The 72089-nt window shown below is 38.6% G+C and overlaps 1 protein-coding gene across 1 annotated transcript; it reads left to right on the top strand.

Moving 5' to 3' along the window:
• Nucleotides 1–37135: 37135 nt before the first annotated feature.
• On the top strand, nt 37136–71405 carry MRPS9 (mitochondrial ribosomal protein S9). Its single transcript, XM_085054105.1, has 11 exons — nt 37136–37231; nt 44021–44200; nt 52797–52859; nt 52950–52980; nt 55259–55338; nt 61635–61717; nt 64387–64462; nt 67103–67271; nt 68684–68792; nt 69637–69806; nt 71205–71405. The coding sequence occupies exons 1-11, from the start codon at nt 37142–37144 to the stop codon at nt 71294–71296; spliced, it is 1143 nt and encodes a 380-aa protein (XP_084910231.1). The 5' UTR covers nt 37136–37141; the 3' UTR covers nt 71297–71405.
• The last annotated feature ends 684 nt before the right edge of the window (nt 71406–72089 follow it).

The raw sequence follows: 72089 nt of genomic DNA, 5'->3' as shown, positions 1-72089 counted from the left end.
GGAAGGCAGGAGGAGTCCAGTCCTTGCTGCTCTCTTGGCAGACACTGTGTCAGCGTTCTGCAGAGCACTTACCAAGAAGAGGAAAGCAACTCTTACAGAACATAGGTTCTGGGGAGAAAACACCACTTCATGTGGATGCCAGTAATACAAACCTGGTAAGAGATTTATCAGGAGAAGCCTGTCCATTTTTAGGAAGTGAAAACTCACTGTTTTGAAGCAGCAAAGAGAGTGAGACCTGTCTATCTATTTAGAGAACCACAGCTGCCAGAAAGAAAGGTGCCAGATATGGTTATCAAACCCAATTATTTTAGAGGCATCATTGGTATCTAGGGAAGGGGAAGAGTGGAAAAGGCTCAATGGGAATGGCATATGTACAACGTCTCTTAGAATAAAGCTCAGGAATTGTATTTTATTTCACTTAAAGATGTACTACAGAGTTTATTTGTGCAGAACTGGTGGGGTAAAGCTGCAGCTTTAGAAAACCAAACTATGGATGGTTTCTACCCTTTTGTTTTCATACAACTCTTTGACATCTATGTGATGTTTCAAGTACCAAACTGGGATTCAGATGCCAAGCTCAGTTTTTAATGCACATTTGAATTAATCGCTCAAACATGTAGAGCTAGACTACTGAAAACCTTTTCTCACAGTAATATTCTAATATTGAGATCAGCTATAACCCTATATTGTAACTCTATTGAAAGGAAAACCTACACTGTGCTCTAGTCTGAAAAAAAAGACACATTCTTGCTTTTTAAAAGCTACGTAACATTTATTTAGCACAATGGTAGATTTCTTCTTTCCAGGGCATGAGGTTGCCTTTTAGTTTCACCAATTGTATCCAAAGGGTGTGGAAAATCAAAAAGAGATGAATAAGCAGACAGTTAAACTGGATGGGTAGATTGACTTCATCAGACAATGTTTGTCTGGCTAAAACCTCCCTTTCATCATTATAAGACTCAGCTCATATCCTCACCCTGTGGAAGTGGTTAGCTTTTAATTCATTCAAGAGATGCTATCAAAAAAGAAGGAGGTATTTTTTACAATCCCAACCCCAAAATAATACTGCTAAACAATACATAATTCATATCTCTTCAGAATTCTGAATGTGGTCAGAAATAAATAGCAGCACAGGCATTTAAGAGCTATTCTCATTGAAAAATGTAATTAATTGGTGTTATGCACAAAATATTTCTTTGGGGGGGAGCAGCGTTGCTTTAATTACAAGTAATTGTTCTCAAAATCATGCAGCTCATAAGTTTTGCAGGCTAGACAGTGATTATGCATCAATACACTAATCTATCACCTTCATTATTTTAGTCATCTGGGTGTGATCATCAAACTTTGGAGTGTAACCCAGACAAGAAACCAGACATATCTCATGCTTATGTTCTTTCCAAGTCAGCTTGTTTTAGAAGCAGTTTGCACTGGTCATGCAAATGTCAATGCTTTTGTTTCAAACAAAGATGGTAAATTAAATTAAATTCTCCTTTGTATATTATTAGATGATGACAACAGAAAGGATATTGTCGCACAATGGCCTGGAGGGCACACAGGAGACCCCAGTATTCCTACATTTTGCCGTAGACGGTCTTTGTAGACAGGAGATTCCACTTTATTTTGTTTAAACTGCCCAGTGAACATACAGGGAATCAGCTACTGGAGAGACCAAGCAGGCTGACCAGCTCATTGCTCTCTTTATCTTAGAGACCATAGTGGTATGACCCCCAAACTGTCCATATTTAGGTGCTGTCACCGTGGGAGAATGACCCAAACCTCCTCCCAATTCAGGAATGCATGGAGCCTTAAATCATTAGTGTTTTTACAGCTTACTATTTGATCTATTTAAATGAAAGTAGCTACCTAGTCACAAATTATTGTTGTTACCATTATTGCTATTAACATTACTAGATGAATGCAGAGCTGACCCTGTTATTAATTGAGGCAGCCCTCATCCCAGCCTTTAGTCATTCCTATCCAAGGTACCACATAAGCACCTATGTAAATCAAAGTTAAGCAGAGGATTAAGTGCTGTCCTGCATAAACATGGTTTAAGTACATGTTTCCTGAATCAGGGCATAAGTTGTTATTTCACTACTGTCTCTGCAGTACTGCTTTTTCTACCTCATTAGAATGAGAGGATGCTTGCATAAATTCCTCATATTGACACACAAGACTATGCCTGTCTCCCTGAGAATTTGGAGATTTCTTTCCCTTTCCCCCAAATTAATAAGTGCTGTCACCTGCATCGCTAAACACCAATTTGCTGCTTACCGCTAACAAGACCTCCACGTAATGTAGCTAACAGTAGTATTTCAAAAATAGAGCTCTCCTGTTCCCAGCATGTCTGACAAGAATACATTAGAGGCACCTGTCCCTGGCACCAATATTTTGTTTTCTCTTTCTCTACATGGGAAGAAAGAAGTCTAATTTGCCTTGCAAACAAAGCAAATGTGAGCACGGGAATCTGTTTTCCCATCCTGCATCCCCTCTTTCAGTCCTCTCCAATTGTATGGAGATTTTCAAAAGTAAGGAAACATGAAAAACATATCCATTTGAGTGAAAAGCTAAAACGATCTCTTTCTTAATAATCTTCATTTGAAAACAATTCGTGAGCAGGAAATATTTTAATTACACTTGAAACTATGAGACTGGCTCTGTGCTTACCAAGTCAAAGACATAAATATTGCATTATACCACAAGTATACTGCAAATAGTATCAAGCTTAAAACAAGTCCATCATACCCATTATTTATCCAGGTCAAGACCAATAACAGTGGTACAATAGAAACTCAGAACTGTAAAATTCAGATGTTCCTCACCTCAAAGGATGTGAAATGGCACAATATGCTTCTATATGCTTTCTCTGTATTGCAAGAGTAGTTCTTGCCCTGGTTTAAACTTGGATAGAGTTAACTTCCTTCCTAGTAGCTGTTATGATAGACCATGGGATAGGTTAGCTTGTCCTGTGTACTTAGACACCTGAGGGAGATTCCTTGGATCACTTCAATATTCTTAGAAGGAAATCAGTGCTTTGATGACTCGATTCATCTAGTCAGATGTAGATGTCAGCCCTAGGAGATGCTGAGTAGGTACCTCCTAAAAATGCCTGTTTCTATGTATTTACTTCAAAAGGAGCCTTAAGTAATGCAAACATCTGGATAGAAACAACTGTGTTTAGTTAGATGAATCCCAGGATTCTGGGAGCTCAGATGAATCCACAGACATGTCTACTCAGCTGTTTTTACTAGGCTCTACCTTTGTCCATCGGCATTAGTTTCATTTGGATGTGTTCTAATAAAAAAACAACTGATTTGTGCTTTCATCCCTGTGATAATGACACTGTAAGCTGACAAAGTGCTTTCACAACATGAATGTCTATCCTATCTAGGATGGTTTGTGAATTCCTTTCAGTTTTCCCTAGCACTTGAGCAGCAGATTTGAATAATCTTAGACGTGGACTTAATGCTAGATCTGACTCAGTGGGCTTCTCATTAAAAATATCTAAAATATGTCCATTGACCAACAAGGAAACTGTGTTGGGTCTCGTAAGTATGCTATCATGAAGATAGCCAAGGCAGCAGTGTAAATCAATAATATTAATTTCAATGAAATCCATTGACAGTAGTTGGGAATACAGACATAAAACTGTTTCCTTTTTTATTCCTCTGAGAAATTTTGCATGCTGTAGGAAAGAAGGGAGTTCCCAAACAATACATTTGGGGGGGTTTTATCCTACAATTTTTTGGTGTTTCTGTCATGTGAAAAGACAGTCTCCTCATTCCCGTTATGGTTTATATGATATTTCAAGTAGGATATCTTGTTTAATGTTTACGCTTATCCCAATCCGATGTTCAAATAATGACCATTTGTAAAAAGAAGCAGCAAAACAAATTGACTAATCAAATCTTCCAAACAGATTGTTTAGCACTTGTTGCAATTAATTACTATTTCATTATACATGTCTCTGCCTAGCTTTCTAGTAGGATTTTTAGTCAAGTGGTTTTCAAGAACCTGGCAGTCCTAAGACACTGCACAAACTTTGCAGAAGTAGCTCCAATAAATCTTTGCAAGGTAAATATGTAACAGAATGACCTCACACTGAATTTTCCTTCTTGCCTGTTTTCTTGAGTAAGGAACTAAGTCTGAAAAACCTGCCTTGTTTAAATGAGGAGTTCACTTTATAAATAATAAGGTTGTATCCATTTTCTTCTACCAAGTTAGTAATCTTTTGACTATTTCATCTGCTCCTAGATCATGAAGCAATAAGGAATAAAGACAGTTTATGGACCTAATTTTTCAAACACTTACCTCACTGTACACCAGAAGTAACTCCCTTGTAGTCATTAGGTCTGATTTATCTCATACTTCATTCCTGCCTAGCTTCCAAAAAACATGGGGCATGGGAAGGGGCTGGGGAGCTCTTCTGTCCCTCTCCTTCTCAGGCTGCCTTAAGTTGTGGCTTACAACAGTGTTGCCATCCTCGGGGCACACACCAATACAGCACGAGCATAAGGAGCCCCAAGCCTCGGAGAGTCCCTTTTTAAAATTACATACATGTTTTACAGTTGCATTAAGTCTCACGGTGAAGAAAAGAAACCCATACATTGAAATTGGCACTGTTTCTGTCCATAATCGTTTATGCTCACAGTTGTTAAAGAAAACAGGTCGAGTCTTCACAAAAATATTAGTTTGTTGGGAAAAGAAAAAGCCACAGTGAAGTGACACTTTGATTATAATTAAAAACTTTTCCATTGATTTAACAGTTCACTTTAGGCATTTTTTGAACTGTGAAAATAGCAGTGCTTTTAAGATAAAGAACATTGTATGATTGCTAATGAAATCCACATATGCATACATATATATACATACACAGGATATATAGATAAATATATACACACTATATATATACCATATATATATCTATGTAGTCTTTGTGCTATAAATTTATCCATCTACTACATAGATATATGCTCCTCTTAAGTTTACTTAAAAAGGAATCAAATGGGAGGGAAAGCACATATTTCAAATGTGGCTCTAATTGTCTTTTGTGAATGTTCTATAGATCATCACTGATTGTTTACAAACTTTGTGTGAAATGGCTTTATGGCAATAGAGGGGGTAACATACCTTCATTGTTTATAAAATGACAGCTCCTAATGGACCATATTAGCTTTAACACAAACTATTAAATCCTTTTCATTAAATTATTCTGTGCTCTATTTTGGAATCTTGTTAGCTCTGGGAAGTAGGTGAAAACTCCTAAGGAAACATGAGCACACATTGAGACTATTATAGATAATGTTTATTAAATAAGCCTCTGAGGATGTTTTTCTTGGGTTGCTCTCAAGCATTTTGAAGGAGTCGTGTTCCATGTTTGAGGTCCCATGTTTCTTCCTCTTAAACTATGAGCAGCTGTAGCACATGACCTACTTCTGTAGAACCCTGTAATGATTTCCTTCCTTCAGTGGCTTCAGGAGTCCCTCTTCTGCCCTGTGAAAAAAAGGGACAAATATTTTAATCCAAGCAAAATGCTAAAGCAGGTTTTGTTGGTTTCAGGGAAGAAACTCAATACAGCTACATCACCGAGCATAGGCCTCAAATTGGAACCATCTGGCCTGCAGAAGCACCATGAGATCTTTGGGAAAGGCATGGATATTTTTGCCTTGGGCTGTAACACATACACCTGCAGAATGGGTAGACATGTTGGCAGACAAGCTGGACTCGTGCAGCAATACAAACCTTCTCTCAGAGCGCTGTGGCAGTGCCAGAGTTTGGAAATTACCCTGACATGTTTAATAAATGCATTCACTGTACTGCATGCTCTCCAGATAGCAAGTATTCATCTGCGCTTGCCATTAAGTTAATTCAGACAGGTCTGCACTGCTAGGCTCATGTCTTTTTGCCCTTCTTGCACAGATAGCTCCTTTGAAGGCAAAATAAGGACAAGGAAAGGAAGATTGTAAGCATAAAATCATGCACTACATCTTAAAGCTGCCTCTTGCAGGAGGTAGGCTCATGTGATATTCATGTGAACTGGATTAGATTGAGAAGAGACTCTTGTTGGTAAATATTACGGCTCTTGGAGAACACAAAAGAATGCAGGAGTCAGTGTAATCCATCCCCCTTGGTGGGAGATTTGTAAAATCTCTAGGCTGGATGCAGAAGGAACAAGAAGCCACACACAGACTTTAAAGGTCATGACTCCAGAAACTGTCAGAAAGAGGCAGTGTCCGAGCCCATCCAGAAAATGAAAACACATATCACAGAAGCAGGAGGACATATATCCTTTGACTGGAATGTTATTAAACAATTAGGATCACAGGTTTTACCAGCGCTCTGCACAGTGCCTGGTTTTCTGCCCGCAGGCTGGCGGATGGCAGAGCAAAAGACCAGAACGTGGCATTTGCACCTTTGTGATCTGTAGTTGTAAATACTATTTTGCACCTGCAAATCTGTACGCTGCCCCTACAGGCACTCTTCAGACAAAACTCCAAGCAGTCCCTTGGGGCTAAAAGGTTAAGGCCTGTAATGGCTGGACATTAATACCATGTTATTCTTCTTTCAGCAATATAATGTACACAATATTCAAGGCAGAATATCTGCTGCTGGGTTAGACAGTGTGGCTGCTCACTTTACACAGTAAATACACTGAAGGGGAACAGGTTTCCCCCATCTTTCTCTCACTCCACCTAGAAATCACGCTGGACTGTATCAGACTTTCAATGGGGAAAGTTTACACCCTCAATCTCAATCTGTACTTTCTCATACTCCTGAAGAAGTCCAAAGAGAACATTTTGGCCCAGCTCTGCTTTCAATGTACTCTATATTGGTAGCATCTGGAGTCATGTACGTGGGCTATCCCAGCTCTGAGCCAGGGAATAAAATAGACAGAATGTGCACAAGATTGCAGTCTAGTCCTTTGCAACACAGAATTCTGAGCACTGCTAGTTCCCTAGTTGTCTTCTCTTTAGGAGATGATGAAGTGTTTTCAGAACTAAATCCTCAAGGTGACTTTTTAGTTGTTTCACTGAGAGTTAAACTGGGGAAGAGATAAAAGAAAACCATGTCCAGTGTGTAAATATTAGGTGCAAAATCTCTAGCTCTCCTCTTCTGCACTGCTCTGTAAATGTGAAGCAGCTCTACAGAAGCCTACAGAATAGTGCCAGGGTAAAACAGATGACGGAGAGAGCAAAATATTTTTTCTGTGATCTGTAGAGACGTTATAGAGATTTTGTGGGATATGTCAAATATAACAGGAATAAAGGCGGAGCTATCTCAAAGAATAGCTCTGAAATGGCCTCCTTACTTTCCAACTCACTCTTGCCTGATTTTGGGAAGGAAATCTGATGTTATGTATTGACACATAGGAAAGATGGGATACAGTACGTATTGCCACAGACAAACTTCCTTCTGGAATCATATTTGATTTCCTTTTGCTTTTTACCATACCTTGGTTCACCTCACCTCACAGCAGCTTCTTGCTGCTGTCCACACAAGCCAAGGCAGCTTTGCCTAATACACATCTCCAACAGTTTCCAGTGCTGCTTCAGCAACAAGATGAGAGTTAATGAGGCTCAACACACTTCCTACCATACTTTATGGGGAAAACCCCTTGAGTGAGAGCAAGAAATCCATCTTGTAAGAATTACAATGTGGTCTCAGTTCCTCAGCTAGAAGCTGAAGAGAATACTGATGCTTTTCAAAATATCAAATACTAAGCATGGGGGTTCCCCAGCCAAATATCCCTTTGGTTCAACAGGGCAATTTTTCATTTCAGTGTCGTTTAGATTTCTAAAACAATTTATTATATGCTTGAAGAATATTGAAAATTTCCCCAAACCAGGTTCTACTACCTCTGTTTTTGCAGACTGTGCATAGGCAATCCTACTGCTGACAGGACGAAAAGGTGCTGTTTGCTATGAGGGAGGGCAGAATCAGACCCTTCTTAAAAGCCTTCTGAAAGACGGGAAAAAGCAAGAGGATCCAGGTTGCACCAAGTGCATTTTAACAAATAAATAAACTGCCTTGTGATCTCAACCAGTAAACCAGGGAGGCTTACTGCAGCCTTGCCAAATGCCTTAAACAAGCAGAAATTCCTCTATCACCTTCTGGGAACAACAGAAAAAAAAAAGAAAAAAAAAAAAGAAATCTTTATGAGAGGAATGCAAATGCAGCTGTGAACTTGGGGGCCAGGTAAAAGGATTTGCAAGAATATAAAGAGAAAAGTACTTTCCCTTAGCAAGTTTTTTCAGCCATCTGGCTCTTCCCACTCTCCCCTCCCCAGTCCTGGGGTGATGGTCCTTGCAGCACACTTTTCCAGACACACACCAAACCTGACACATGGGCTGCAGCCGCGAGCCAAATGTCTGCTTCCAGATGTGCCTGCTGGCCCCAGCGGAGCTGCTCCCCCATCACACAGCTCACGACCCCAGGTTGGCAGCTAAACTTTCCCGTGGTACTGAACACATGAGTGATTGCCCAAATCCTGATTCTTCCTTAGCTCTGGCCCTGCTCTCCTTTCAAACAAACATGGGAGTGGTGTTCCCTGCCTGCCTCCATCATGTTTCGCAGCACTGGCTGTCCCCTTCCTGTCCAGACACAGTCATTTTCTTCCTGTGGAGACCACAGCACGGGACAGGAGAAGGAGGATCTATTTAAACACAGGTCCCATCCCTGCACACAGCCAGATGATTCCAGAATGTGCATCTGAATCCAGAAGCTGGTAAGTGCTTGAGGCCCCATGATGCACATGTTGTTCAAGCGCTTCTAGAAGTCATGTGTATGCAGTTTACAGAAATTGAGCTTTTTTATTACATACTTTACCCTTTCCATCAGTAAAGGCAATAGAAAGCTCTTTCTCCTCTGGAGTTTTAGGCCTTGGAGTTCATTTTGAAATGCTCACAGTCTTTCGAGGTTGACGGAGTTCCAGCTATTGATTTTCTTGACTTGTTCATAAGTTAATATTTACCATAAACATCTCATTGAGAAAATTAAAAGAAAGAACACATTTTCAAAACAGCAGAAGCTGGTGAGATAATGAACCAGACACAATTTTAAACAAGATATTTTAAAAGACATTAAACCTTCCTTCCCCTTTTTTAATTAGTGGCAAAAAGAAAAAATGAAAAACAAGTGCCCCCAAATCAGAAGGGTGATAAGCAGTTTTTATTGTTGAGTTCATTACTGTGGTTATTTTGGGAGAGAAAACATTTTGCTCTTAATTCATGAGCCAGAAATGAGCTGTTTGGAGGCTGTAGTAAAAAGATCTCCTTACAAATGACTACAAAAAGATTACTTTGCTAGAAAATTCCAGCTGGTTCAACCATATCCAGATGCCTCAGAAACTTCATTATAGCTTGACTAACTCTCGACTACTCTCATCAAAGAACAGCCAGGACCAGAATTTCCCAGGAGCAAGCATCCCTCCAGCAGCAGCAGCACAGCAAGTGAAGCATGTGATAGGTTGGGGCACCATAAGCAAAGGCAATGGCTTTGGCTGTGGTGAAAGGCTGTGTCACAGCAGCCCAGCTGGTTGTTAGTGCAGAGCCCTGGCTTGCTCCCCTCCAACCTGCACAAAGTGGAGCTCAGCTTGTAGTCCCAACGTGGACTTTGCTAGTCTGCTGCCCTGGGGTCCCACACTCACTTGTCACCATCTGCTGCAAATGGCAGCAAACCTCACTCACCTCCTTCCCCTCTCCCCAGCCCCTTGCTGGGGAGAGCTGCCGACAAACTCACCGACAGCGAGGGCAGTGCATGAAAGAAAACACAGAGCCGACAGAAGAACGAAACGCACATGGCGGGGAATAATATTTCATTTGTGCAGTAGCGGCCCTGCTCAAGCAGTGTAAATAAAGCAGGTTACTGAGACGTGAATATACCACTGTTTATAAATACTAGCCCTTCTGCCCGGAGACGTGCGTGAGGAGAGCTGGACACTCGTGAGGTCACCCCACCACATTTTATGATTTACATAAATCATGTCAACACCATGAGCAGGAACGGCGGGCGAATGGGGCCGCATGAAGCGAACCATTCAGCCTCCTGTCACAGGTCTTAAAACAGGTAGAAGCTGTTAACGGGCCTACCAAATCTCTTAAAATGCAGAGGGGATGAGGGATAATCCAGCCAAGGAAACAAGGCATGCACCCACCCCGTGGCTGACAGAGACCTTCCCAAGCTCTGAGGAACAGAAAGCCAGCCAAAAATAGGGTGCTAGCAAAGCCCGGGAGCTAAACTTGTGATTAATATGCACCTTCACAGAGGGTAGTGTGTCCCACCAAGCAACAGCTCTAGTGAAGAAAATGCCTGTGCGCCTGGCAAAGGTGAAGAAAACGCCCCAGGTTTTGCTGCGTGCAGGACACTTCCTCCCCTTATTTACCAAGCACATCGAAAATGTGATTTTTCTGGCAGAGGAATCAATATTCTGAGACTAAACGGAAGCCCCTCGGTAGGTTTGCCTTGCATCCAAGTACCTGTGGTTTGGGGGCCAGAGAGGAAAGTCGTGGGGACAGATGCAGGAAAGCAGTGTGCAGCTTCCCGTGAATTTCATTCAACTCCCCATGAGCTCTGTGTCTAACTGGGATCATACGATAAAAGGCTAAAGCTGCAGCTAAGGATAAAAGCAGCAGGGACAAACAATTTCCTTTTCCTTGCCACTTCACAGCCATGTATCACTCTGAGGTTGTCCTAATTTTGGTGGACAGTAGTCCCTTTTGGTCCAATTTGCCTGTCTCAGGAGACAAATGATGGCATCAGGGTGGGTGCCTGAAACATCGAGGATCTGGCTTGCAGTCTTTAACTCTGCCCAAATTTCAGCTTTAATAACATGTAATTATGTAAAATAATTGTAAAAATTACAATCACACATGAATCGTGTATAATTATGCAAAAGAAATGTAAAAAATGTAAAAGCGGTACAAAATCCTTATGATACGTTGCTGGTATACGGACATGTGCTATTCACTACTCTTAAATACAAGTTGATTTAAAAATATTATTTTGACCATAAATCAACCGTGTTCTATGTGATTCCTGTTGATCTACAGCTGTGACATGTTCTCAGAGAAGAACAGATGTAAATATTAGAGAAAATTGGGAAGCGCTCTGGGAAGTGTTTTTCACTGGAAGATGTGGATTTGTCAAAATCAAAGCCTTAGGGAGGACATGAGATTTTTTAAATGAAAATGCCATATTCAAATACAATTGGAAAATGTTTACAAAAATTATCAGAATATCCTCTATCTATAATTTCCAAGAGAAAAGATGTAATTTTTAGACTGAAAGTAAGTTTCTGTTTTGAAATCTGAATAAGATTAGACCAAAACCTTTAAGAAAAAATACTTAAGTCAAAACACTTCAAGGTTTACCAAAAACCAGCATTGCAGAATTTTTAATCTGATATACATTTTTGTATTTTATTCTTTAAATTCAATTTTTTTTCAAGATTTGCACTTTTGCACATGCAAAAAAAATGTAAGCACATAAACCCATTTTTTTTCAGCTCTGCAGATCTATAAAACATGTGTTTTCAGCAGACTACAGAGAGATCACACAAGCTTCAGTACCTTTTTCAGAGAAGATTCACGCACCCAGAAGGTGTGCGGGGGAGGGAAATCTCTGTCCTTCAGTCCTAGGGGGCAACGAAATAATCTCTATTCTGCTTCCCCAATCTCATTCTGGACCCCAGCACAAGGTTTTTTTCCCAAAGGAGAAATGCAGAGGTGCCTGGCAGCTGGTGCCTTCCCCTCCTGCATAGAGGTGGCACAGTGGTGGGATCCTTTCTTGCACAGGCAGGTGACCTCTGTGTTCTAGTCTGGTCAAGGTCACAGCTTGGAGAGGCAGGTATGTGCTACCTGAAATGAAGCTCTGAATGAAAATGAAAAGATTTGGGTTTTGATACTATGCCTTCCTGACAGTGACGTCTTTTCAGGGGCAATTAAATGCTAAGCATCGGTCTGTTAAATTTAGTGGCAATTTCAGTTGTAGGCAGCATCAAGTCAAGGACAATTTCAATTTCAGGGCAGCTTTTATTTCATGTTTTGAAACTGAGAGTGCTTTTTATTCAAGAGCAGCTTTCATTTGAAATAATATGGCCTAGCTTTTTCTCTGTGGTCCTGATCCCACATCTCAGAAAGGACCTCACTCACAGCCAAAATCCTACTGATAATCAGGTATTTTCAGCAGGGAGACTGAAGTGCCCTAAGCACAGGCTGGGGCCTGCTGTGCATGTCTGTCTTAGTGTGGGGAGGGTTTTCAAGATCTGGGGGTTTTCCCTTTCTAAGACACCCAACGCAGACCTGTTGGCAAGATGCTTTTGGAAAAGAGTCACCTGCAGGATTTGACTTTGGATGCAAACCCAGATCAGAGGTTTGCAAAGGCATTTGTTTCAGGCATGTCATTGGGTTCCCTGTGGGAGTGGGTGTGTGTAGCCACACATTCATGTCTGCATAGCCATACTTCATTTGTCTACTGGCAAGAGCTTCCCTGAGTTGCCTTCCTTAAGACTCAGGTTTTATATTACCAGGTAAATTTCCCTCCAGTTTTATTTGCACGGAGCAAGAGTGACATTCTGTGGCCAGTTAGATTTATGGCAGTATTTCCTCTCTCTTTTTCCCCTCCCATAAATACCTCAGGGAATAAACCACCCTCTGATAGTCTTTTGTTTCGTTTGTGGCTTCCATCACAGTTTGTGAGAAATAAATACAGAGGAATTCTCAAACACATTTCTGTGGCATATAATCCTTAGGGACTGCTTTACCGTGAATTCCTGACAAATTCAGATGTCTATGTACTGATTACTATTTTATGAGAGCAATGCCTGATTATAATGTAAGTAACCAGAAGCATGAAGAGACTATGACATGTTCCTCGGGCTCCACTCTAGCTGGCTCAGCCGGTTGTACTTGGAAGAGATGAGGAAACCATGTTCCAAAACCCCATAAAAAAATAAAGCAGAGTGCTGTTTAAAACAAAGCAGTGGGCTTTTTAGGCACTTATGTGCTCCAGATAATACACCAATGACACTAAATTGAACTCATTTAGCTGTAAACATGATATTACATTTGACAGCTTCCAGTGGTAAAATACCAGACAGTCCATGCTGAAGAGGAAAGAAACAATATGGAAGGAGCAAAACTCATCAAAAAAGGAGCCACAAAAGGGCCAACAGCGGAAAAAAAAATACCCAACAAAATCCCAGCATTTTTCAGTGGTTTCAGTCATAACTCAGCACAGACACGCATGGTACCAAAAGCAACCTGCCCGGTTTAAACAGCGGAGAGCAGGCGCTGGAGTTTATGTTGTTCCCCTGTTTATTAAAAACGGATGGGAGCACTTGACAGAAAAATCAAACTTATGGTCACGGCTCATTAATCTCTGTTGTATCTGTCAGATATGTGTGTCTAGAGTTTCAACAAGGCTCTAGAATCAAGATTACTGCTGAGCTCTCTTGTTTTCTCTAATTTTCAATGAGGGGAAATGCTGCCAATCACCCTAGGCAAGAGGCGAGCGCAGGGCCGTGGCTGCAACCCTTTGCAGCAGGCATCTCCCTGACCAGTGGTTTGGATCTGATTTCAGAGGCAGCAACCCTTTTTCCCCTCCTCACCACAGCAAGTTTTGGCTGGCTGCCTCCTCTCCCTTTCCCCTGAAAACCAGATTCATTGCCCGCCACCAAAGCACACGCCTGTCAGTGTTAAGGTGATGATGAGGTTGATCTGAGGCAGTGGTGGATGCTCCTTCATCCCTGCATTCTGCTCTCATACACAAGACTGTTAATAGCATTAATCCACTGAAGACAGTGGAGCTCCTCCTGTGTAAAACCAGGGTAAGTGATGGGCTCAGCAGGCCCAGAGTGGGCTCAGCAGGCCTGAGACGAATATGGTATGAAACAATTAGCTGCAGATGGTATAGGAATCTAGTTTTCTGGAAATACAGATTTTGCCTGGAGATCTTTCTATATATATTGGATTTGTCAAACTGATAATGACTTGAACATTTGGAAAGAGAGGATAACCCACCGCAGGGCCAGATGCAGCTGTGATGGGTAGGATGGAGGATGTATATTAGCCTCAAAATGTGTCTGTCCCCCCATCACATTGCTATGCCAATCTATGGCAGTGGGAGGATGGATGAGGCCCTGAGTAGAGCAGGGCAGAGGAGCTCACCCGCTGCCTCCCCTTATGCCGTTTCTTTCCTTATTTGCTTTGGACATTGCTCATTTCTTCACTCATTCTTTTCTTCCCCCCTTTCTTCCTTTTTAAATTGTCAGTGAAGCTGTACCAGAGCTAGAAAACCTGATGGGCACTTAGAGGATGAGGCACAAGATTTAGATGTTTCTTCACTTAAGTGCAAAACACACACAGTTGTGAGAGGAGGTTTCCAGCTCTGTGTGCCAGAGGACAGGCTGGGGATTCCTTTCAATCCCGATACTGCTAGCAAGGACCTTTTTTCAGGCAGGAACAGTGGACTCACACAACACAAATATAGACACAGACAGAAAAATAGCAAAGAAAACCTGATGCTTTATGACTGCAGGTACACCACAGGCAGGCAGCCTGACCCTCACTGCTCACCAACTGTAAATGGCAATAGCAAGACAATGTAAAAGCCATGCTTGCCAGCTCCCTTCTCAATGAAACACATGGAGGTTCCCTCCAGGGGATGTCTCTCCTGCCTGCCAAAGTCTGCCCTCAAGATCAGCCTGCCTGCTGCGCCAACTGCAGGATTGCAGGCACGGCTGCCGCATGGTGTTTCAGATCATATGGAAAGCCATGTTCCTGGGGATGTTCAGAGATGCTGGAGAGCCTGTCTGCATGGCAGTCAGCTGGACTGTGAGTGGGCAGTAGGCAAATGGCAAAGAGCAGCACTTGCTCTCTGTGCTGCAGCTCTGTGTTTCAGCCCTAGCAGAGCCTGCCTGTGCAGAACACTTCCCAAGACCATTTTGAAGACCAGATTTATAAAGCTAGACCTATTAAGAAACAGAATGTCTTACTAGATTTTAACAGATGGGGTGAATCCAGTTGCCTGCTAATGTGCCTGCAATGTGGTGGACTCTTCTAATCCCAAGAGTAAATTCCCATTGTTGTAATGTTAGGTCCTATCACTTTAAATATTTTTCTAGTGGGTTTTTAGGAATCTGGATTACTGGGCCAAGAAATCTGTGCCTCTTGATCTATTTATTCTTGCAGACAGTAAGTGGCTATACCAGTTGGTATAACTTGCTGTTGCTCAGAGAAGACTGTGAATATACATTTATTTGCAGCATTTCTCAAGCTTCTCTGTATTTAACAATTTTTTTCAATAAAGCATAAATGACGCAGAAGCCATTTTCAACAGCCACATCAGCACTTAAGCCTGGATCCTTTAAACTTTTCAAGTACTTAGTATCTATACCTCAGTGGAAGTGTTTCAGACATCTCAGCGGGTTAGATGAGTAGCTTCCACTGAAATCTGCTCCCAGTTCCAGCTTCCCCAGTTGCTTAAATTGTTCTTTTGGGATTTAGATACTGAGATGACAGGTACCTAAAATATGCAACAGCTGAATGACACGCGTAAGGTAAAGATGGTGTTTGAACACTGTAGGATGCAGGATCATCTTTAGCTGAGTGACAGCTCAGGAAAAGGCCACATGGCTCTTCTAGGTATCTCCTGGTCATCAGTAGCCCTAGAGTAAAATTGTCAGGCAGTACATGCTGACAGGTATCATTACACACGTGGGTATGTGAAATTTCTTGTGCAGGTACAGAAGGCATGGCACAGGGAAAATCTTGCTAGCCAGTTTATTGGGAGCCAAGCCATGGCAGTGAGCCTCTCTATTGAGAGCAGTGCAGGTCAGCTCAGGTGTAACTGAGATGAGAGAAGGGACCCACACATCAACCTGGCAGAAGCAAGGGTTTCTTTCATTGAAATTGTGGGGGCATTTTTAATGGCAACCTGTCAGGAAGCTGGACTGAATTCTTCAAAAAGCTGGTGCAACTGCTGCCAGGCAGGCAATATCTGAGCATGCTAGTTGGGCTGTATGGCTTCCTAGCTTTGTGCATTGGTCAAAGTCACTAACTATGAACCCAGGATTTGTTACCTTCTTCCATCCTTTTGAGGACTAGCTGTTTTTCTAGGAGACATAGAGAAACCTGAAGTAACAGACCTGCTCCAAATCTGCTCCTATCTCCAAGGCAGAGAAGATACAGGAGACCTTGGTGTCCCTTACTGCATGGTGTGGCAGCAGCATTCCTTTTATTCTCAAAAAGACTTTGTGTCTCCTTGGAGAGAATCATAGAAGGGTTCAGTTGCAAAGGACCTTTAAAGGTCATCTAGTTCAACCTCCCTACAATGAGAAGTCAGGAGGTTCCCTTGGGTGATGTAATTTGGTACTGCTGTGTACCAAGAATAACATTTTCAAGCAGCCACCACGTTCTTTGCCTTCACAGTTTCCTTTCTGCTCTCTATGGATGGTAATATTTTTGCACACATCTGTTATTTGAACAAAATCAAATGTTTTCAAGTGAGTATATAAAATCAAGTTACTAGCAGTTTGCTGGGAAGGTTAGTGGAAAGCAATTACAAATGTTTTTATGCTTAGCAAAATATAGCTGAAGATGTTATTTGCTTTGAACTGCAAAATCAGAAAGTACTAACCCTTTTGTTATTTGAGACAATGTATCACTAAATACACAATCTTTTTATGAAGGGAAAGCTAAAAAATCCAATGATATTATATTCAGTTACTCTGGAACTGCAACCTTTCCCTCTGCATGTCGGTTTCTACCATCAACCATAAAAAGCCTTTCTTCTTACCACAGAATATATCAACTGCAGGTCTCCAGTTAACTCATGTGTGAAATGTGCTTGATACCAAATGAATGGATGATCATAAAAACAGCGTTCCTTTTTCCTGGAAACAAAAAGCAGTGGTGATACATATTGCTTCTGTTTTCAGCCAAAGACTATAGTACCAGATGGCTAACACAACCGTAACAGCTAGCTGCATCTGGATTAAAAAGTTTGAAGGGTGTGAGCTAATCTTTAAAAAATGCCAGATAACTTTTGCCTCTTTAAATCATGCTACTGCTCACACCATCCTAGAACTGCTCAAACATGCCTTAGTCGTGTTCATTAAGCATCATTAAACTGAACAAAAGGCTAGTAACTATCTTTGTCAAGTCAGAGGTCATCCTTTGGGATATGATCCAAGATCTACTGAAGGCAAGGGAAGATGTCTCACTGATTTTTGTGGCCTCGAAGTAGGAGCCTAGTGGTTATTTCTCTTTGTCCAAATTGATTATGGCTGCAGATGAAACTTATACCTGTTAAGGTTCTTTGCCTTTCCAACTTGTTTCTTTGTATAAAATGACTTCTATTTTCAAACTCAGAGGTACTTTTCTTCCATGAAAGCAAGATGTTTGGGCTACAATGTTTGAACCTGAATACTGATCAACCAGTGAAGAAATATATCTTTTTGCTCTATATGATTATGAAGTACCTGAAACAGTAACTTGTGGGGAGGCCCTGGGCTTAGCTACAGGTACTTGCATTGCAACAGTCAGGTACCATTTCAAATTACTTATATTTTGATATCTTTCATAATCAGCTAGAAATGAAATTAATACACTGTTGGACAGGAGAGTTGTTGGCAATGGCTTTAAGGAAGAAAGCATTTTTATTTTGTGAACAGCAAGGCCGAAATGTGTGGATGATGGACTAGATACAGAGCCACTGTTCTGTTTTTCCAGAGACTGTGCCAGGCTACCAAACAAGGTTCTGAGTGCTAGCTCTTGGGTTGGCTTTGCTTTTCTTCCCTCTCCCATTTTCTTTCCTGTAATGGTAGCAGCATAGCTTAAAATTCCACAGTTTCAAACAGATTTCCACCCTAATCTTTGTGATGTAATGCCAGACACTCAATGGGACGAGTTTGACAACTGCTCAGAGTTTCATGGTGTTAAAATTTCATAACCATTCAAGTATTTTTTAATGCGAAAACATCTACAAAACTTCATGACTCACCCTCCCAGGACAGAGAAAGAGAACAGCCTTGCAATATATTATGCTGTTTCTCAAATGTTGGTTATCTTAATGGGGTCAGTACTGACATTTGTCCTAAAAGCCATCCAGTAATAGAGGGAAGTTCTCACACAGTCTTCCTCACAGATGGTGAGACGTGCCAGCAGTTTTATGGCTCAGCACTGAATGGCTCTGCAGCTGTACAGGCATACCTGCTGGAAGGCTGCCCTAGTGATACAGACAACACGTGCGGCAAAAAACCCCAGCGCTGCTGGTGGCTTCCTTTGTTTAATCTTCCCCCAGCAAACAAAAAGTGACGTGGCTTCAAAACAATGGGAGGGAGGGAGAAAAATAAGAGGAGAGGGTGCTACTGAAAGATTTAGTTAAAGTCCATTCTTCTCTGGTATTTCTCAGAGTAGGGGTCAATGGTTTAAGTACAACAGGCTTGATTCACTGCCTGGGTGAAGCAGATGGGGCAGATCGCCAGGCAGTGCCTTCAAATAAAAGCTGTGGAAGGCAGCTCTAACTTTTCTTGCAGACCAAAGGGCCATTATAACAGTGAGAAAGTGGGACCTGACCTGACTCAGCCTTCACTTCCATCTGCTCCAGAGAATCCTTCTTACAGCAGACAGGGGCAGAAGGGCCACCTGAACTATCCCTCTCCTCCTCCACCAGCATCCTGGAGATCCAGTACACAAATTGACAGACAATCTATCTGCACAGGGGAATACAGTGATTGCCTAACACAATCAGCCCCAGTGTGTTGATTTATACTCTCACCTGGAGGCCACATTTTAATGCAAGAAAAGGTGCTGCACTGGCAACTCACAAAAGGTCCTCTTGCCTGAAAGAGGAGACAGTCTGAGCATGAAATTAGAGACAGCAGTGGGAACATGGACACTGAGAGGGAAAGACAAAGAAAGAGAGAGCTGACATTGTTCAGAGTCATGGCCAACAGCCTGACTGTTGCTATATGTGTTGCAGGCCTTGAGACGCTTTTAAAGCAGGGAATGAGGTAAGTTTACAGACATCTGCTGGGAGTTCTTCCTGAAAGAAAGATGAGCAAAAGGGTGAAAGTACTTATTTGGAAGTGTAATAAGTGGGTAATAACTGTGGTTTCATGGAACAAGGATGCAAGAGTCAAAACAATACTAGGCAGTGAAGATACAAGAAACTGGAAACAAGCAGTTTATATCAGGAACCAAGATGGAAACCAGAAGAGAGAAGCAAAAACAGTAAGTCAATCTGCAGTCTGGAAGAATTACTTTTTCATTAAAAGTCACAATATATTTTTGTGGCACTCAGCTTTCCATGATTTGGCTATGATGCTTGTAGCTATTATCCAAGGCTCCTTTCCCTTCTTGAACCTGGAACACACCCTAAGAAACCCTCAGCAACCTGATAGAGAAGTACCTGGAATTAACACACAAAGAGCTAGTTATTGAAGTCTTTAGCATTGGTGGTTGGAGCATGACCATCAGTCTATAGAGGAGTCTCTCTTTTGTACATTTTCTAGATTTTAGAGACCCTGCCTTTGAGCTACTAGCACCCATGTTGTTTACCAAGCTTTTGCAAAGCGTGAGTTATGAGTGTGCATAGTGATAACCACATGCAGCTCTGATGAAAGGGTATTGTACAGATTCCTATCCCATGTATGGAAATGTGTGGACAAATTTTTTCCATGTCTATTTGGGCTCATATATTATTTGCAGATAGTCAGAAAGACAGATAAAAATAAATCATTCAACATATTGTATGTCCAGAATAGTCTACTGTCAGTAAAGTAATACATATTCCAACATTTTTTTTATTTGCTGATTCATAATTTTTTCAGTTCTTTCACACCAACCTCTGCTTGTTTTTCGAGTCTCTGAACAAGCACAGCATAATTACCTTTCATATGTCCAATATCTACCACTGCCTTTGCTTTCAGCCACAAAGTTTCCTAGATACCAAAACAAAGCATTCTTCTGTACATGCTCAAGAGCTTTGCTCTCATACATCACAAGCTGGGCATTTAGTTCTCACATAGTTCAGTGCTCTACTAATCCTGAAGAAAACTACTCTTGCCGAACTTCCAAAGGATTCTAATTTGGAATTCCTGTTTTCCATGGAGTTATGCATGGACCAGGCTACAGATACTCAGCCACAATATGGGAAAAATGTGCAAACTACATCTACAGGAGAAGAGAACAATGATGGGGGAATTTGATTCCATGGCCCCGGGAATACTAGAACTAGATAAAGTCATAATTTCTGCCTTCTGCCCCATCTCTGCACCTTATCATCCACTATAATTCTTCAATTACCCCTGAATTGCAGTGATGAAACCTTGGCTATTTTGACTTCAATGGATTTTGAAGAACTGGGTCAGAATGCATGTATGACAGATAATAAGCCTTAACTATAAAAGCAATAAAAATGCATAAGGCACTATCTGTATAATATAGTCCCATTAACATATCACAGCAGAAATCCTAATTTTAGAATTTCCTGAGGTAATTTTAACTATGCAGTCTTCACATTACATTAAGAATCCTCCTTGTATAACACCCAGGGTGGCACAGCAAGTGTAGCAGGAGCTGACACGTGGGTTTCTGAGCTTAGTGACTTTAACCTCTGCTGCCTGAGCTTAAAGATGGCAGTCAGGAGAGACACAGAGTGCCAGCGTGGGTTACAGTAGCATATTCTTTAGTTTTCTGCTACTCACACCCTTGTTTTCACAGCAGAAAAGGAAGATCAACAGGCCTGAAGGAAATTGGATGGAAGTGATCCTGGACTCAAAATAAAATAGTAAGACTTATTTTGAGTATTAAGACACATATGCATATATGGGGGTTGGGAGTGAGGAAAAGAAAAATACTCAGCATGGGTGTTAAAGAGAGAAAAACAGTGTCTGCTTTGACAGTTAGTATTTGGTGCCCTCTTCTGCACCCATCCGTATTTTTAAAGTTCTTCAGAATGAGGAGAAGAGCATCTGTCTGTCGTCCATTTCTGCATAGCAGTGCTTTGCTGTGAGGGGCAGGGGTCATCCTAGCAGATGTCAGCTATCATGGTGATGGGAAAAGTAAAATCTTTTTTTAGGTGAGAGGAATGAGTGTGTTAATAGAGAATAAAAGGCTGTGAATAGAAATTAAAAAACATTTAACTGAGATTTCAGTTATGACATCTAAATTATTATATTAATAAAAGTAGGTTTTATTTTGATTGTGACTGAATAAGAAGCATACCATGTATATAAGGTATATAATCAGTTTAATCACATGCTGATCCCAGGACAATCTTATCCCAACATTTTATGAAATTACAAATAATATATAGCACACACAATTCTTCATAGTAATTTAAATGTCACTTTGCTAAATGAACTTGAAGACAGATTTGCACTCCTTGAATGCAGAATCATTTCAATATTAATTTCTATTTTTTTCCATTACTGAAAGATAATTTTATGCTAGAATTTCAAATACTTAAAACCAAAAGGTTCACTAATTCTGGTCTCAGCTTTTGAGTTTCAGTTTGAGTTTCAAATTCAATTGGAAAGTTTCCTAACTACCTTTTTCTGTCTACCTTGAACATCATTTTATCCTCAGATGCACAAAGGATTGCAAACATCTTGTGGCAGTTCTCTACCAGTCTGCCACAGCCTGGGCAGCTCTTGTTTCCTGCAAGATTATTCATTTATTTTGAAGAGGAATGATATGGAGGTTATCATTGTGCCAGCTCACAGCTCCTCCACTGAGAACTGAAGAGAGCAGTATCTAAATCATAGATGTTACGAAAATGAAAAGCCTCAGGTTCCTGTACAACAGTCCACCTGAGCCCCAGACCCCAGGCAGAGTAGCTCTGAAACATCATCTTAGCAAGAAATAGAAGACTGAGGTCTGGTTTTACCCTTCCAGGTATGTCTCTGTTCCTGTTTATTGCTAGTTGACTTCATGAGAAGAAATCCATTTGACATTTTAAGATTTTCTTTCTTGGATACATAGGTTTGAGCAGCTGCTGCTAACCTCCCCTACAGTTTTGAAGCCAGTTTGTTTTCAGTCAAGTTAAACCTTAGAGCCAAAACTGTCAAACTTGGGTGACTACATTCCACAGAGAGACATGAAAGCAATTGGCCAGATTTTTGAGGATGGAAAACATTCTGAGTTTGGATCAACTTAGCACCTCCAAAAGTCAGGCCATTCATTTAAGTGAGCAAATACATATTTAGATTCCCAAACAGATTTTTTTATTTGGAATAGCTGGCTAGTATTTTCAATTTCCCTCAACAGTGAACTGCCATTCTCAGTAACCTGTCCTGAAAATTGTTACCTTCTTTCTCATTTTCTAACTTTAGAGTAGAGAAGATATATCTTAGTGTAATGACTAAGTTTTATACATATGTCAGAGGATAGGTAGAATGGGGTATATCACAGAAAAAGGCTCAGGAAAATATGCAGCCTATCACTCTGAGCAGGCACACAACCTCAAAAGCAGGCGCAGACACAGTGAACCCAGGGCGAGCTCATCCCAAATCTGACATATTATTGTCACGAACCAGATCTGAGCAATATAAGGAAATCTTTCTATTCTAGATCTGCATCTTACTGTGCAGGAGTGCAAATCCCAAATGCAAGAACATCTCTGCAAAGCTAACTTTAGCCTAAATGTTGCCCAAGTTTAACCAGGATCCCAACTTCAGCATGGTGAAGCCTGTGGCGCTAACTGGCTGGCCCACTAATAGATGCAGTCTAACAATTGATCTCCCTGTAGCAGGGACATATGTTTGCTCCATGGGAAAACTTCAAGGGTATACAGTCCTTCAGTGCCTTCTGCTCATCTAAAGAGGTCGGCCTTTTCTTAGAAACAATTAACTGGGGATGTTTTGTTTTGTTTTGTTTTGCAGCTTGCTCCAGTAAAGAAATCCATAGGATGCCCATCCACAACTGTTAGTATTACATACAAGCATAGCGTGGACAAAACAAACTCTAGTGTTATTTCACAGTGTGGTTGCTTTCATGCAAACAGAGCTTATACAAACAGAGTAATTCAAGCACGGATAATTCATGTTAACTCTTCACTGAAGACACATCCATCAGTGGTGCATAGGAAGTGATTTTACCCTTGCTTTGTTTTCACTTAGGTTGCTAATTAAAAGAAGTTAATCTAAACAAGTTTGAACTGGATTCCAAGTGTCAGCCTCAGGGATTTTTTTCGAGTTTATATAGATCAAATAAAATTTATTGACGTAAACTTTTCAAACTTTTCTAGTGAGGACAAGATCATGTGTAGTAGGAAATATGAGAACAGACTACAAAAAAAGATTCCAGAGCTTACAGCACCCCTTTTCATAATGTCTTTTACTTTTATATCATATGACCATCTGCAACTAAGTGGACCTGGCCATTCAACAAAGGAACTAGTCAGGTCACTGAAATATGGAGTTGCCCTTTGCTTGTATTTGGATAACTCTGATGGATAAAACATTGCTGAACATTATTCAGGAATGACATCAAATATCTTGCCTCTGTACACAAAAAATAGCAGTCTAGACTGAGAGGAGACTTTCAGCATTCTTATTTTCTATTCAACTTAGCAAAAAAATATTTTTGAATTAATTATTAAATGAAGGCATTCAAAAATAATAAAACAAAGCTGCATTTAAATCTCAAACAAGGATGAAGTACCTGGGGAAAGAGGAAGGACATTTTCCTCCTTTTACCATGGCACATACAGTTTTTGAAGGTGATTAACTGTTGAATGCTATAATATTAAAAGGATTCTTAAAAGGCATTTTATTGTGAGGATTCCTGATTTAAAGAGGTGCTTCAGGAAGTAATCAGCTGTTTTACTATCCTGTTGAGATAGCTATCTCTGACACTGTGTAAGCTCAAGTAGTATTCATATGCATGTAAGCAATGTTATGGCATACAATCTCAGAATAAACTGTGTGGAAAGCAGCTTCTAATGTTGCATCATCTACATAGTAAAAATATATGCCATTAATAGAATGTACTTACAAAGACAACAAACAAATATCACGGGTAGGCTGCTTAGGAGAAAAAGGCTTCATCACCATGTCATCATCATATTCTTCTAACCTAATATAGCAAAAATAACTTTGATGAGTCAGTTAAGAACATGATTTCAGAATAAAACCACTTGGGTTTTCTTTTTCACTGTCAGTGTGCACATCTGATCAACTGCTTTGGTATTTAAACTGCTTGCCTCGTGTCACACTGCATCAGCCAAAACAGGCAGAGGGTCTTGTGCTAGAAGTCTGTTCTTGAAAAAGAGAAGTCTTGCAGGGGGTGAATTTCAGAGGAGTTACCCCGATTTTGGAAACCATTCCCTGGACCAATTGTTTTATCTAGGCTATTTTCATTTGAGTCTGTCCTTACAGATTTCAGAAGCTAGTTGTTCTACCAGACCTGAAAACAAGGCTCTGAAAAAGCCCCTTTTTAACTTGAAACATCACCTAGTACATCCAGAACCCAAAAGCTAGAGCAGTATTCTCAGCCCAAAGATCATGAGGAAAACACTCTGACCTGCTGCCTAGGGTGACTCAGCACTGATTGAAAACATGGGTTCCTGAGCAGAAACAGGTTGATGTAATTCTTAATCTGTAGTATTCTGCTTACATACACTGGTAAAAGGATTGAGCCCAAGAGCAAAAGTGTCTAGTAGCTGCATACTGAGAAGTTAGCTTGGATCTCATCTGAATAGAGTGAGCTGAAGTGTGCTGTCACACAGCTCCCCACAGCTCAGGGCAAATGTCACCTTATTCAGTGTTAACCACCACAGTCCTTCAAGGGAGGCTGTCATCTCCAGGCCACCCAGCCTGCAGCATGTGGACAACATCTCTAAGCAGAGGCAATACCTGTGCACAGGGACCACAGTGTCAACACAAATCTTAAAATCAGTAGAGGTTTTCTCCTAAATGTCCTAAAGCCATGACATAGAAATCAGACTCCTTGGTCTATGTCTACGTGATTCTTGGTTCTGTCTTACTGACTGAATCTCTAGGGCTATATACTGCTAAATTGAACTGTCAGGCAACATTCTTGGGTAGGGGAAGTCCATCAGCTATATTGTAAAATTATAGTTAGAAGAATTTAGAATAGTTGGAATAGTTACAGGAACAGCTTTGGTCTGTGCCATATAGGACTTTGCAACCATAGTTCAAATATTAGTAAAACCTTGGCACCACTTCCAACAGGTAGTGTGGATGTGGATGCCCTTTGCTGAAGGCTAAGACTTTATTAGTGCAGTTGCAAGCCACTCTGTGACAGCTGGTCTTAGTGCCAGAACAGGGCCCCAAGATGCTCTGCTTACCACCAAACATAATTTAAGCACTTGCCAGATGAAGATATACTTGCCCTCTTCACAAATTCAGGACCAGATGTGAGGCATTCTCCAAAGGTCTGCAGACACTGGAAGAATGGATGATGAATTGGACCACTTCATTCACCCTCAGAACTCCAGGGCACTCTCTGATGCACTCTGGAGATCAACACCTGGTCCACATGTGCTGCTGTTAGCCTGACATATTTGTTGATGAAAGTGAGGCAAGTATTGCTTTTCATGGCTATCAGCAATGGAAATGTAAGCACCACAGAGCATGGGTTTGCTGCTGTTATAGGCAATATAAAAATGGAAAGGGTTATTCATCTTCCCACCTAGGTGTTCATTTCCACAGTTGTCATTTTCAAGTGAAAGGGTATGTCCTGTTGTAGTCTTAACTTCCAGTAAACAGAGATATGGTTTTTAATAAATGCATACTGTGGCCCATAGAAAGTAAAAATCATATCCCTTGCTACCATGAAATAAACCTTCTGGATACCTGTTATTTCATTAATCAATGCATAGTGAGATTTTTATTTTAACATCAAGTCACTCCTTAGCTATTAGAGCTCACTCCCTGGAGAGAAATGTCCCCAGTTATCATAATTATCATATAGTTCAGCTCCTGCAAATTTTATATCATGCATTTAACTTCTGGCATCATAAAATGTGAAGTGCAAAGTACACATGATCTGACTTCCTTCTCAACTTAACAGTAGCATCACCGACTTCCTAGCTCTGTACACTTTTTGTACTTTTGACATGGAATTACATTAACATTAGCCATTCTTCTCCGTTGCTAAAGTAAAAGAAAGCATTTATTTGCTTCAAAACTACTTCCTATAAACCATTCCTCCATTATAGCAACTATTCAACAACTGAATACTGAATTTTTAGAAAAATTCGTGGAGAAACTTCTGAAATCATCATAACACGCTAGTTTTTGACCTTTTCTTTTAGAGATTACATGTGTAAAAATTTCTCAAACAAGTCTCCTATCTACAGAGAAACTTGTTCATCTTGTCTGACTTTCTCTTCACTTATCTTTAAGAGGTAAGAACTGCCTCTGTTACAATGGCACTGACATACTAGGACTACTCCCAGCAATAGCGATGTATTAAATGCTTTCCTAAAAAGATGCTTTCTCTGCAGCGGTAGCCTACTTACTACATAAGTTATCCCAGAAATTCACTAAGTGAATATATTTATTCTTTTGGGTTTCTTCAGAAGTTTTTCTAGATATTTACTTGAGGAAAGATCAGAATAGGTCATAGTTTGAAATTCTTGCCATTTGAAACACTGAGTTGCATTTTTTAATTAAAAACAATCTGTATTTTGTACTTTTTATATTAGATGCTTTGAATCTTTGGTTTAGCAACCTAAGGGGGTATTTAAGAATTTTTTACTATGCATTAAAGAATAAGAGCTTTTATTCTCAGCCTTGTTTATTTAAGGGTTTTGGACACATACTATAGCTTCCTTTCTGCCACAGGCTTCTGTTCCACCATCATCATTCATTTATTTTTATTCCTAAATGCATTTTTGGAATTGTCACTTAAGAGAAAGCATATTTTGTCAATGTCCTTCTCTGTTCTACTTTACACAGATCTGTTTATTTTCTTTCTATATCTTCACTTCCATTTCTTTAAATATTGATTTAGAAATTCTTTAAATCCTTGCTAAGAAAAAAGACAGACTTCTTTATTGGTTTGTGTTAGAATTACTCATAGTGTACTATATATGCCCATGCAATAAAATACATTTTAAAAAACAGATTTTGTTCTAAATCAAGAAAATCTACCACAAATATAACCAGAACAGCTTGTTAGCAGACAGTGAGAATGTTGCTGTGGCACAAAGGTTTCTAGATTTTTTCAAAGACAAGTAAAACAATGAGATAGTGGTGTGAAAAGGAAGAATCTTCAGACACGGATTATGGAAGAAGGCTCAAGAATGTAGATTCAATTGGAGCTACTAAAAATATTATCGAATTCCAACAGTAATGTTTTTATAGATCAAAATCAAAAGGATAACTGGCATTCTAAGGAGAAGTTATTTTAAAAAGATAAACCATCTTATTATAAAGTTAGTTCAGATTCTTTGAAAACATTTGGCTTCCATCTGCTACAAAGTATAAAGCAAACACCGAATAGGTACAAAGGAGAGAATATTAATTACTGTTTTATTCTTTTCTTTGATTTACGAATGCAATCTTGTTTTAACATAAACAAACACTATATATTTTGGTGTAAGGAGCATATTTTAAAGTAAAAAGAAGATATTTCCCTGCCCACTCCCTTTTACAGCTCCTCTTTTGGGTCAGCTTGTTCAGACGTCTTCAGCAGGGTTTAAAAAGGCTGCAAGCTGCATGTACATAACTTCATCTTGTAAATCAACTATTTATTGGCCAGCACCCACAGAGGGTAGGCAGGATTTAACGCTTAACCACTAGTGTGCTTGCCATCCTGACAAAGCACCTAAGGACTGCTGGCAAGGCAGGCATCACATATGGGGAAAAGGCCAATCTCCAGGGCTCCTGAGGACGGTCCCTCAGCATGGCAGAGCTGCCATCTTCTACCTCAAGCTGAAAGCCCCCGGCCTGAAAAAAAATCCATTAATTGATCATGGAAATTCTTAGGACCTGGTTTTGACATTCCTTCTTGTGGTGCACGGCATTGAGTAGTGTGTCATTAATGGCAATAGCTTTGTTCACCAGGTAAGAAGCTCTTTAAAAAATATGGCAGCAGAATCCTGGCCTTGGGTCAGCTCTAAAATGAATTGCAAGAGAATGGAATCCTCCCATTTTTGCAAATATTTCCAGATTCAAAAAATGCATTGCTATTTAAATTCAACTTAGTTATCATCTTCCATTGCATATTTCTGTTAATTTGCTTCTTTGACTTTAACTTCTGAAGACTCCTAAATTTTACATTTTTCTGAATACCATGTTCCTGACCAGTAACAGCACTGCCACTACTCAGTGACAGTGATAAGCTGTTCTATGTACTCTATCTGCTCAAACACACATCATCCAGAACTAAACCTTAACTGAGAGATTTACTGAATATTGCCTAGAAAGTTTGAGAATCTGTGAAAGTCCTCTAATATTTGAAATGAGAAGACTCATTCAGATATGTTGATTCATTTTGCTAAATTTGTTCTACTACTGGGGTAAAGAAACAAAATATTTATCATCTAGCTTCCAGCGTGAACATCAGAAGACAAAAATTTGTTTTTTCTCAAGAATTTCAAACAATTCCAATTTTGTATATCAAATATTTGCATTGATCTGAGAAAAAATATGAAGACCTATGTGCTTTTGCAAACATTTTCAAAATAATTAGAAGGTGCTTAACTATCATATCCCATTGGAATTCAAAAACTTCTTTCAATAAACCTAAATATGCAATTTAAAATAATAATTAGACTACATACCATTTTCAGAAAATTTAAAACTGAAAAAGGCAAAACAAATTTTGTTTCCCCAAGCCTGTTCCTCATTACAACACCACTTATTTGCAGACTCCAATAAGGTGTTTAAAATGTGATCTGAGCACTATCCCGAGTGTACTTATTCAAGTAATTCCTCACTTAATTTCATGTAACAAACGAGTTACATATAGTTGACTCCTCTCCCCTTTCCTTTTTAGTGTTTGAAACTGTAATTTTTATTTTGAATAGTATCCCATTTTCCCTGACAACTTCATGCTGAAAAAGACATTTTTCTGAAGGCTTCTTGCATTTAAGAAACTATATTTACTCAGTACCTTTATATTCCAACAGAAACTCTTACTGAAATCTCAGTTTTGTAAACTTTTTTTAACGTATCAGAAGAGTGGAAAACCAGCAGTCATATCCCAGGGTACAGTGAAGTCCTTTCCCAAGAGACATTTAACAAGCTTATTCATTTTGCTGTGCTTTTAATTTTTTCTTTTTTTAAGTAAACGGAAATAATGTAATCTGGTTAAATCATATTGTATCTATAAGTACGGATTGACCTTTCGATGTAACTTTATAAATGACTGAGAAGGCTTGGCCAAAGAGACAAAATGTCTGGCATCTTTAAAATATGCTGGAGCCTACTTACCTCCACAAGGTTCAGAATAATATGCTGCCAGCCAACCATGTCCAGCTGGATTGTGGCAGCACATTCTAAATGACACATGACTTAGGTCATCAATAAGTAAGTAAATCAGTCAGCTTGTGACTATGATCATAGAAGTTAGTTTCCTTCTCTCCCTCAAAATCTGCAAACTTTCTCTCCTGTTTCACCTCCCATTTAGAAACAGAATTATCATAATATGAGAAATACAGTTGCTTGCTGCAGATGTTCAGATTTAGGCTGACATGCAGTATTAGATTCTCACATGTAAGGAGGTGATGATTCAGACAGTTTCTACTGATACTTATAATAATCTCAATTATGTGTGCTATTTCATGAGTGAGCTCCAGACTGCATCATTTACCCTCTTAAGTGCTTTCTTTGATGGTTGAAGATGGCGGAGCAAGAGATGTCAAAACAGGGACTGCCTTCCTACTTGCAGGTCAGGTTGAGAAGAGAAAGAGTTCCTTAGTACTTCCTACTCTTCTTCTCAGGATTATTTCCCACAGTTGGAACGTGGCTCAAAGTGGTCAGTGTCTGACAGGTTCCCCAGGCAGGCATAAAACATAAGCTTTGTAAGTAAAACTACTTTCCAGATGCCAGCTTAGTTCTCCAAGAGCAGAGCACTATTTCTGCATTTGGGTTAGCTCTTGCCCTGCTGTGTGAATACTGAAGAAGCTTTCCATGCTTACTTCCCACTCCAACTGTATCCACACAAGATTATTATGGATTAAGACCTTTACATGTGCAGCAGAACAACTTCCAGGTGTCATGTTGACAGGGCTTTTAGTACTGGCACCCACAGGATACACTCTAGATAGTGCCTCATTGCTGCAGTGAGAGAGAAGCCAAAAGGAATGATCAGTCCTTTACTCAGAACATCTGGGTATGACGTCTGCAATATTTTAGATAGGTGGGTTTGCTGGACACGTTATACCCTGGACATTGATTCAATACAAGCACATGATTTGCTTGTTTCTGTGAAGAGTTTTACAGCAGACAACAGCAAATTATTTTCTTTGTTATTTGAATATAATGGTCAGAAAGTAAGAGCAATGATTAGTGCTTGTTTTTTTTCTTTTCTTACTCCAGATCAAATTTGTCATTCTCTTTCCTTGTTATTTCTGGTAAAGATGCATTGTATGTGTTTCTTTAGATTTTTCTGTGGAAGCCCTGATGACTCAGAAGCTTCTGCTGCTACAGCTGTTTTAAAACCTGAAATTATTTAAGTAAATGTACTTAAATGTACTTCATTATTTCAGAGACTGGTTCAAAGCCTATTAAAGCTTCCTTTTCAGCTCTGAATTGGATGGTATTTTGGTCATGAGTTTCATTTTGAGGGGAGAAGAAATTTAGTTCTGACTAACCACTCAGTCGTCTTTAGAACATCTCCAAGAAGCATGGAAAAGTGCAAGATTCTGTATCTGCCATTTCCTGAACTCCAAAGACACTGAGAGGACCACTTCTATTCTCTCACTTTTCAGCTCCCATCCAGTTCTCAGAATGCAGCCTTCTGTTAGACTAGTTTGTGGCCAAGGTGACCACATCTTCCCAAACCTTGTCTCCTCAGCAGGATTAATTTAGTGCCTGGAACCACAGCACTCTATGGGACAGTGCTTGGTCATTTACCATCATGCACCCTGCATGAATTTTAATCCAGAAGGAAAAATGTGAGGCCACAGGAAGACACAGGCCAGCTTTTAAAACAAAAGTGAGCTTGCAGTCTGACAAAGACACAGATGGAGTTCACAACCTCCAGTAGCATCCATAAACTGGAGAATGGCCAATTCCTCATGTTGTCCCAGGAGGGCATGCTCTGAGATGTATTCTCTGGTTATCTGGTGAGGCAGACAGGACTTACAGTGTCTCTGCCTACAAATGAATCTTGGGAAGCACACACAGTCTGAAAAACTACTGTTTTCACCTGTTTATTCTGAATATATGCTTGTATCCAGCCCTTAAAAGAATCAATAATGAAAAGTTTATAAATCTGAACAGGTTCAGTAATGGGAATAGCAATATATTTCCTTCTGCGTGATGAAGGGATAAAACTACTACTGCTCTGTGTCTAGATGAGGGAGATTATTTGTATTTCTGGTTCTATTTCGGGGTCTTCTGAGCAGCTCTGCTGTACAGGGAAGGTGGCCCTAATCAATGCTGATGTGACTTGATCGAGGTCACTTGCTTCTTGGCTAGTCCTGAGGCCTCTTTTATTTAGAAGCATAGGCATAGCTCCTGGATATAATGTCAGCTCTGACTCAAAGATGCTGCTAGGATCAGCAATGACATTATCCTAATCATACTGAGACAAAAAAGTCTGATGCAAACCCAAGTCTAAAGAACAGCTCCAAATGATTCTATTATTGAAATACTGAATCAGCAATAGCAACAGTGATAAACATATGGAGGCAAAGTGTATGGTAGACAAATGACAAAGACACATTACATAGTCTAAAAGCACTTGCCAACTAAAAATAGGCCTAGACACTGCATTTAGATCTCTTTGGGCTGACTGTGGCATTCATGTGGGATAATACTATCTTCAGATGCCTCCAAATTACATCCATATAAGTTCTCTTTCTTTATGGAAACTGTTTGTAAATTCAGTTGGGTCTACCCAAGCACACAAATTATGGCAGAGCTGGAACGTAATACTGCAGAGAAGAATGATCCCCAAAATGCCTCGCAGTGCTCAATGACACCCATGAACTGTGGGGGGAAAAAAGGAACCAGCAACCCTCAATCCACAAAGAAAGGATGAAACAGATGTGGGGCTGTGATCCAAAGTACAGTAAAAATCTGGGTAACACCTTCTTTCATGGAGAAGGAAAGCTGTGGTAAGGAACAAAACAGGGGACACTGCTTTACAAGTAAAGATCTCTGGCTAGTCTTGATTCACCTTTACTAATTCTACGCTCAATACAAACCACTTGCACTATAAAATGAAATGTGATGCCTCTGTATTTGGTGTTGTCATGTAAATTTGCTTTAGTTTTATATTTGATAGTGTTAGAATAAAGATTCTTGAAATCTCTCTCTCTACAGACTTGACAGACAGCCCCCTAAGTGCTGTGCCTTTTATAGCGTAACATAATTGACAACCCTTAGGTAGCTGGCGTATGCAGCCTACGAAATGAAGTGTGCTCGTTACACATTTGAAGAAAAGTAGGTGCAATGAAATAGTTGTTGTTATTATTAGCCTTTTAAAATAGAATTTATGTGTTTGCATTAAAGAAAGCATGACTTCTGGATACATCAGCCTCAAGTCTTTCAATAGTGAAGAAGATCAATGCAAAACAATTTCTGTGTCAAAAAGCACACACATGTCATAAAATATCTGGAAATTACTTAACTGGAACAGAGATAAAATACTGCTGAATTGTCTGCATTTTTAACATACATTTTGGTTTTTTTCAAACACATACTGATCAGCTTCTGAGACACAAAGCTTTCTGTCAAGCCACTCTTCTCCGGTGCTCTCCCTAGCCAAAAACTCCAAGTTTTTGTTCAACACTGGACCTGGGTGTTCCTAAAATTCCCTGGATCTAAACAAAATCCAGAAAGTGCTCCTGGTAGGCTCTGAGAAATGCTCTTGGCATGCAGATACTGTAAGATCCCCAGATTCTGTCACCCAGTCAGCCCCTGGATGAGCACTGATGATTGCCGTCCCTTCCAGCACATGCGCCCCAGAACTTCAGCCAAGGTACTTACAGCTTTAGGAAGAAAGGTGCATGGGAAAGAGAACAGAAAACGCTTTATAAGAATAATTTCAGAACTACAAAACAAATCTGCTCTTTTAGTTCTGTTTAGGGAAAATGTAAAAATTTGGGCATCTCTTTAAAAATGGATTTGGATTAGGGTATCCTGCAAAGTTTTAACTCTCCTACAACTATTTGCTTTGTCTTCTGACACATGGAATTCCCCCATCTCTGCTGCAGGTTAGCTTGTTCTGTTGCAAGGTAGCAGATCCTGCCACATTCTTCATCAAGTTCTGACCTCTTCTCCTGCGTGTGTTTCTGTCATAGCTAAGCCTAAGATACAGTCTTCAGCTCATTACCAGCTAGGAAGACTTTCTCTCTGTATATCTGCCCTGTCTTTATACCTCATCACATTCTACAACCAACTCATCAGGGGAAAAGGTGGGGCAGATACCGATCTCTTCTCTGTGGTGACCAGTGACAAGATCAGAGGGAATGACCTCAGGTTGTGCCAGGGGAGAATTAGGCTGGATATTAGGAAAATATTCTTCACCCAGAGGGTGGCTGGGCACTGGAACAGGCTCCACAGGGAAGTGGTCACAGCACCAGCCTGACAGAGTTCAAGAAGCATTTGGACAATACTCTCAGACACAGGGTGTTACTCTTGGGGATGGTCCAGCGCAGGACCAGGAGATGGACTTGATGATCCTGATGGGTCCATTCCAAATCAACATAGTCATCCTGTACTGGTAGAGTGAAGCCATAGGGCTCAACAGACTTTTGGGCTGAGCCAGATCCATGCCATCTTTCCAACTGCATTTCTAAGGCAGTGACCTGGAGAGCCAAACATCTCCATCACTGCCACTGGCGTACCTGTTCCTCCAGCAACTGGCTTTCACACTTCCCACACCAGTAATCTGAACTCATGCTATCTACAAAGCCCACCTCTGAATACAAAAGAACACCCCATACCTCACTTCAGGACAGTCTGCATGCAGGCTGGTAATACAAGCAATCAGCAACTCGACTGAAAGTCAGCCTTAGGTTTGTGCTTAAAAATTTGCATGTGCTACAGATGTGCCCCTCAGGCACATCCTTTTCCTTATGTCAGACCATCCTCAAAGACAGCACTCCAAAGCTTTGAATCATCCCAAATTATATGCTTACCCCTCATTATCTAAGTCTAAAACCAAAAGCAGGTAATGTGCTGCAGGCAACAGTCCCCAGTTCTGTGGTTGCACAGAGCACGATCAGCAGGTTATACGAGGATATGGGTAATCAGGCTCACAATTGAAACAGGCCCCCAGAGTTGAACATAGCCCAGCTGAGCTCAAAAAGGACATCCCTGCCACATAAGTGACTAAAGTTCCTCAGAGGGCTTAGCGAAGCATTGGGGTAGTTTGCATAGATTAGGTAAGCATCTACAGTCTGTCAACTAAACACAGAGACAGAAAGAGAAGCCCCTTGGAGTTAATCTTGGGATAAGTAGATTAAACATGGTTTTCTTGCATTTTCCTCCACCCCTGTCTCAACAAATTTTGACAGAGGGAAGGGGTGCAGGTGGTTGAGCATGTAAATAACCTCTGCTCATTCTTATCCTACCTTCATTTGTGCTAAAAACTGATTTTGAACTGGCAAACCCAGACTCCCTTCCATTCAAGCAGAAGTGGCAATCTTTGCATTAGAAGGAATCTTTCTGTAACATGCTAGCCACGCCTACCACAGAAGCATATTTTCTTCAAAGCACCCCAAGTAATAACTACATGCACTCCTGATCAGTCTAGAAACTGGTCACTCAGGGATGTACAAATGTCTTCCAGGAGCAAGCAAGCACAGGTAAACTCCTTGGCAGCAGCAGGATGGCTGGGAAATATACCTGAAATTTGTGCAAAAATCTTCCACCTTGAAGGGACAGCCATCAATTTCTAAGGGCTGACAGCTCTAACGATCCAAGAGAAACACAATGTAGCCCTTAATTGCTGGACTTCACATCCACCAAGGTCTCCATTCAGCAATATGCAAGAACAGTTCTGTAACCTCCAGTTGAAACCATGGGCTGGATGAGCCCCAATGTCTTTGAAATCATGCTCCAGAATGCAAAAGCATTTAGGATGTTTTCACAGTGAGCATAGAAGTAGATAAATGTAGGAAATCAAGGAAGTTGTATTTACATTAACTAGTTCCCAAGTACAAGTGGGTGATATTTTATAGGTGGCCTGCTACTCAAGCTTAACTGATGATTAATTATATGTGGGGAATAAAAACCGTTCACTCCAGCGGCACTTTGTTTCTGTAGAGCTGACAGGGGTGAGAGGTAACAATTGCTCTGCACTGTGAGGACTGAAGAGCTCTTCTGCTGCTGAACAAAGCCAAGCAGCGGCGCGACAGATGGCAGATGAGATTCACCATGGGCCTTGAAGAGGCCATACCCATCACAGGCATTCTCCACCCCTTCAGCTCTGCTGGCTGCTCCAGAAGGTGGGTCAGTGGGACTGTGACCCTAAACCAGCCCCCTTTTTCTCTTTTGGAGAAACAGCTGGTAACTAAATGCCATCCCAACACACTCTGTGAATGCAAGCATGGCTGCAGTTCCCAGTGCTTGGCCAGGTATGCACAGGAGAGACACTTCACTGCTCTCCTTCACTGCAGTGTTCATGGCAATCATTTGCACATATCCATGTCATTAAAACTGCTGATGTTGTAATTTTTACAGCTGGCAACTGCAAGAATAAATGCAACTTTCCAGGCAGCTTCCCCTCAACCTCCCTGCATGGATGATTTCCTTTGGCCATGGCCAGTTTTCTTATAACCTCTTTTATAACTCAGAGAGGAAATTATACGTACATGCATGGGGGGAAGCAAGGGCCACCCATTAAAAACTTAACGGAAAAATAAGCCTGGAAAAGCAGAGATTCATTTCCAGAATTTCCTCTCAAATAGTAACTCCTCTTAAAAACAAGGTCTCAATAAGTCTAAAGAAAAACTTCTTAAAATTCAGTTTTTAATTAATTTCCACTTTTCCTGTGATAGAAGAAACTACTGACAAAATCCAATCACCTGTAAGGGTATATCCTATGTAACTCAGAGAAATTATGAACACTTTCAAGCTCCCAAGGTTCAGCGTCCAGATTAAGAGCACCTTGGGAGAAGACAGGACTGATACCAGCCTCACCTCAGCAAGAGATGACTGCTGTGTCTCTAATAGAAACCTGTCCCCCAGAGAACGGCAGTGGAGCTGGTGAAAGGTCTGGACCTCAAGTCCTATGAGAGGCAGCTGAGAGGGCTGGGGTTGTTTAGCCTGGAGAGGAAGAGGCTCAGGGGTGACCTTATCACTCTCACAAGTGCCAGAAAGCAGGCTGTAGCCAGGTGGGGAACAGGCTCTTCTCCCAGGCATCCAGTGACAGGACAAGAGGACATGAACTTAAGCTGCACCAGGGGAGGTTTGCACTGGACATTAGGAAGAATTTCTTCACAGAAGGGGTGATTAGACATTGAGACGGGCTGCCCAGGATGGTTTTGGAGCCACTGTCCCCGGAGGTGTTTAAGGAAAGCCTGGCTGTGGCACTCAGTGCCATGGCCTAGCTGACCTGGCGGTGATCGCCACAGGCTGGACTCGATGGTCTCAGAGGTCTTTTCCAACACAGCTGATTATGCGATCCCCTGATTTTTCCCACGGGAAAAAAACCCCCAAACAAACCAGTGCTAGGGTGAAATCTGCTTTTTGCTACAAATCTCCCGAGCAGTGCAGTTGCACCAGACAGGCTCCAGATCCCAGCGCTGAGTACTCAAACACGAGCCCTGCTTTCAGCGCTGTCCTCCGAGGGTGGGAGATCGCGCCGGGGGTCTCCTGCTGACCTGGTGGCCACCGTGGCCGTAACTCCAGGTATAACCACGGCTTTCCCGACGGGGCCGGATTTCGGGAATGCCGCGGCGCTGCCAGCGCCAACCGCGCCAGCCCCGAGCCGCGCAGCCGCAGCGCGCAGGCGCGGCCCTGGCCCCGCCCCGGCCCCGCCTGCCAATGGGAGGGCGCAGCGCCGCAAGCATGGCGGCGGCCGTGGGGCGCGTGCTGCGGCTGAGCCGGCGGTGGGGCGCGGGGCCGCGCGCGCAGGTGAGAGCCGGGCGGGCCGCGGCGGGCCGGGGGTTCGCGTCCCGCCGGGGGTTCGCGTCCCGCCGGGAATGAAGTGCCCCTAAGGGGGGACACTGCCTGGAAGGCCCCGGTGTAGTGCTGCCCCTGCTCCTGCTCCTGGGCCGGAGGGGCTGAGGCAGCGCTGCGTGGACAGTGTCCAGGGCTGGCGCCGCGTTCAAGTCCCCCTTCCGTGAGCTGCTATGGTTTCCCTTGATGTGAAGCAGAAGCTTAGTTAAGCTGAGAATTAACAGAACGGTGTATTGAGCAAAGCCAGTGCGCAAGATGGCAGGATTTAGGATGATAATTTTGAATAATAAACTAAAACACAAGCAGTTTCACCTCAGCGTGAGGAAGAGCTTCTTTAAACGGAGGTTGTCAGGGGCTGGATGGAGTCTCCCTCCCGGGAGACATTCTAACCCACCTGGATGTGTTCCTGTGCCACCTGCCCTAGGTGACCTTGCCTTGCAGGGGGTTGGACTGGATCATCTCCGGAGGTCTCTTCCAACCCTGACAGTGCTGTGATTCTGAGTGTTGTTCTGTCAGCAGGTGAGGAGATCATGAGCCATAGAATCACAGAAAGATTTGGGTTGGAAAGGACCTTAAAGACCATCTAGTTCCAACCCCCTGCCATGGGGTGTCCCACTAGACCAGCTTGCTCAGGACAAGTCTTTAAATACTTGCAGTGGAGAGAGAAATGTTCTCTCCAAGTAAGGTAACTTTTGATTAGAGAGAATAATTTTGTTTTGGGAGGTAGGGGTGTTCAGCTGATTGCCATTTAATTAAAAAGCTCAGCTGCTGTCAGTATTGTTTGTGCTGGGGTATTTGATACACCTGTATATATATTTAATCAGTGACCAGCAGGTGAATAAAAAGGTCTGCTGGTAACACTTTCAAGTTACAAAGTAATTTGGTATAATAAGGAATGAAGAGCTGTTCGTGACTGAACTAAACCAAACCATGAGGTAATAGAAGAAAGATGCAGTAAGGAAATGAAAGGTAATACCGGAAGGAGCAATTTGAGCTGTTTATATTGGTTACATCTAGATTAACTTTACCCATTAGGGATAAAGACCTGGTGCCCATGTGGGTAGTTCTTTATGCAGCAGTCAGCAATACATGCACTTCAGCTGTGCAAGGAATGACAAAGAGAATGAGGCTGAAAATACTCTAATACTCGATTTCATTCTCGGTTGGAATAGTTTGTGTTGCTTTGGTTATCTTGTGTCAAAGGTATGACTAGAACAGTAACTCGGTTTTCCTGGCTAGACACATCGAGTTTTAGCTGAAAATGATTGGTATTGTAAATGAGGGAATGTTCTCAAAGGAGGAGTCACTGAGGAGGGTAGGGCTGGAAGGGGCCTTGTGGGATGATTTGTCTACTCCTCTCACCCCCAGAGATGGGATCAGTGCCTAAGCCTGTAGCTATATATATAAATTGTCTAGCTGTCTGTGAACCAAAGGGTATGAAGGGAACTAATGGGAGACAGGCCCAGAAACCTTAGAGACTCTTCTCTCTATCTATGTAGAACTGTTTGGTGAGAATGTTCAGGATGGTAAGCATTTGTGTGAATACAAAAAGCAAGGTGAGAAACTTGGAAGAAAATTCCACTGAGTACCATTAAAAACAAGATACTGGCATGTCTGAACTGCAGATTGCTGGAAACCAGGCAAGTGCTCTGGGAAAATTATCACTACCTGCTTGTCCTGTGCTTGTGCCTCTGATATAGGCTGCTACTGAGGACAGGGTAATAGGTTGATGTATCCATGTTCTGACCTCCTGTAACAATTTCTTACATCAAACACTTACCTGTCCTGACTGTTCAAAAACTTTTTTATGATGCTTGTCCTAAAAATCCCTTGCAGTAATTTAGTTCATTACTTCTTCTCTGTCTTAGTGGGGGAAAATTTTTAATTTCCTAAAGTTTCTTGCATTGAGAGAAGAAATGGGAGAGAAACGTTGTAATTCCAGTTCCCTTGACTTGACTGAGCATTGCATTGACTGAGCAATAGTTTCCTATTCTTCCAATGAGCAAGTGGCATAGATTTAGTGCAATTTATAAAGAAAAAAGGATCTAGCTTGGTTACTATCAGTCACTGTGATGTGATTGAATAGCTATTCTCAGCTGAAGTGTTCAGAATCCCATACATGCTATTTAATTTGATTTGGTTGAGTACTTTATCTAAATCACTGTGGATGTTATATGTACTGATATCAGAAAGAAATGATAGTACTTTGGTGACAGTCTTTCAGAACTACATACTTGAAATGGAAGAGAAGCCTTTTTTGTAGTTGTTAACTAAGCTACAATTGAAAAGCCTGATAGTACTTGAAAACTTGTGTCTAAAAATAACCAGATCTGAATTCTGTTCCCTGTTACAGACATGTGACTTTTGCCATGTATTGATATATTTAGAGCTGTCTTTTATTTCCCCACTGTACAGCAAAACCTAATGTGTAGATTTAGTCAAACATGCACAGAAAGTAGGTTTTCTGCATGGGTGAGATACAATTCTATGGTTGCTTGTCAAGGCACTTAATTTTGAGAAAAAGTTTCTTCTGATTAAATACTTTGTGAAATCAGGTACATAAAATAACATAAAATCACTTATACATATTTGCTGACATCTTGTGATACTTTCTGGTGTGTTTTGCAAAATGCTTCTGAAACATAAATCTGATACTGTTTCACATAATTAGTTTGTAGGCCAACAGAAATCTAAGATTATACCAAAGTTGCTTTAAGTAAATCAAAACACATTTTTGTGAAACATCACACTAAAAATCCAAAACTCACTTATTGAGCAAAAAGCAGTTATTTAGAAACTGGGATGGCTTTAAGCATTTATATTCTGTATAATTGCTATGTAAAAATGTTTTTTTCTTGTGCAACAAGTGGTCAGAGGACTCTCTTGCATGTCTACTGGGTTCAGTAGCAGCAGCTGTGCCAGTAACTGGAATATCGGACGCTGGATGGCTTTACTCCTGTGTGCTGATGTGGTTATACAGCTCCAGTTCTGCATCTCTTAGTGAAGTCCAATCCCAGAGATAACTTTTCAGTATAAACTTGTTTGTGCACTGTGTGGTTTTGGGAAAGGAGGTGGTTGAAGTCTGCCAGCTTAGAGCATGGAAAAATCATGAAAATGGTGCAACAGTGTGTGTGCCATGTCATTTAGTGTTGTCTTCTGTCTCTAACTGTCTTGTAAAATGGACAACTTTTAGGCTTGAATTTAAATCTCCTGGCTCCAATTCACCTTTCCTCCCATTCCAAAAGTAGAGGAAACTTGATTTCTCTGTTAGTTGGTTTGATTTATATCCATATAATTCAATTGAAGCAAAATGAACAGGATAAGTAAATAGACAGTCCTAGTTACTTCTCTTCTTGGAAAAAAATAGGCCAGAGAAGTTGAAGTTGTCTGAAAAATGCTAATTTTTTTTCTAAGGCAAATTTAACATAAGCTGATTTTCTAAAAGTTTATGGTCTCCCTGTAAAATCAGGATTTGCCAAACAGTTTAATTCTAGGTGCTCAGAAAGGAGTTGGGAAGGAAGGGTTAATGACAATGAGTTGTGTCCAGAAGTAAAGACTTTCCCTTCTCCCAGGTTCTGGTGGAAGAGCATAATATTATTTCATGAGTACTTTTAATAAGCATTACTATTATTTAAAAAATGGTGAGGCTGCTGTCTGCAGTAATGCTTTATGAAATGTGTGAGAAGTGAATGCAAACCTCTGTGGTTTCCTCTACAAAGTAGAGGAGCATGCTTTCTTGTTTGACTGAAACGCTAGAGGCATTTAGCCATGCTTTGCAGTTTCTGCTTGTGCCACCCATGAAATAGTGCTCTTATCCCAGAAGAGGTACCCAATACAATAGATATTAATTTGCATAAGAGGCTGTTTTCTAATTATGAACAGTTTGTGTGTCCAGGGACTTTTGATTAGTGACGAATTGAAACTAGGGAAGAATATGAATAGCTTGAGGGAAGAAGGACAAAAATGAGAAAATTACAATAGAAATTGACAGGAATAAGATGAAAGCAATCTTTTTAAAGTATTCTGTTTAAAGCATACCAGAGAGAAAGCTATTTTGGGCCAAGTAATAAGGAATCATATGTTCATTAACAAGAATTACAAATAATTAGTTACTATTAAGACAAGTAAGACAGAAGATGAATTGAATTCTTTCCTGAGGAGTGACTAGGAGAGAAGAACAGGGAATACGTGGAGTTACCTCTGCTTTCTTCAGTGCTTTATAAGGAAATCACTAGAGTCCTGCCTGTGGAAAATGTGTACATTTAAAATTTTGATTATTTTTCTTTTAATTCTGTATATGTGAATGCAACCTCGCAGGAAACATGAATATTAAAAAGAAAAGAAAAAGGAAGGGGCAAACCAGGATTAGCGTTGCATGCGAGATGGATAAACTGTGGAGAAAATGAAGCAGCAACAGGCTCTTCAGCACCAAATTCTGCCTGGGACCTGTTTTTAAATCTTTTCTGGCAGAGGCATATGTTACTTTCCTGAGGTGCATACCTTGAGAGGCCAATCTTCATCTGTCAGGTAAAAGCACAGAGGGTCAGTCCTTTCTGACTCATGTGACCTTATTCAGGGCTTCCTTTACCTTCTATATTGAACCTGATTGAATTCATAGGACTTACCTTGCAGCCCAGGCATGGGCTATATACAGGTTTAAGGCTGTGTATTGTAGTCTTTACTTCAAATTGATATTTCAAGTTTGGTTGTTAGGTTTTGTATATTGAAGACTGAGGCATGGATGGGTAAATTGTTCACGAATAGCTTTACATATGTGCAGCAAATTAAATGAGTTGGATCAGTCCATCCTGGATTGCCAGATGTCCAAAATACCAACCAGTCTCTGTGAAACTACAAAGCAAAGCTGTGTTTCATTTCCTGTTAATGTAGGACTTCACCATGTAATGCAGAACACCAGAAGCTTCTTGTCACAGGAGAAGTTCTTGTAAGCTAACTGGCTTTGCTAACAGAAGATGCAGGTTTGATCTGCTTTTGTGTTTGCCTTGCAAATATATTTATGTAATCTTGTTTTGATGAGACATGTTTGTATTGTTGTGGTTATAACTGGGTTTTGAGATTACTGTTGTATTTGTGTTAGTTGCAGGAAGGTAGCAAGTGTTTTATTTTATTAGCTGAACTCAGAAGGGTGAAATCCATCAAAATGCTCAGCATGTCTAAATTGTGCTCTGAGGAAGACAATTCTCATCACTTGGAGAACATTGAATAATTTCAAATACTACCTTTGTTCTGTTCCTTGTAATCAGAGCCCTAAGTAGTTCACATTGCTGCATGTGTTTGATTCTTAATGTTTTGCTAAAGGTAGACTGAGGCTGCAGCTCTCAGAGCAGCAGGGGCAATTTGATAATTAATAAGTGAAGGTAAAGAAAGGACTCCCTCTCTACTTTCTTCCTTCCAGTTGTGTGTTTCAGTCACCTCCTTGTTCCAGCTTTGGCAATTTTCAGAGTGATCTCTGAACTGCTCAGACTTACTAGCTTGGCTGAGAATTGCCCACTTGTTGGGACGAAGCAGTAGTGTTCTGCCACGTGTAGGTAGCTGACTTGGCTTGCAGAGGAGTCCTGTGCCAGAGCTGGCACAGGGTGAGCAAAGGGAGTGGAGGAAATGATGCTGGCAGGGGTGGTCTGTGAGATGGGCTCTCTGCCTTGGGAAGCTGCACTCTCTGCTCAGAAAGCCACACCATGGCATGTTGAAGGGACAGGGGTAAAATCTTTCGGGATACTATCTGATGAGCAAAACTTGGCATTTTTCTGAATCAGAAGTGATTCTCTTTCTGCCTTTGCTTTTCTGTCTCACATCACTTTCTTTTTTGTGATTCCCTCCCTCCCCCCACCCACAGAAGACCACACAAATAATCAGTTCTCATTCAGTTTGTAGAATAATTAAGCTGCAGAAAACTTTAATACTAATGTTGGAGAGCCAAAATAGTGCATAATATTGGCACTAGGCCAGAATTGAGACATTGCAGCTCTGTCAGTGAAGCTCTGGTTCGTCTGGCAGAGAGCTTCATTGAAATTAGTCATCTTAACTACTGATTATCTTGATAGAAGTAAGACCAAACTGTATCCTGCAAAGATCAGAAGGTAAAACTGCCCCTTGAGTTATGACCTGAGCTGGTACAGTGCTCAGTAGTATTTGCTGCTGGACTCCCCTACTAGTTTTCTAATTGGTCTACTTGAGACAGTGAAGTAGCTTAAGAACTGTGAACAAGGGGGGAGCACTTCACTTGGCCTTTCCAGTGCCTTTAGCAATATTTGGTCAGTGCCTTCTGAAAAGCCACTCAGGAGCTGCCCCAATATTCTTATCATACTTTGTTGCAGGATGCTCTTAGGTGAAGGCAAAACCTTCTTATTTGCTGATGGATTTTGGTTTTCTTTTATGATGGTATCTGTTGATCAGTGCTGTCCTTTACTTTTGCTGGATGTTCCTGACATAGGATATACTGTTTCTTACCTTAAAAAATCTGCTAAGTTAATTGTAATGTGTGAAAATGTGTAGCTTTTAGAATGTGCTTATCTGTTCATGGACATTGAACCATTAGACAAAAATAGTTTAATGAGTAATATTGCTTTTCCTAACTGATTACTGTAATGTGTTGAATCTTGTTATACATATGAATAGCTTGCTATACTATTCATTTATTCATTTTATTTAGAGGTCACTATACCAGAAATGTAAAATAAATAACTCACTTCTTTTGTTCTGTTTTTTTTCTTTTTCTTCTGTTAGACGTTAAGGCTGATCTGTACCAGTACAGCAGTGGAGAGGAAAAATGTGGGAGCCTCAGGACCTGAAAAGTACACAGAGGCATTTATTAAAAAACAGATTGAAGAGTTCAACCTAGGAAAGAGACATTTAGCCAACATGATGGGAGAAGATCCAGAAACTTTTACCCAAGAGGATATTGATGTAAGTACAGTTGCTCTGTTGGAGAAGTAATTTACTGTAGAGTTTCAGATATTGAAAGCACTTTACTTCAGCATGAGCCCCTCAGCTCTCTGTGAATTTTAATCAAACTGTCAGAATAAGGAAGAATGCTACTATACATTGCAAACACTGCAACTGTGCCTGTGAATAGATTCTACCTCTGCTACCATGTGAGGTCAGACATCACAGTATAGAGCTCTATACTATATCTTGCTAAAGCACAGTGGGTTCTTTTAAAAGTACTAATGGATAATCCCTTTGATCTGGGGTTATAAGAGGCACTGTAAAGGTTTATGTAGCATTTCAAAACGTTTACTCACAATTTGACCTGCTGTGCATATGTAGGGTTTTCTTGTGTAATACCGTGGTTGCTAGTATTGTATATTAAATTTTATAGGATTTTTTATAAACAACACACTGCTTTAGCTTGAGGATTTTAATGCAGGTGTAAATATAAGCTCATATCAGTATCTACAAACATACTGTTTTATTTTCATTCCCTCTTGTGACTGGCAGATGGGTGGCCTCCTCTTTCTCACTGTCATTTAGGCTCACGTAAAGATAAGCTCACTTTCACTCAGAAAAATGTTTTGTTGCGTGGATTTTTCTTTTTCTTTTTTTTTTTTTTAATGTCTCACCTGGCCTTCACTTCTGTCATTTCTGTCTTACTTTATCGCACATCAGAGGTAGGAAGGAGAAATGTCATTTGGTGACATTCACTCTTAGGTGAAGCTGCATGAAATCTCATGGCTGAAGTTTTCTTTGCACAGCAGCAACACTACTGCTATAGCCAAGGCAGCCCAGTGTGCCAGCAGGGCCCTTAGGATAGAGGTAGTGATGTGATAAGTGCAAAGCAAGAGGTGTCCATGGTTTGGTTTTTTCAGGGCAAGGAGACTTGTTTGTTGCCTCTCTCAGTGGCAAAATTCTGTCTGCATTGCTGTGTCCATTTGAGAGGTCTTGGCAGTGTGCTTATGCCAAGAAAGAATCTGTAGGTTGTGATACAGGCTGATTTCAAACACATTTGACAGGCTTCAAAACTAGGTTCTGAAAATAAGCAGCAAGGTAAAGAGATACAGAGTAACGGCCTGTTGAGAAAAAGGCTGAAATGAGACTTGAGTTTTATCAGGTATCAGAAAATCCATAAAGGCAGCTTGAGTTCAGGTCTCAAATCCATAGGAAATCAAGCTTTGTGAGTATAAAGCTATGCACTGATACTGCGTCTGCTTTCATTCAGAGACGCGGGTATCACTCTGCCCTACCACAAACAAATGCCAGTGCAGAGACCCTGCCAGTCTCAATGCAGAGTGGGTAAGGTCGACAGTAAAAGTATTCATTAGGTCAGCAGTAATAGCAGGCTGTTTCTTTACATTGGCTGTTTTATTTCTCTGCAAACAATAAATTTTCCTTTTCATGTATTTTTTCAGATGTTCCTTTCCTTACCTGTAATGACCTCTATTTTTTTGAGTTACTCTCTTATAGAGTAAACATGCACCAATCTACCACTGGAATACCTCCCATGTTAATACAGTACAATGATGATGCTGATAGCTCAGTTTGCCTGAAAGGTTAATGGTGGGAGAATGCATTAATCTGTAGTCTGGCTTCCTTCCTTCCTTGATAGGGTCTAGGGGGAAGGCTTCTAGAAAGCAAGACTGCAAGAAATGCAAAATGACCATATCTACGTAGTGGTTTCTTCTTTATGAATCCACAGCACTGTGATCGTTTGCACAACATTAACTACGCTCCACCATTAGTAAAAGCAGATTCATTCTGGAAATTAGCTTTTCCAAATGCAGTGCAGGTGACAAGTGTGGGACTGCTTTGCAGACTGTTTCTGAAAAGATGGAGAAGTGGAGCCAAAAGAGTAGTGTTTTGTTTGGTGATACCAAGTATCTGCTGTGGTACATGTTTGATTTCTTCATATTCCATCAGGTGTTGGGAAATAGTTAGAGTGTGTAATAGTGTCTGCTATGCATAATTAAATTTCTGTTATAAAAATATAAAAGCTCCTTAAGCACTGGCAGGAGAATTACCAAGCTTTACATTTTGAACAGCAGTAATTCTTTCTGATGAGTGCTTATATACCTCCATGTCTTCTGCTGTTAATCAGTCTTTGCAGTGTATTTCAAAAGTAGACATCCTAGGATTCTGTCCTTCACTGGAGTTTTAGGTAGAGTTTAATAAAAGCTAAACCTTGTGAAGTTTTAAAACAGGAAAATAAGTTGACTTACTTGCTAATCCTCGGATGTTGTGGAAGCAGAATTGCCTCTTACTGATGCTTTTATTTAGGAATGAAAAGTTAAGCTGTGCATTACAACAGTATTTCTGGAGGAGAAAAAAAAATCCAGCAAATTGATATATAACTCTGCACAAGTCTACCAATTGCTTTTTAATTGGTATTACAGACCTCACTCTGAAGCTAGGATGTTTTATTCTCCTATGTGTGAATATGTGCTATGAAGTTTTTCTAATTGATTTGCTTTGCCCATTCCATTTGATGTATCATTTTTCACAATATTTCATAATTTGTGCTCATTTCTAATGAACAGAGTCGTTAGGACAGGCATGTCTAAGTACAACTGACAGCTAACATTAGGTGCCAGATGCAGTTTATAAAGCTATGTAGAACTGCAGAGAACAGTTTAAATAAATTAGCACCTGTACATTAGTCTCACTTGCTGGTAATTTATAAGCGAATCAGTAGAGATGACATTTAGGTAAGTCATTGATCAAGTTAACAGCTGCATACCCACTGCCCAGCTGGGATATCTAATTAATAGAGATTGCAGTCCTGACCTAGTGCTTTCCCCCGTTTGAGTCCGTAATCCTTTTATTTTGTGATTTAACTTTCAACTTATGGTTGTAGTAAACAGCCCACAGTCATTTTCCACTGTCAGTTCTGTGATATTCCACTTTAAAGCCCAGAAATCTAAGTAAGATTAATACAAGAAGAGCATCTTAAGCTTCATGACCTATTTATATGCCAGTATTTTTATTATTCATTTTTATGCAGTCACTGAATACTCTCGCAGATATTAACTTATCATAGAGAAATACTCTTTCCCTGTAGGAGTTAGTAAAACTCAAAAGCTAAAGATCTGCGTTCATTTTTGCCTGTTGTCTGTCTTATGACCTAATAGATTGTTGTCAAGCAGATGGAATAATTTGAATATAAAATATATGTTTTCCTCTACTAGCATGTATACTGTTGTAAAAGTACCAGTAAGATTGTTAACTGTGAAAATGTTAAATGTTGAAAAACTTAATTCCTCATAAAGTATAGTTTCTTTCAAAAAATTAGGACTTCTTTCATGAAAATTTGCTTATATTCAGTTGCTTTTAAAGGTGACTCGGCACATCTCATTTCTAAATAATGTTCAAATTTTAGCAACACAGGGTGTTAGAAATGAGTGAATATTGGCAAATGTGAAATGTCAGAAATGTTATTCAGAACAAAATGTATTTCTGCACTGCTTGTTGTTTGCAAGAAGAGTGTCTTGTCCAGTATTGTCCTTACAAGAAATAATGGATTTTGGATTTTTTTAAATAGTGGATTCTTGAATGCTTTTTTTCAACTATTTTTAATTTTTTACCCCAGTGGAAGCAAACTCTTCATCAATATTTTTTTACTTCTGCATCAGAGCTGATGACTGCTGTATTTTTTTTTTTACTCTTTCTAATACTGTTCTGTATTTTGAAAAAATGAAATGAAGATAGAAATAAAGACCGTTTCTTTCAACAGATTTTTTTGGTTTTGTTTTCTCCGCAAGCTCATGACAAGACATTAATTTTCATTTTGAAAATGATTGCATAGTATAAAAATTGTGTAATGTTAAAAGAAGGGTGGGGGTTTTCATATAATGCTAGTGGATTGTTTTTCTTGTTTTGTCTTTTTTTCAAGTGATAAAGTGGTATGTTACTTTGAACTTGAAACTTCTTTCTGTACAAGTTAGAATTCAGCTTTAGATGAACAGCTTTTGGGGTGGTTTCAATAAATTTTAGTAGTTAATTGTTAGAGGAAGGTTTTGTTTTGCAATATAGACTTAGTTGTGCCTCTGATTTTTTTTTAAAAAATCTTTGTTTTGTTCTTAACCTTTGCTGTCTTGTAAAATAAAAAAGAAAAATCAGACTTAACATTTTGTGTCCCATTTTTGTTTCATTCATTCCTGGGTTTATCCCAAATATTCTGGATTTTGGATGCTGAAAACTGTTAGAGAATACTGCTAGTGTGGTTAGAAGGAAAACAGCTGTTCCAGAAAACATCTCGGTCTGAGAAGTGATGAAGTACAGTGACTAAATGATGTGATTCAAGAGGCACAGTTTAAGAAGGGAAGAGGCTCTCATGTGATCAAGTTGAGGAGTAGAAGCTGAAACAGCTTTTGCTCAGGTGTTTCATTAAAATGTTATGGCATAAAGTGTCACTTCTCACTTCAGTGTTTTGATGATTAAAATTTCGTATATATTTAAAAAGGAATGAGCTGGATTCTTGCACCCTCTGCCAAAAAGGGTGCTGCTGCAAAGCAGCCCCAGGGTAGAGGTGGTGTTTGTTTGGGGTTTTTTAATTTCTTTTTTTCTTGCTTCTTTCCTTTTTTTTATAAAATACCTTTCCTCACTGGATATTACTTAGATAACTGTCTTTGCACATGTTTTGAGCAGTGGGAATTAGTGGAATGTTTTGTGTTTGAACTTCAATAAAAATGTGGAAAGACACTTGGGCAAGATCAATTTAAGAACTGAACTGTTGTGGCCTCTTGTCCCAGTATGACTCAGTCAACTCTATTTGAATTAAAATACTGAATTCTTAGTTTCTCAAGACATTAGGAGGAAAAAAAGCAAAAGAAAGAGTGACTTCTACTGACTGAGCTGAATGTGTTTGATTCAGAGTTAGTCTCTGACATGTGAGAAAGTGAGCAAACAAAACTTCTTGGCTTGTAGGGAGGTAGGAAGGGAAGGAGGATCAGATGTCAAGATGTGCAACATCCACAGGGAAGAGGAAAGGTGAGGGTGTGGCAGGTACACTGAATTTGCACAACATACCACATGCAGTGCTGGACAGATTAATGAATTGGTTTGCATGTTTGAAGGACAGATAGATTTTTTGGGTTTCTCTGGTTTAGGGCTTGTTTGGGGCTTTTTTTGATTTGGTTTGGGGTTTTTTTTTTGTTTTTTTGTTTGGGGTTTTCTTGGGGTTTTTTTGGGGTTTTCTGTTCTGTTTTGTTGGTTTGGTTTGTTTTTTTTTTCTAATAGGGATGGAAGGTTGTTCTTATTATTCCAACTGGCTTGAATTCAAACTTGGAGCTGCAAGTGAAAGACATTTTGGTCCTGTGACCAGGATATTCACTCTCAAGTGAGGAGTAACAGGGTTTCTTTTAGTTTGCTACAGGAAAGTTAGGTTTATCAATTCTTCAGGTTAAGAAATGTCAGATGTAAACTACCTTGTTACTAGCATGTGTTCATTGTGATCTGCTGTTATTTAAGATGTAACTATTGGGTATTTTCTTTTTCTCTGTGTGGATCAACAGTGAAATTTAAAAACAAAGACTTTCAAATCCTTAAAAGACCTTACTAAATTTTTTTAGTAACTCACAGCAGAAGCAGGCTGTACCCATTTCACCTTTTTCAAGTAATTTATGTTATTATTTTTGGAAACACCATTGCATTAACAGGTAACAGGATTTTTAATAGTGATTCTGCTGAAAATAATTATGGATGTTTTGTTTCTCAAAAACTGTGGTTTAATTCTAAAGACAATGGCAATAGTGTGATTTACCAAAAAAGAATGTGAAATAACAGCCCAGAACCTGTGGGGTCTAGAATGGGGTGAATGTATCTTATATAGCTGACACAATGACATTGAGAAAGTAGTTCATACTTAGCTCGACAGTTTCTTTAATCTGGAGTTCAAATCCAAATAAGCACTAGAAGGAGGATATGGGCCAGGACCCTTGAGCTGAAAACCACTTCTGGAATGGGAAACTATAGTTAAATCTGAAAAGTTTCTTTGGAACTTTACTGCTAGCATTTACACCTTGATTATAAAGTTTTAAGAGGGAAATTCACCTGCTTTTTCTGTTCAGCAAAATGTGGAATGTGCATTTAGTTCTCTGTGGAATTTTGGTTTGAGACCTGGAGATTCCTGAAAGGAAACCTGTGTTCCATATCTGAAGACATTTTAAAAAGATTTCAGGAAAATAATTTCATGGTTATGTGCTTCAGCTGCAGTTTGGATTGACTAATTCCAATGTAATTCCTCAGATTGATCCACCATCTTTTCATATTGCTAGTACAGGGCTTTTAAAAAATATTTCCTTTTTACAAAAATGAAACATTTGCATAGACAAAATCAGCTTCTGTAGATGAAGTTCCCAAGAGGCAGTCTGACTTGCTATGTAGTTGGAAAAGTACAGCCTGAGGACACAGCTATGTAAAATTAAGAAGAAACTTCTGAATAAAGTTGAACTGCAGTCTGTTGCATTCCAGGATAGTTCATCGTTGATTACATTTCCATAAAAAGAGAAAATTCAGGAAGACTATTTCTTTGCATTTTGGAACAACAAAATAATAAGCTTATAAAATGAACCATTCTTCTTTGGTTAGTTATTGTGTGGAGATCTGAGTGTAGATGCTAAGATTTCTTAATACAGGATGGGTTTGTGCTGTAGTGTGAAAGACGTGAGTATACACTTGGCAATAAAATAAACTTTCTAAGAAGTAGAAGGTCTCAGATGGCAGCTACTTTCTTCATTGTAAATGTTAAATTTTTATATTTGGCATTTATTAAGGTGTCACAGTTACAGTAACTGTTTTGTCTGAGATTCTGGAAATGCTTATATAAAGATTATGTCTTAAGTACACACACAGTCAGGATCCTGTAATAATTTCTTTTAATATATTATATAAGGTGTTGGTTTAACATCATTTGGCTCACAGCAAATTTCTCTCTTGTCATCATAATTAATCCCCATTTGTTCATAAATAGGTGTTCACCTACTGTGTGTATGCATAAAATGCCCATTGACTAACAAATGGGAATACAGGAGTCACTAAGAGAAACAAAATTACCATTTTATAAAATCAAGTTAAGCCTTTTGTTTGCTTCAGAATTCTCAAAATTTCTGTTCAGAATGCCAGTAGGGGATTAATGAAAGTAATAGGTTAGGTCTTTTTACACTCCATGCATATTAAATCAGTTGAAGCACTGACAAACCACTCCAAGTCTATGGAAAAAATCATCAGCAAGTAATAGCCCTAAGGTAGCCTAACTAACAAGGAACCATTCTTCTTGAGAGAAGATTTTAAACTCAGATTTTATTATAATTCTACTTTTCTGTACTGTCTAATGGAAATATAAATGAGACCACTGCCAGAGGGGTTTATTTGGTTGGTCCATTTTACTGTACAAGCACAAGATTTCTCTCTGAAGCTCTACTACCCACTTGTCTGAAATTGGCTACACTTGCCAGACCTCTACATCTGGGAGCTTTCCATGGCTAGCTTTTTCTGGTTTGTTTTTAAAAACAAATTAAAATAATCAGTTCTGACAAATGCATGTTTTTGCATTATTAAATTATGGTTTAGTTACATTGAAGAGGGAGAGCAAGTCAACGTTGAACAGAAATGTCTGTCATAGGGCTTAACTTTGTAAGGTGCTTTGCCTTACATTTTGCCTGAATTATTTGGAATATTGGTACACTAATTTCATTTGTTGGAGGCAAATAATGCTCATTTTATGCATCACATAAATACTGGTAAATGTTGGTTAAGTAAAGGTAAAGTATGTACTTTGTACTTAGTGATAACAGTGGTGAGCAATGAATGTGTAATGAATGTATTACATTTTTCTGAAGTATTTTATTAAACCTTTAGGTATCTAAGAAAAAAAAAAAAAGATGTCCCTTGAGTCTTTCTTCTCTGAACAGTTAGTTCAAGTTCAGCAAAGATTTTAGTGATTCACTGTTGTTTCCAAATGCAGTGATCAATGAAGTGCTTATTTAGGCTATACAAAATATCTTTTACTGCCACAACAAACATGGCTTTTTAGACTTGAGGAAACCATGTCTGGAAATTGTAGAAAGTGGGATTCCAAATGTTTAAAATTTGTCTTTTTTCTGTTGCTTTAAATAAAATTGCTATGCTTTTTCTGTCAGTGGGCACTGTTAACCAGCACTGATATTTTCAGAAAGATAAATAGATAAGTGTTGCGATTTCCTCTAGAAGTCACAGCACTTGAAATTTTACTGGAAAATCACTGTATATAAAAGTGATCTTTGCACTTGAGTAGTTCTGGTAAGTTATGATAAATGCATTCTGTAAAAACTAAACTTGGAAGTTCACTCATTCTGATGCAGTAGAGTACAGCCTTCAGAATGAAGTTTTACATTTCCTGAGGATTCCAGAGGAAATAATCTGCTTTTGTTTTCAGCACATCATGTATGTGGCATATTTTCTTACCAATTTAGTTGCCTACTGTACAAAAGTTATGCTATTTTTTGTTCATAAGAAAGTACATAAGAAATGTTTGGATGATGCTTTTTTGGAAAAAAAAGGTCACATACCAGATCTTTCTTCTTGTTTTCAGAGAGCTATTACCTATCTCTTTCCTTCTGGTTTATTCGACAAACAAGCCAGACCTATGATGAAGGTAGGATTTTTTGTTACATTTCTTAATAACTGTAGTGTGATATTTCAAGTAGCTTTTTCCTTGTGCTGATATTTGTTTATTTATTTTCAGCATCCTACTGAAATTTTTCCAGAGCAGAGAAGTAAGTGTTCTTAGATATTTATTTTATTACTTCTAAGTATTAGAATTGTTGCATGTGTAAAATTTCTATTGTTACAGATTGGATCTTTTCCCTATGTTCCTAATGACTGCTAAGACATGAGCAGGAAAAGTCTGATCTGATATTCTGTGTTTTAGGATAAAAATTACTGGTCTATTCCAGAATACCACTGATCTTCTCAGAAACTGAGTTAACTGACTAAGATAAATGTTTTTCATTGTTTAAAAATAAGCAATAAGTAGAATGATGTGTAGAATCTCTTGAAGTCATGGGAAAACCTTTTGTTAAATTCAGTAGCTTTTTGTCAGAGCTGTCTATCACCTCCATAAAATATTCATTAATACTATTTTAAACTAAAGGTTTTCTTTGTAACTTCGTTGCTCAAGAAGGTTAGAAATTAAAGCTGTGAATTTGTTGAAAAAATAGGCAGAGTGGAAACTGTCCTAACCAGGTGTTTGACCTGAAAATCCTAACTCTACATGTCTGTCCATACTGTCTGTGGTCTTGCTCCTGAGACATTGCATGAAGTCCCAGTTGTCAGTGATATGCTAGCATGTTAGTCGGTTCACTGAAATCAACAATTTAATTCTACATAAAACATTTAAAAGATAATGTCAAAACCTGTTGCCTGGTTTTGACTAGTATTTAGTATGAACTAGTACCATGGGAATGAAATTCTACATTCACTGAGCCATCAAGTCCCAGATGAATGCTTCTGATTATCATTAAAATCTTAGAATTTTTCTTCCTTTTTCGTGCTGCTGGAATAATTGATACTTGTTTTTTGGGTGACTTTGGGTCTTCTGGAAAGCTGTCTATAAACTGTCTGAAATTCTGGAATTTCAGCTTTCAAATGGTATCATGCCTTATTTTTTAACTTCCCTGTATTGTGAAGCAAAAAAGTAGAAAGTGGAAGGGTAGGAGAGAGTTAATCATTAAGCAATTTTAAAATCCAAGGGCTGTTTTATGGAAGAACTAAGCTACTATTCTATACGCTTTCAGGACTAAAGAATTCTTTGAAATGCTAGCTATATCCTGAGGACTGTAAGAACAAATTAGTATAAATGTGTAGTTTTGTATTTACGTCTAAAAATAACACTTTCAATAAGTATCTCTTAAGGCAGCTTTGTCTTGTCTATGTATTACGTCTTTGATAACTTTGAAGTACAAAAACTTTAAATTTATACTTTAGAATGTTCCCTGAACAGTAATTTCAACAAAATGTGCTTTCACAGCTGCATACATGGAAAATCACGCAGTCCACTGGTATTATATGAGGGTAAAAGTCCCCTGTATTCTTTCTTTTCTGCTGAGTTTTGCATTTTTACATTCAACTTCTGCTGTATTATATCTTGATGTTCCAATCCAGTATATATTGTGCTTATCAGACAGGTTTTGGAGCCTTATCTTTGCCTTTAGTTTATAGATAGCTTTAATTGAACTTCACTGGATAAAATGGCTGGGACTTTCTCTACGGTGCAATTTGTAAAAAGCTTTCAGGTTTTTATTTTTGTAATTTTTCTTTATTTGGAAAAGATCTTTGTCATGTTATATGTCTGTCTTTTTTTTTTTTTCCTCTGAACTTGAAATTTATTTGTCCTTAAATAACATTTTGTAAAGAATAAAATACACTGGATGTGCTGAATTATGCAGAACATTTGTTTTCTTGCTGAACTAATTATGTAAACTACAGGATAGGTCTTTGTATTTAAATATCCTAAGTGTAATAACACAAGTTCTAAAATCACTCAAGTTCTAAATATGGTTGTTTCCCACAAAAGACAACTGTGCAAATACTTATTTTAGCTTAGACATAATATGCTAATAAAAACCCTTTTTTAAAAGCACTCTTTTCCAGAGCTGCTAATCTTTCATCTTTGACTTTTCAATGTAGATTTCAGTTGTCTTTTACTTTGCACTTCTTTCTACTCTAAAATGTATACTTCTATTTGTAATACCATCTCTACAGTCTTTTAAAGTTTAAGATGTAAAGAAGGGATTTCCTCATGTAAAATGATATTTACAACTATGATCTTAAATATTTGGTTATAATTACAGATGGAGATTAGCTTTAAACAAGATTGTCTGTATCATTAGATTTCCAGGTAGATTGGACACCTGCAAAATGTCTTTGTTCTCTGATATTTAAAAAGACAATCAGTATTATGAAAGAGATTTATAACTGCAGTTAAATGCAAAGGATTTTTTATTAGTGATTGTATATTGCTTTCTCATCTAATCTTGCTTTCCAATCCATTAGAAATCCAGTGGGGAGAAGATGGCCGACCATTTCACTTTCTGTTTTATACTGGCAAGCAGTCATATTATTCATTAATGCATGTAAGTATGTTATCTGTAATAAATAATGTCAGCTCCCAGTCAAGTACATGTTATTCTAGAGGTGCCTGTCAGGACCTCCTGAGTTTAGTTATGGTTTCACAGTAGGCCATAATATCACCACTGGAGCTAAATGCAATGTATATTTCTGTCTCACAATATTCATTATGATGAGCATTTTTATGTCACATTTCAGACAACACACTGCCTGATAGTTCTTGCTTTAATTTTTGGTTCATTTTACAGTTTTGGCTATGGCCTGTTTTAATTGTATGATCACTTTCTTATAGGCTGTATCTAGTTGGTAGCAAAAGATCAGTAGTGGAGAATGCACTTACAACAAAAATGGCTAGTTCTAGCAAAGTTCATTGTGGAATAAAAAATAGGGGTTTTTTTCCTCTGTGAAGGGCAAAGCTATAGGATATGTTATTTGTGCTGACATTTAGTGTGAAGAAAATTTGCATTTAAACTGCTTAATTGATTTTTCTAAGATGGTTCCATTCATGCAAACTTAAGGCTTTTTCTGATTAATATGGTTCCAGGAGTAAAGGATCTGCATCTTTTACCTTTATGAAAAAAGCTGTGTCTAATAGAACATCACTAGACCCTGAGTCTTAACATGGGTTATGAACAGACCTTTGGTATGTGTGACCATCAGTGGCACAAGCATTATCTGCATTTTTAGAAGAGTCTATAGAAAGACATTCATGTTTCTTACATGTACTTATAGAAGACAAAAGCATTAATAATGTATAATGTAATAATGCAGAAATATTTAATTGGATATTCGTGTCAGATTTTGTTTCCTCATTAGGTAGTCTGAAGAAGTTAGTTCTGTGGTTTGTCAGTTGTCAAAAACACAAACTTCATGGTCACAAATTCAGTGCACAGTTTTACTGAGTATAGTGTTTTTATTAGAATGATCTTATATTTATTTGTGTTCTGTGTACCCAAAGGACAAAACACCCTCTTGTCAGGTACATTTATTTCTTTGGGAGAATAAAAAACACCCCCACTCTTTTTTTTTTCCTTTTCTTTCTTTTTTTCTTCTTTCTTTCTTTTTTTTTTTTTTGTTTTTTGTTGACCTTGGGCAAATGAGCTTCTTGCCCTGGCAGAAATGAAATGAATGATAAATGTAGAGAGTGTCTTTGCTGAGTAATGGAGCTGCAGCATAGGCTTTCCACAGAGGTTTTCTCCTGCACAGCCCGAGGCAGCCCGAGGACCCCTGCTGTTCATTTAAATAGGTATGTCAAATCTGCCTCGAAACGCCGCTGGTTTGATCTGTGGTAATATTTGTGAAGGTTCCATATGGACTTGAGCCCCCTGCAGTGCTAAGAAATAATGTACAACGCTTCATGGTGCAGACGCAAATTTTCTCTGAAAAGGGATGCAATGCTGCGTTTTAGCTGTCGGAGAGGATGATGGAGCTGACGCGCTAGGCCTGTCAACTTGTTACACGGATGGGTTGCACGCAGCAAGGCTGTGGAAAATCTGTGCCTTTTAACTTTTCTACTTAATCACGGTTGTAGCATTGCCTTTAGACTGTATGCTACATTAATTCTCTTCCTGCCTTCTGCCTTTCATCCCAAGTTTCACGGAAAAAAGTAAAGCATGCAGGTCTTGTAGAGGAGCCTTATCAAACAGCTGTCATCTGACAAGCCATTTGCATTTGTTTTGGCTGAAACAGAGCAACCCAAGGGCAAGATGTTTTGTTGCATTCCATCATAATGAAGAAATTACAAATTTTACAAGGAGCACAAGTTTATTTTTAGCTCTTCCTAGCAGTTAGAGTATGCAAGCTTGCCTTGGAAATCTCTGACAGTATAGTGCTCGTTTTGTTTCTAAGAGTGTGGCAACCACTTTCAAACAAATGGCCTTCACAAATGCATTTTTCATTATGAAGATACTTGTGTTCTTCAACTGTTTCTGAGTATTTTCATTAAAAGGGCTCCTCTAAATGTAAATCCATTCAGTGAGGTTTAACAGGGTTTTTTTTAGTTGGCCAAATGAAAGCCAAAATCTGCATGAAATTCCCAACATTGTTTTAACCACTTATTAAACTAATGTGTATTTAACAAAACATATTCTTAAGTCTCAAAGCTAATTAATTTGTGCAGAAAAGAGTTGTATGTTAATACAGCCTAGTGTAAGTAATCAATCCCATTTGAGGATGTCTTTTAAATTGCTACATTAAATCTAATGAAACGGATAAACATATTATTTAGCTTAAACTTGTATGCCAGTAATTACTACATATGCTCTTGTGGAACTTGAATTTTATTAATTGTTGGTCATATAACTGGACATAGCATTATGGTTTAGGTAGTGCTAATAAATAATATTATCCACTTACTGAAAATAAACTATCTTTGTATGTATTATAATTGCCAGTACACGTATTTGGATTTCAATATCAAATGAACTTTCATACAGGATATTTGTTGGATGCATTATTGTCTGTTCTGCTTGTTGAATAAAGTTTAGCTGTAGGGAAAAGGACAATTTCCTTTTCTTCTGATACACAAAAGAATGTTTATTGCATTAAACACCATTTCGCAAATGTTTGATGGTATATTTGATCATCATTTAACTTAAAAGTTTTTTAGAATAATATCATTTTTTAATGTGAAGAGCAAGACAAAATGGTATCTTCATACCATTGTGTATAGGAAAACAGTAATTCCATGTAATCACGCTTCTTGTACTTTTTTAGAAACGTCAGGGCTTGTGCATTGAGGTAAATGCTCTAACAAATGTGCATTTTAATTCTTAAAAAAACTCCAAAAGTTAAAACCCCCCCAAGTGCATGCTGAAGTCAAACCAGAAGAAACAAAATAAAGTGCAAACTGAGGTAAAATGTGGGCTCTGCAGCATATTTTAATTAAAATGTTAATTGTATTTTTCCCCATAAAATTTTTTTAGGGTTTCATTTGCTGATTTCTTCCCTATTTTTTTTTAATGCAGAGTAAAATATGTTTTTTAAGTGTCCTTGTAGAGATCTGAAATTTGATCTCTCTATTAGAAATGGAAGCGTTTCAGTACATAGTCAATCTTGTAAAATCAGCTATTTTGATTGTGTAATAGCTGAGTTTACAAGACACACAGATGTGTACAGTCATGAATTGGACTATTGAATCCTCAAGTGATTAGTAAAATCTTCACCTGCCAGCTTTGAAAACGCAAGTGTGTCTTCAGAAGCTTTCTTTAGCCGTTGGGGAGTGAAGATTTGTCAGATAAATTATTGGGCATTACATGTGATTCCTGATTTTGCAAAGGCTCATCCACATACTTTTCTTCACACGTGAGTGGTTCTTTCAGTCTGTTGGCTTCATCTCTATACAGAGATTAGATACATGCATCAATTTTTTTTTTTTTTTAGTACTTCAGACCAAAATTTTATTTTATAAGAGTTGCAAGTCCACTTTCATTGCCAGAAATATGTGGGAAATTATATTTAACATTTCTCTTAAACTTGGAATTGCTCTAAAATGGTACTTTTTAATGTTGTTTGACTTCATCTCCTGCGTAAAGGGTTCTTTGTCTGAATAGACATGATTGCTGTAATTTAACCAGAACAGTTTAAAGAGATCATTTTAATTCTTAAAAGTGCATGTTCTTAGAACTTAAATGGGCTTTGGAGTGTTGGTGTTCTTTGGGAATACCTAGGGAGGGTCTTCAGGAAAATCTTACTGATGCAAGTGTTCTAAAGCTTTTTGTTGCTGTAACTATTAATTTCTGAGGCTAAAAAGTGATGGACAGCATCCCATATCTTGTTTTATTTGCCTGGGTTTATCAGTAGTTTCCAAATATTACAAAATCCCTAAGTCTTCTTTTAACTTGTGTCATGTTACCTGAGAATACTTGAGTTGATGTTTAGAAGCAATTCTGACTGTAGTCAGTTTGTCCTAAGGTAACAACTGTGGTTACCTCCCTGTGCCCTTTTTTAAGGAACTGTTATGTAGCTGTGCTTTTGTTGAGCTCATGTTCATGAATTTTTGCTGACCATACCAGTACATGAATATGTATGCCAGAATGTATTGGAGAAGGAGGAGTGTTTGTGAGGAGGCAGACAGGACTGCTTTTGCAGGTAGGATGGTGACACCCTCTGCCTTTTGAAGGCAAGAGGTAAGGCAAGAGTAGCAGTAAGGTGAAAAACCTCCTTACACATTTATAAGACCTAGTAACCCAGTACCTCTTCTTAAGTCATCTGACACCAAAATATCGTCTTTGTGCCTGGTTTGAGTTTTTCCAAATGCAGAAGCTCATGGAGCTCGTCAGAGTCAATCTCTAAGACTGTTCCAGATGAGCTCATCCCAGCTTGCTGAGGATAGCCACAGCTCTCCTTCCCCTTCTCTAGCTCTAAAGTCCCAAGCAAAAAATTCCATACTCATTCTTTTCCATGTCTTAGCTACAGATGCCTAAAAATTGCTTCGTGCAGGCACACCTCGTGCCCTCTAACCCAAACTATATCTGTGCTTTTCGTGTAAATGCAGTAATTTTTGAACCCTAATAGTCAGCTCTGAATGGAGTTGTTAAGGTTGCTGGAGTGAAATGACATAAATCTTGCCGGCAGTAGTGATACTATATCTTGTTGTCTTAGAGTACTATGGTTATGGTTTTGAGGTTTGCAAATACTTGAAAATACTATTTCTGCTCTTTCATGTAATGTTTCCTGTGTTTCAGGATGAGTAAACTTTAAGTTGAAAATTTTTCCTAGTTCCTCTCTTGTAAAATTATCTCATGAAAAACAAGGGATTTCTGAAAGGCTTGCTACTATAATACATGAGTTCTTGTGCTATCTCAAAAGTGGATGATTTTATACTTAAAGATTTTTGACTGTGGAATTATTTAAAAAATATTTTTAAAATATTAGAAGATTCCATTAAAAATGTCATCAGTGACCTGCATCAGAGACTTCAGTGAATTGTCCCTATTTAAATGCTTTGAGTGCAGCTCAGATAACAATCTGTTCTTTGTTCATACATTTTAAGTACAAATATTTTTAGTGTATGTGCAGGTGTATTTTGTATTAGTGAGCAAATCAGCTTGAACAGTAGGTGTTTATAACCAAGCGAGGAGCTTCTATTTTGGGTTTTTTTTTTTTAAGCTGTTGCAGAAATTTCACTGCATCCTGTTATAAATCCCTGCTTTATGTTAAAAACCAGCATTTCATTAGTCAATTTCTGACAATACAGAGCTATCTCTGTACATTTCTTTCTTTACTGTTTTTTTTTGGTAAGTAATGCAAATAAAAGAGCCCCAAACCTTTGTTTCTTGTCCCCACTAATTCTTACACTGTTGTTTCTCCCTAGTATTTGCTAAAACTTTAGTATTTTTTAAAAATTAGTACAGTATAGGAATGTGACTATAAGTTTTAATTTCACTTGTAAATGGAAGTAAATTACATAGCAAATAAGTACTTGGTTGTAGTACAACTGTCCTGTTGTTTCAATATAATTTATAATTATTTCTCCAAATACGCCTATTTAACTTTGCATTTGAATCACTGTTGTAATTCAGAGTATTGGATGTTATATTTTAGAACAAGTAGTCTCCATAAGTTTCTGAACTGAAAAAAACCCCTAAAATACTTTATTTAAAATGTGTTTCTTCTGTAATATTTTTCCTATGACTTTTTTGAATATTTTCTCCATTTGGTTTTTTTGTTTCTTTTTTCCCCTGAAGTGGTAAATCTGTCACACCATTGTTTGAAAATAATAACATAGCTGAGAATTTTGAGAAAACTGTTTTAAAATATTGAAAATTCAGAGTAAGTATATCTGTACATTTGAAAGAACAGAAATTCTGACGATGGTAAATGTGCAACTTTGTGTCCATGTAGACATGCCAGGGTAAGAAGTTCTGACTGAGACAGACCACCGGTAAATCTGACACTTCTACATTTACAAAAAACCTAACTAAATGAAATTAAATAAGTCTTAAACCTTGTCATTATTTTGAGAAAGTCAAACCAAAATGTGAATGCACTGATGAAATTATTGTGCAGTATGTTGTGGAGCTGCATTCATTATACAATTGTAGTTGTCTTTCTGTATACAGTTGAGAACGTTCTTTTTTTACAAGTGTATGTAAGAAGGCAAAAAACACTGTTGTAGAATTCAAAATCAATTATTTTGAACTGCATATGAATTTCTTTTTTGTCAGAGCTCTGCTTGTTTTCTGACCGCTGTGTTTTAAGTGTTTGAAGAGTAAAACCACATAAACTTGTGTTTTAAATAGCAAAATCTAAATATTAAATGAAAAAATCCATTTAAATACTTTTTCCATATACATTTAAGGAAACATACGAAAAATTGCTGAATGTTCAGAAACATCAAGACCAACTGGTAACTCAAGACCTTCCTCTTCCGAAGGAAAAAAGGTAAGCTTCCAATCAGAATGAATATTGGTAGTAGTTTTCTTAATGTGCTTTCATATCCTGTTTTGGCACTTCTGGTAGTTCCCCACCCTACCTGCCTTTTATTCCATAAACACTTTTTCAGACTTTTGTTCTATTCTTTGTGTAATATTTGTATGGTAATTTCAGGTTGAAGGGTCTTACCAGATATGCGTGGAGCTCTCAATTCTCACTGCTAGAGTAGGGAAATCCCTCCTGTTTCTCTTAATCTCTGTCTGCTCTTTTCAATATTCTTTCCTTTATAAAATTTCTGAAATGTGGCTTGAAAAAAAACAAAATACCCAGAATTCTATGTTTCTGTATGAAACATATATATATATTCATATATATGAATGTGTTTATATATATATATCTATAAAACATATATATTCTGTATGAATTTTTCTAATTATGTCTTTTATTAAAGGATTTTGAAAAATGGACCTAAACTTTTTATAAGAAAGCAAGTGCTTTTAAAGTACCCAACTACATTGCTTCTGATTAAAAAATCCTAAGGCGTAAAGCTGAGCTCTTTAATAGTCTTTAATTACAGTTCTTGAGTATTTTAACTTACAAATATTTAAGTTGAAGAGTATCAAAATACTTAATTTCACTATTTCTGTTCTAATGGCTTTGAACAGAAATCATCAAAACCTAGTAATTTTAGAAAAGCTCGTCTGGCTGGATTTCTTTAATTATCACCATTATTAGTAATTGAATTTAGTTTCTTTTTTTCTGTTTAACTTCTCTGGTATGCACAGCAAACTCTTTGGCTACTTAGCCACTGGACAGAAAAGGTCCATGTCACCCAGAAGCTATGGGTGATCTACAGTTGTTGGTTTCTTAGTGCATGCAGTCAGGATATGCTTTTAAGTTGTGTTTGCTTCTCTTAGACTGTGTTCTTGATTTTTTGGGATTTCTTGCTAAGATTTTATATTAGAAGATTAAATTAAGCAAGTATTTAAAAGAAATGGATACAGCTAGGAAGTTTTGGGTTTGGCATTTACTGCTTTTCAGTATAGTTACTTGTTTCCCAGTCCCAAGTTGGTTTTGTCTGTGTTCTTGCTGTGTGTTTTCTAGCTAGATGTATGCACTGCTCCAGGAACACATCATGTTGGTTTGTCACTTCTTCATTTCAGCCATTTGTTATTTATGTTAGGAAGAGAAGGGATTAATTTGCTGATTATTTCAATTTCTGAAATAACAGAAGTTCATGTTTCTCCATTATATAAATAGCATCCTGTGACCCACAGAGTGTTTTATTATAGATTCATGTTAGTTTCTGAGCAGACAAGAGAATAAATGAATTTAGTTTCTTGGTGTATGCTGCTGAAAAATAACCTGACTCCTTACAGAGCTCAGCCAGTGGATTTACTGATGTGAAAAATGACCTAAAGCTAGTCAGAGATGAAAGGTTTTTTCCCTGTTAGGTTTGTAAAGCTCAGAGAATTTAAAGGATTTTTGAGACTTACTTTCCACACTGGATATGGTACTTCCTCTGAGATTAGTCTGGATAGGATAATTTATCTCCTAAGCATAGGTAGAGGGTCAGTAGGAAGTGCTGGTTTTTTTGGTTTGAGGAGCATTAATTTGGTTTCGTTTTTTCCCCAGAAACTAATCTATTGTGAATGCATTCTGTAATATTAACTGTAGGGTTAGGACCTGATCTGAACTACTTCAAATTTATACCTTTTCACATGTAAGAAATTTTATCCAGATTCATTGGAGGTAGCAAATACCAATATGTAAATGTAAGTTTCGAAATAATAATTTCTTGTGTCCTGACTCTCAAAAGCAATAAAATACATGCTTGAGAAGTAGTACTCCTTGAAAACACCTTCAGAAGGAGTGTTTTATTGAATCACAGCTTCCTTAATGCTGCTGAAAACACTGTTTCTAAGAAAACTGAGGAGTTAAGAATCTGGTTACATCTTTTCCTTAAATTTACCTGATAATGTTGTTATGTATATTTATGGTGGCATTCTGTTTAGTCGGTCACTTCATATCATATATATTTCAAAGATTTATTTCAAGCCTTGATTTTTCTTTGTGTTAGCATCTCTCTGTGAGTCTGTTTTCTTAGAAATTTCTGCATTTGCTATCATCAGTGCAGTTTCTGTGCTGAGGAGCTCAAGATTGCACAGTAGATAGCATACAGGGTGTCACTGCTACATTACTACTTTAACTATGCTTACTGGTAGTGCAGTTCTTTATATTGATCAGAGAAGTTAAGACCAGAGGCAAAAGAATTTGATTTTAACATTCTGCCTTTGATTTTGCTCTTTGCTGCTGGTGAACCAAATTTTTCCTGGCAGCAGGCTTTTAAAAGTAAATCCTAAGTTGGGGGGAAGATCACTTCCTATTACAGTATTACTCTAATTCAATCTCAGACTTCAATAATATGAATAATGCATAACTGATACTCATAATGTTCATGTGGTTAATTCAATACATGAAGCTAACATACCTTTCAAAAGACAGATCTTTTAAAACCAGCATAGGCCTTCTCATGTTTACTATAGGAATGTGATCTGCATTAATTTGTAATGGAAAATGTATTTTTGAACAAAGACTGACTGTATGTGTGGTCTTTTGTGATGTAACTCTAATTGCATGGTTAATTAAAGGAAGAATATATGTGATATTTTAAACAGAAACCTGGCTGGCAGCAGATGGCTAACTAAGATTGAATTGGAAGAAATGTTGTTAGAAAAACTGTCAGATGATGATGTAAGTAATTAATCTTCCGAATCTTAAGGAGGTTTGTGTCTTAAAATTATGGACTCTGCGTGCATTTTTGGATACTGGAAAGGTATTATGTGGAAGCAGGTGCTCTTCAAAAGAGTTTTGTGTCTTTCAGTGAAGGATATATATGTTCACAGCCCTGTCACACTCATGCTGTTTTGAAGTGACTTGTGTTGATGTTTTTTATCTAGCACAATACGGAACTCTTTAAGAACTTTCCATTGTTACTAACACAATTTACTTTTTCTCCTGGTAACATTGTGAGACCTAGAGCACTTGTTCCTTGTCATCTAATTATGTGGTCAGAAGTGGGGAATAATAACACTTTATCATAGAAATAAATAGTAATTTATTGTATTTACAGATGAAAAACAGACACAGCTAGAACCTCTGTTACTAATTGTAGAGAAGAATAAATAGTCAAGATGGGGAAATGCAATGAATTTGTACAATAGTAAACCTGCACAGAGTTCTGATTATTTAATCTTAAGGATGACTTGGTAATGATAGAAAAATCCCAGAGGGCTTTTTAGAAATAAGGAGTCTTTTTTCTTAGTAATTGGCTAAATATCAGAAAAAAGATGCAAAGCTGTATAGATCTGTGGTTTGATGCAGATATCTCCTGCTATATTCCCCTGGATATTAATATAGTGGGATAGAGGAGGCTTTTGCAGTTTCCTCAGTGTCTGCAAACTGTATCAGTCTGGTTTGGAGTCATCCTTTACATCTATCTCTGGGAATAAGACTATTCATCCTGATAGGGATACACTTTTTTCTCACTCAGAGCTTCTCCCTGCAGTCCCCTGAAGAGCATTAGATTTTGTAACAGGAGGTTTAGTCTGTGTGGCCACCTTTTGGCTCGATTTGTCTGAACATCCCAAGTGTTTTCTCACCTAGAAGCAGTGTTCTTCAATCTTGCCTGTCCTGTGGACAACAGCTTTGCAAAAATAGCATAACAGCAGCAATCATGCCCTTTGCTCACTTGTCATCTGAAACAGTAGCATGTGATGGCTTCCTTGTCTGTGAGGGATGTGAAAAGGTCTTGAGCAGATTGTGGTCCATAAGCATAAGTTAGAAGTAATTGTTGTAAGTTCTCCATCTTGGTAATACCCAGGAGACTTTCTCTATCTTGTTCACAGTAGAAGCCATTATGACTTCAGTGTTTTCAGTAGTTCCTGCATTTGGAATAGCCATTTTTCCTCTCCAAGTGCCAGGTCTTCTTGTACAACCAGTTTGATGTTCTTCACTGCTTTGCTTTAGCACATTCTACATCTGTAAAAGTAGATGGCAATAAGCTTAAAAAAAAACCCAACCAACCAAAAACCGACACCAAACCCTTCTATACTGGCCTCTCGCATGTGAGACCACAAAGCCTCAGCTTATAGGAAAAAACATCATTTAAATATATTTGAAATGTCTTGGTATAGGCTGCCAGTCTTACCTGCTCAAATTCTTATCTTTTACCACTGCAACAAGATTTTCAGTGGTGCATACATTATTAAACAAAATCAGAGCTATTGATTTTTTTATTCCTTTGTACTCTCCAAGTGAAAACTGTTGGAAGCTTTTTACTTTTATAGTTTCTATAATTTCTACATTTTTGTATTTTCGTATTTCTGCTCTTCAAAGGCTTTACCACACATCTGTGTCATGTCATTAGGTAGAAGTAGTTTTCAAGTGATGTCAGAGTTCCAGGGACTATTATTAAGTTACAAGAAAAGTAGTAATTTTGTGCTAGAGAAGACTGGTAACACAGAAAAGAACAAATACTTTCAGTAACCACTTGTAAGTAAAAAAACCTTCAAAAATCAGGTTGATATCTATATGAAAAATACATTTTTGGTGGTATGTTACCTTTATACCTGGTGACAGCTGTCTGGTGCCCCTGCCAGTAACACTTGGTAACAGGACATCCCAGCTTTTGGAACAAATGGGTTAACACAGTAGTGTGTACTCTTTAATCACATGTTGAAGAACTTTGGAGGGAGGTATAAGGGGGAAGGAGAACCACACAGTAGCGAAGGATAATTTATTTCAAGAGGTTGCCCTTTAAGTCAAGTATCTCTTGAATTTTTAAATACCTTGATTGTTCGGTTTTAAAGGAAATCATAAACATTAAAGTAACTCAGCTTGAACAGCCAAAGATAGATAGGCATTTTTTGTATATGTTATGAAATATAATAATTTATGAGATTCAGTTCAGTGAAATAAAATTATTTCCAAATCAGTGAATATACTGACTTACTAAAAATCAGATTAAAATATTTTCCTTTCGCTATTTTAATAAAACAATAATAAAATAATTAGGAGATCTCCCCCACAATGTTTTCTTTTTAAAAGTGAGATGGACTTCATTCTAATACATTAACAATTTATTAAAAAGGGGTTGGTTATGCTTTGAAACAAAGTTTCACTGTTTTCTGAAGAAAGAACTAGATGTCTTTAGTCACACAGAAAATGATGCAACTGTATGCCGTTCTTAAATCAGCATGTAGGTGCAAAAGTGTCATCTTGTCAGAAATCATCAATAAAAGTGAAGTAGGAAAGATCCATTATATAAAAATAGAAAGTTTTCGCAAATGCAATTACACTTGCATCCTTTAATGAAATCTTGTTGTCTTACAGTATTCGAGATTTATTCTACTCTTACAGAAATTGGTAGCATTGCCATGTGCTGACATCGAGGAGGAGTATATAAATAAGTTTTCCAAAGAAGTTCCTGTGCAGTTGCAGAAGGTGGCTATTGACCCTCTGCAGTATGATGAGCGAGGAGTGGCCTTCAGCACCGGGGAAGGTAATAATTTTAAGTTGATTGGTAATGATGCAGATTTTTTTCCTCTTCACACTGCTTTCTTTATAGTATGTACAACACTGCTGAAAGTCTCACTATTTCATTTAAAATGCTTATCTATATGTATACTGCATGTATAGCTGTTAGTGATGTTATGAAACACCAAATTATGACATGGTTGAGTCAGACAGTGCAAGTTTTTAGCCCAGACTCTATCAGCTGTTCTTATATGTATTTCTGTACAGTATTTCTATAATCTGTAGAGAGGATCCCATTGTGTTACAGGTTGTAGGATACAAAAGGACTTCCATTTTTGGCCAGAGTTGACCGCTGAACATAAAGAGTGGAGCATTGCAGGAGCCCAAACACATATGAATAATTCCATGGATATAACAGTGTCATTGCTTAGTATAAAAATGGCATGCTTAAACTACTGAGTAACCTTTATCATGACTTCTGTAGGCAGTTCAGCAAAGGGGCACTTTGAAGATGCAAAGAATAAATAGCAAGGCATTTGGATATTTACAAACAGCCTAGGAAAATATGAAGAGGAAATTTCTAAATATTATGGGACAGAGATGGATAATGGGATATTGATCATTCAAACTGAGGTGGAGGGGATGTTAGAGAAAAGCCATGAAGGTCTCTGTGTCTTCTAAACACAGGCTGTTATGTTTTCATCTGAGGGATACATAGTTGAAGAACAATATGATACAGGATATGAGTGATTTCATAGAAAAAATAATGCAATGACACCATTATAGGAAAGACTGATGACTCTGGACAAAGTATGTGTGCACACACATTTTGTGTTGTACATTTAAGAGGAATCTTAAGAGATGATAGGTATTATGCAGCAGGCAGCAGATGATAAAAGGAACAAAGGTCACAGAATTTGAGAGGCAAAATGGCTAGAGAGCTCTGCTTTACCTGGGTTGTCTTCAAGATTACATGACAACTAAGAGATGTGAGAGCACCAAACCGTGATTTAATTTGCACTGGTTTTCAGCAGTATCTTCAGAAGAGTAGTTAATGAAGTTTGATGAGCATGCAACCCGTGTGATTTAAGAAAAGCCACCAGGTTTAATAAGTTCAAAACCAGTCTTGTTTGTGCCCCATCACCCCCAAAATGAAGAAAAATGTCTTATTTGTTTCATAATTCCTTTATCAAAATGATTGCTTCCTTTGTGCTGAAGGAGATTGGTCTCCCAACACACACTTCTCCCCCACTTAATAGACATTGATTAAAATATATTGAAAGATAGTTGTTCTTTGTTTGCATTTTTTTTTGTTACCTCAGCCTGTAAAACCAAACAGCTGGCACAGTGTGAATGTGTTGAGATTTAACTACTTGGGCTCTTGAAGTTCTGTAGAATATTAAAGCCTCATAACAGATTTGATTTAATTTCTTTAAGGTAAAAGAAAAACTGCAAAAGCTACTGCAGTAGTTTATGACAATGGGTCTGGAAAAATTACAGTGAATGGAATAGACAGTTTACATTACTTCCCAGTGCTGCAGGACAGGTGAGTAAAAATACACTGCTGTATTTTTAGTGTACCTAAATTATTCCAGCAAAAGTAATGCCATACAATTATATGTTGGTGCTGTGTTCCACATTGGTGATTCTGTGTTCTTGTTTCTGTATAACTATCTCTTTGATGAAAATGAGTCTTGCATTTCCTCCTAATTTTCAGGAGTTTACTGATAGGCAAGCCTTGCTCTGTGCTCCTGGTCTCACCTTTTCTGAAGGGGTGCAAAAACCAAGAGCACAGACTGAATAGTTCAAATTTTAGTCCCCTGAGAAAGGGCTTGAAATTTATTTTAAAAATAAATAATAAACTTTAAGTGTTTCCCAAGAGATTTGCAATTTGCATGCATGTGCAATTATTCTGGCATACAGTAACACAGAGGAAGCAAACAAGGTGACGGATTTTATGTAAAGCTTCAGATTTTGGAGGATGTGCACAGTCTGAAACAGAGAAGACTTCTTATAAGGCTGACACAAAGTTTCTATCCCTAATGTGATTTTTGTTTTTATTTTATATCGTGATTTTTAAGCTCAAGAATAGAGGGAGAAGTTGCTCAGTTTCAATATCCAGAGCTGATGGATCTTGGCTTCTATAGAGAAGTAGTGGAATAAAAGTAATTGTAAAACTGAACTTAAAGTACTTACCATTGGCAGTTGGAATATGCTTCTACCTGCTAATTTCCTATTGATTTGAATAAGATATGAATGCCCTTCTGTATGTCTTCCCGAAAGTTAACTGTGTTTTTGTATATACCATGATAAAAAATGTGCATAGCATGGAACTTTATTCACATTAATATTTTATTTTTTTCTTCTGCCCCCTCCCCCCTCCCCCTTAGGGAACAGTTGTTGTTCCCTTTCCAGTTTCTTGGCAGAATTGGAAAACATGATATGGTTTGTACAGTCTCCGGTGGAGGAAGATCTGCACAGGCTGGAGCAATACGTTTAGCCTCTGCAAAAGCCTTGAGGAGTTTTGTGACAGAAAAGGAGGTGGAATTCATGAGGCAAGGTAGGAATTGAAATTATTTCAATGTTTCTTAATGTGTTTCTCGTAATTAACAGAATTAATACAAGGATCATTAAGGATCAGATTTGGGTAAATAATCCCAGTGAAACCTTGTATATTGTATGAAAGGGATCTGCATTTATTTATAGATTGTTTTCACTTGTTTCCTAGCATCCTTTGTGTACATTTTGGATGACTTCTCAAGCGTTTTTCCATCTGTTCATGACCTCTTCTAGGTCTATTAACCAGCTTATATTGCCTCAACATAGAATCACAAAGCGTGAATGTGTATTCACTACTAAATAAATCTGGATCAGACATTAGTGAGCTGTAAGGTACTGAGATTGTGGTTTGTTTTACTTGGCTGGTTGCATCTTGTTCATGTTTAAGAAAGTTTTCTTCTTGAACATAAATGCTGGAGGGTTGGCTTTGAAGAAAGAGTAATGAGCATAAACGTACTGCATGCAGCTAGCCAAACTGGGGGAGCTTCTTTCCTCTCCTGCATTATTTAGTGTTTACAAATTACCTAGGATGAGATAGAATTTATTTGGATAACTTCAGGATTTGATGCTTCTCTGTGATGAGATGCCCATACTGTTTCAGCAAATGCAGTTATGAACAGTGAGCTGTTAACTATGCTCTTTCTGGACTAGTAGCAAGAGTACCTGCCTGTATGAGTGGCAGAACAGCTGTGATTTTTTTCACTCTGTTGCCGGCCATGAAACCAAAGCTATCTTCATGCTGCTGTCTTTGCAACAAGTTTCTTTGACTGTACCTTTTCAGTACTGGCAAGTGTGACTTGCTAGGAAAATGTTTGTAAAGAGACATTGTAATGAGTTTGGTATCTGTACTGAGATCAGTGTAATTCTGCATATGTTTGGGACATTGCCAAATATACTTTAAAATGTATTTATATATATATAAATACATTTGTACTTATATATAAATATACCACAAACCAGTGGTCTTCAGAGTGAGGAGTGTGCATCTGTTCCATTGGGATTCAGTAAGAATGTGGTGTATTTAATTTATAAATTAATAATTACGTATATTTGGGAATACATGCTCACAAATACTTTACTGTTAGGACTGTGTGATCAAAAAAGTTTGGAGACCACTGCTCTAAGGGCTTAAATAATATGAATAGATAGAAAACAATGTGGGATTTTTTTAGTGTTTTGTAAGGGAAAATGTGAAGGAAGTTCAGTTACTGAAGAGCAGTTAAAATCTTAGAGGATCTGATGACACTCCTTTCAATTTGTTGTGGTTCTGAACCTTTAGCCCTCTAGATGTTACAAATCATATTGTTAGTGAAAGTTAAAGTTACTAGCTCACATGTTGTATACCTGTAATATTAACTAGTAACACTAAATAAATGGGTGGTTTTTCTGTGTTTTGTAGCTGGATTACTAACAGTTGACCCTCGTGTGAAGGAACGAAAAAAGCCTGGTCAAGAGGGACCCAGACGGAAATTCACCTGGAAAAAGCGATGAGTCTTGAGTATTTAAAGAACAATAAAGTGCTACCAAAATTTCACAACATACAGATTTATGATTTGAAACTGTTGTATAAATGTATTTAGTAATAAAGACTTTTTTTCCCCGTTATAATTACTATGTCTTCTGTTCAAAAAGCAACAAACAGCTCTAAATTTACTTAATATTGTGGAAAGTCACGGTGCAATTTGACAGAATGCTAGGTGTAAAATAGTAGCACAAGTGCCAACTTTGCATCTTAGCTCCAATGAAGTCAATAACGATTCATGAAACTGTTGGTGGATTATAACTTCTAAAAATCAGTCTATTTGTTTAATGATTTGGCAGTGTAAGTTCTGAAATTAGGCAGCTCCTAACCAGGTATTTGGACATCTTTAATATTCCTCCCTTTCTGCAGGTGTCTGAGGATAAGCAGCAACTTCCTCCCGAAACTGTGGTGGAGTTGAGAAGCCAGTGAGAATAGTAGTGACAATTGAGGGGATGTTAAGAGAGGAACTGTCACAGAGGATAACCTTTGCCTGTGGAATCAGTTGTCTCCAGGATGCTTCCCCAGGTTAAGTAGGGAGTGATTCAGAACAAGTACCTAAATTTAGATTCTCTGAATCATCCTCTGGAGGAGTCAGTTTTTCTGTTCTTCCCCCAAATGCAGAAAGAGCTGGAGGGATTAAGCTGAAGTTGTCTTTTAGAACACTCTTCTCCACCCCTTAAATCTCAAGGGGCCTGTTCAAGGAGGCGTGTTCCAAATATGGCTAATGCCCAAAGATAGCATTGGACTCTTTGCCAAATACAG

The sequence above is a fragment of the Lichenostomus cassidix genome, chromosome 1, assembly GCF_008360975.1.
Source record: "Lichenostomus cassidix isolate B80296 chromosome 1, HeHo_3.0, whole genome shotgun sequence".
In the NCBI taxonomy this organism is placed as follows: Eukaryota; Metazoa; Chordata; class Aves; order Passeriformes; family Meliphagidae; genus Lichenostomus; species Lichenostomus cassidix.
Note: the sequence above shows the minus strand (reverse complement) of the source record. Positions and strands in the feature narration are given on the sequence as shown.

Excerpts from the sequence above, each read along its gene's own strand:
- MRPS9 (XM_085054105.1), top strand. The coding sequence starts at position 37,142 with ATGGGAGGGCGCAGCGCCGCAAGCATGGCGGCGGCCGTGGGGCGCGTG. Across the intron at positions 44,201-52,796 it reads TTACCCAAGAGGATATTGAT|AGAGCTATTACCTATCTCTT; the intron begins GTAAGTACAGTT and ends TCTTGTTTTCAG. Across the intron at positions 55,339-61,634 it reads CATATTATTCATTAATGCAT|GAAACATACGAAAAATTGCT; the intron begins GTAAGTATGTTA and ends TATACATTTAAG.